The sequence below is a fragment of the Silene latifolia genome, chromosome 10 (genome assembly GCF_048544455.1).
Source record: "Silene latifolia isolate original U9 population chromosome 10, ASM4854445v1, whole genome shotgun sequence".
NCBI classification, from domain to species: Eukaryota; Viridiplantae; Streptophyta; class Magnoliopsida; order Caryophyllales; family Caryophyllaceae; genus Silene; species Silene latifolia.
This window is the reverse complement of record NC_133535.1, coordinates 26760941-26833029: the sequence shown is the minus strand read 5'-3', so window position 1 is coordinate 26833029 and position 72089 is coordinate 26760941. Positions and strand designations below refer to the sequence as shown.

The 72089-nt window shown below is 37.6% G+C and overlaps 2 protein-coding genes across 3 annotated transcripts in view; both read left to right on the top strand.

Annotated features, from left to right (window-relative positions):
- Nucleotides 1-2048, top strand: part of LOC141605410 (uncharacterized) — a 4658-nt gene extending 2610 nt beyond the window's left edge. The window contains exon 5 of the mRNA XM_074424150.1: nucleotides 1623-2048. Within this exon, the coding sequence (XP_074280251.1) occupies nucleotides 1623-1931 (309 nt within the window). The 3' untranslated portion in view covers nucleotides 1932-2048. The remainder of the gene's footprint in view (nucleotides 1-1622) is intronic.
- Nucleotides 2049-44748: 42700 nt separating this feature from the next.
- On the top strand, nucleotides 44749-49810 carry LOC141605408 (serine carboxypeptidase-like 42). 2 transcript variants are annotated; one of them, XM_074424149.1, is made up of 10 exons: nucleotides 44749-46104; nucleotides 46175-46781; nucleotides 47003-47095; nucleotides 47185-47277; nucleotides 47779-47864; nucleotides 47950-48228; nucleotides 48396-48529; nucleotides 48637-48729; nucleotides 48837-48954; nucleotides 49461-49810. In XM_074424149.1, the coding sequence occupies exons 2-10, from the start codon at nucleotides 46691-46693 to the stop codon at nucleotides 49626-49628; spliced, it is 1155 nt and encodes a 384-aa protein (XP_074280250.1). In that variant the 5' UTR covers nucleotides 44749-46104; nucleotides 46175-46690; the 3' UTR covers nucleotides 49629-49810. The 2 variants fall into 2 exon arrangements, with proteins under 2 accessions (XP_074280250.1, XP_074280249.1); XM_074424148.1 differs by having other exon boundaries at nucleotides 44847-45438; nucleotides 46674-46781.
- The last annotated feature ends 22279 nt before the right edge of the window (nucleotides 49811-72089 follow it).

Here is a 72089-nt window from a genome sequence, read left to right as displayed (position 1 = left end):
AGCCCTTACCCTCATGTTGATTCAACATAGAGGTTGTTTTTGCTTGATTATTTTTTAGGTAGGTAATTTTATTTATCGGCAGAATACAGAGCTGAAAATGAGGTTAAAACGTATCTTCTGGAAAGGGCCTTTCCTGAACAAAAACTCTCTGATGCCTCTAAACAATCAATGCTGAAACTAACCCTACATACAAAAATAAAAACTCAATGTAACGTAAAAAAAAAAAAATGGCGATGGATGTCTGTGAGACAGATAGGGTAAAAATGCGAATATGCAATTCGTGATGAATGGCTCTCACATTATGAATAGTCAAGGTTGCAATGGAAGTGTTGGTTTAGGTCATTTCTTTGGTTTTTTGGCTGATGGTGACTATAGGTGTTTATGAGTAGTACATGCAATTTCCCCTGCCTAAGTTACGTCATATATCACGAGTTCAAGAACCATAAATCCTATTTTAGACTAAGTTCTCCGCTTTGAACATACGTAACTACAAGTTTACGCAATGGTTATAATAACTTAGCCTGCTGTGCTGTTGATGTCCTATTATGGTGGTAATTATTGCCAAACATAAAAGGACTGAGTTTCCTATGAAAACTCAAAACCTTTGAACTTTTTGGAAGAAAGGGAGTAATACTTTTGTCTAAGCGCTTTCTTTACCCATGTTGGCAATCATTAGGTCTTGTTTGGATAGAAGGATTTGGAAGGAAAGGGAGGGGAGGGATTTGTAGGGAGCCAATTTCCATTGTTTGGATAGCAAAATGGGGATGGAGGGATTTGAAGGGGAGGGAAAATGGATCCCTCGATTTCCCTCCTCCAAGCCAAAATGTTTCCCCTCCATTCTCCAACATAGGAAAGATTTGGAGGGAAAACTCTCACCCACCATTCCACCCCCCCTTCCCTTCTCTCCCTTTCCCTACCCTCTTTCCCCCTCCCCTCCCTTTCCCTCCATTTTTGGTATCTAAACAAGGCGTAAAGGAAACTGCATTTTGTCATTGGTGGTTTTAGAGGGAGTGCTATCATGATATTCTTGTTTCCTCCTACCCTAGTACAATTATGACAATTCTTCTCAAGTTAATTTTGGTGATTTAGTATAATTGGTGTTTGACGAAAATTTTGCTTGATTCAGTTTTTATCACTCGCACTGAAAACATTATTTCTGCTTTGCTCAACGTCATTCTTGTTCTGTCGGAAGACCTCTTAGGCCTTGAGAGTTGAGATTACAAATCTGAATTTATTTTCGTGCATTTTGAGGACCATACGACCAAAACATCTGGTTTCCTGACCAGATTTGAAAGCAATTCTACATCTATAAAACAAGAAGCTATTCTTTAATTTGTCCATGAACGGTTTCCAATTCCACAACTCATTTCATTTGACCTTGGTCAACTATCAACAACTCAATTTACACTATCTACATTTTTTAAAATATGATAATATGAAAATAGTTGGTCTTGATAAATCAAAAGTTGCATATTAGCTGATGAATCTTATTAGAGAAATTGCTACTAAAAGTTGACATCAATTGACCACCAAACTCAAATGAGGGCGATCTAAATGGAAAGGAGGAAGTCTTAGCTATCCATTTCTTTATTTTTGTTCACCCCCCTATTTTATATTTTCAGGTATCTTCTCCTGGAGTTGAAAGAGTCATCCGTATTCCTCAAGATCTTGACAGGTTCAAAGAAAGACCCATGTACGTCAAGTACATCACTGAGGTAGCAGCCACTGGTGATCTTAGTGAAAATGATGGTGTTTTCAGGCTTGTGTCGTTTGATATAGAAACAAATTCTTGCACATGGGGACTAGCTGATGTGAGAATCAATAGAGAGAAGGCAGGAAAAGGAAGACCAATGAGCAAAAAACAACGTGAATGGCGCCTGACAACTCCTTTCGATTCTATTCGCCTGGTTAGGATATACTCTGAACTTTGATATATTACCGTGTTTGTAGTTTGTACAAGAGATAATTGGTTTTGTATGAAAGTTGTGATGGAATTAAATCGAATAAACAATTTTGATGGGCGGAATCCTTGTGATGGGTTCTGTTTTCAGGGTTCATGATGAATGATGTAAATATCTTTCCTGCACATTCAGGGCCAGATTTTTTTAGTGTTCTGTGAAAGCTAGAGTGGACATGCTATCTAAGTTTAGCGTTCGTTTTCATTACGTATTTGATTGTCCTGAAAGCTGTAGCTATTGCCTTACTGAATCATTTCAATTTTATCTTGTCTATATTACTTAGACACAAGTCACTCAACTGCACGTGTTTGGTACAAGTGCGTGTAAGAGTATCAGAAATGACTAAAGTGGCTGCTCTAGTGCTCTTCTCTTGTATATTTTCGTTCATTACGTTCAGTTTCGATAATATACACAATTCTTTCTCTGAATTATTCATCTTCAACACTGAAGCAACTTTGATGACAATGGTCTTTCCTTTATCTCACATATTTGTTCTATGTACGGAATTACTTTCGCTTAATTTATTGAAGGCTGAGCGGTTAAAATATATTCGGGGTATATCGGTTTGTTGAAATGGTCCATCCATTTCCATTTGCTTTTTGCTGACGATTCCATTTTCTTTATGGATGGTAATAAAGAATGTTGTCAGGTACTCACTTCTATTCTGGATATATAGGTATTGTAAAGCGTCGGGTCAATTTATCAATCATGATAAAACTGCCGTCTTGATTTCCCCTAGTTCTACTCTGTCTTTTGCTTCTTCGTGTATGTCCTTATTTAAGGCTTCCGTCTCCAACTCTTTGGGTATATATTTGAGTCTGCCTTCGGATGTTAGTAACTCATTAGAAAAAATTTCAAAAAAAGGTATCTTGAATTTTCTTATTGAAAAAGTTCAAAAAAGGATCTCTTCTTGGAATAGTCTTCTGCTTTCTCCTGCTGGTAGGTTAACTCTTATTTCGTCCGTTCTATCCTCCATTTCTATTTACTTTCTGTCAGTGTTTAAAATGTCGATAAGTGTGACTAACAAGATTAATTCTATGTTGTCATATTTTTGGTAGACGGGTTGTCGTATGAGGAAAACTATTAGTTGGTGTAGTAGATTATTGTGTATTTTGGTGGTCTAGGTATTAGAAATTCTAAGTGTCTTAACCAAGCTCTTTTGGCTAAAATTGCATGGAGAATTGTCACTTCCCCTTCGTCTTTAATTGGTCAGACTTTTGGTCGCAAGTATGGTCTTTTGAAGTCACTACGTAATTACTCATGTACCTCGTCTTTGTCTAATGCATCTTGGGGTGGAAGAAGTATCCTCTGGGGTATGGAACTACTTCGCACCTCTTGTGCCAGGAAGATCTGTATTTCTTCTACTCTTAATGTATGGACTTCTAAATGGTTGGAAGGGCGATGTCCGAGTCCGAAAGATCTTGATCTGCTTGGTGGAAATCCCAATTTATGTCTCCTTCAGGTCAGACATCTAATTAATGAGAATACTTTTTCTTGGAATGAAGATCTTATCTACAGTATTTTCGACTCACAAAATGCAAGAATGATTCTAGGGATTCCTCTTAGTCCTAACGAAAACGGAAGATTATATCTATTGGAAGGAATCTCTTTCGGGCTTATATTCTGTTAAACGAGGTTATGATCTAGCTCATCAACAACATTGGAACCTTAATGCGAATCATAAAGACCTTTCAAGACTAGGGGTTGAATTTAATAACTTTGTGGAAATGTTTCTTTGGCAACTTCCAGGGCCAAAGGTTTGGTCTATTTTTAATTTGGAAAATCTTGACTGACTCTCTTCCTATTGGTAAGGAGTTTCAAAAGCGTAATTTGGAAGATGTTTGTGTTCAACGTTCTTTGTCTGAGTCGTGCTCGTGCATTGAGATGTTGGATCATTTGTTTCGTGATTGTGAAATTGTTAAAAAGTTATGGATGGGAAGCTATCTTGGTATTCGTACTGATAACGAATTATTTTTGGATGTTAAGGTCTGGATTATTAATTGGCTCCCTTTTATTCTTAAGAATGATGATAATAAGATGGGTGTTCTTTCGTTCATGACTACTTTATGGACTCTTTGGAAAGTTCGAAATCACAATGCCTTCAACCCAACTACATGTAATGCGGTAGGGGCTGTAAGGCTCTATGAATCACAGTTCAATTTAGTTTTGTTTGCGACTAATGCTACGACAGACGATATAGTGCCTAATTTTGAGAGCATTGGGATTGATTTGGCTGCATTTGAGATTGACAAAAATTTAAAGTCTGGTGCTAAAATAATGTTATATGGTGAGGTAACCTCTTGCCCTAATCATTTTATCTGTGTTGATGCTTCATGGACCTTGTAGCATTTGTGTGGATTGGTTGGATTTGTTGTTATCCTAAAGATAATGTTTTCGAGTTATCAGTTTCGACTTTTACACAAAGAGCTGAACAAGCTGAAGGTAAGGCTATCTTGGAGGTCTTAAGTTGGGCGTCACAGCAAAAGATTTTGTACATTTTCATTGCGTCGGATTGTCTTCGCATTCTAAGGCAGATTCAGGAAGGAAAAGCCAATAACCTCTTAACAAGATCAATTATTACTGATATTGTTCAACTAGCTAATGATTTCCATTGTATTAGTTTTTCATATATTTCTAGGTTATGTAATGTTTCTGCTCATAATTTAGCCAATCGGGCTAGAATGTGAGTTTACTCCACTTGTCAAAAAAAAAAAAAAAAAAACACCGTCGATGCCGGAAGACCTGTTGGAGATATACGTGATGGCTTGTTCGTGATCATGTCCTTTACCTAACTTGCATTTTTATCTGCATACAATCTAACCCGCAGAAGTCTCAAGATTAGTCAACCAACAAGAATCAATCTTGATATGGATAGAACTACAACCCCTCCCATTGCCAATCAAAAAAACCGGATGACCATTCTTAAGTCGCTCGAAAGGATCCTCCTCCAAAAATGTTAGAGAAAGTGAAAGGGAGGAATTATGGGAAGGTAAATGCTTAAATGATAAGCACATATCTAGATTAGTAGCTCCCATAACTGATTTATAAATAAGGAGTTCTATGTTTGATATCCTTGGAACTAAGGCCCCTGGACCAGATGGGTTCAGTAGCCAGTTCTTCATGGATAGTTGGCATATAGTAGGGAAGGAGATCTGCGGAGCTATAAGAGATGTTTTTAACAAAGGAAAATTGCTGAAGCAATGTAATAACACTATAATTACCTTAGTACCTAAGGTAGAAATTGTTAGGTTCATATACCTATTATTAGACTCTTCTAATAGTGAACTAATTAACTTCTTAATATTTGTTCTTAAGATCTAGTGCATGCATAACAAAATAAGAGATTAATAAGAAAAATAATGTCCCTTACATTATTATTTTCGGATTTATGGGCACAAGTAAGGTCTCCTACCTTCACTTGTTCTTGAGCTATAATGAGTATTAGGATGATCCTCCAAAATCCCAATGTAGAGATTCTCCTCTTAATTGCACCCAAGATTAGCCCTTATCTCTACTAAATAATATTAAATAGATATTTATTTAGTAGTATACCTTAAAATTGATTACTAATACTCATATATTACACTAATAATATTAGTAATTTTTATGAACAATTTAGATTGAATCTTCTCAAATTTTAGAGAAAGATAAACTATAAATGTGAGAGGAAAGTTTTGCATGTAAAGAGATTAATGAATGAAGAAGTGTAAGAGTAAAAATGAAAGAGCCAAAACTACTCCTAATAGATTAGTATGGCCGGCTCACTTGAGGCCAAGGAAGGCATCTTCCTTTTTCTTTTTGCTCTTATCCATAATGTAGGTGTGTAAGGCTACTAATTGTAGGTATGATTACATTAATCTTATCACATAAAATAATATCATCACACTCCACTACAACTAGGAATGGCAACGGGTAGGGTCTGGGTAGGGTCCACCCAGAACTGGACCCGGACCCGAGATTTTCCCTTTGGACCCGTACTCGACCCAGACCCGCAAGGGTCTAAAATTTGAGGACCCATACCCGGACCCTATGGGTAAGGGTCGGGTCTAGGTCTACCCGCGGGTTTAAGTTTCAGCCACTTTAATAACAGGATTAACAGCTATGGGGTCTATAATATTAAAAAAAAAATTCATACTACTTTAACATTATGAGTTTATTAATCTCTATTGTACACTACCAAATTCAATATACATACCAAAAAGATTAAGAAAGACAGAGAAGACCTAAATTAATTTTACCTCCAAATACATGTGAAAGAATCATACTCGGAACCCTAAAATCAATACCGTACTTGATAGCCGTCTCCATCTGACCGTCGATGGCTGTCGTTAATGATGGTTGTCGGTCGCCGCCTATTAGAGAGGTGGTTGCCAGTCGTGTATCAGTGCCGTGGTGGTGGTTTCCTTGTGTAAATGGTGGAGTGGTGGTATTGTCAAAAGAGTTTGGTTGAGTTTTATCACTTTATGGGATGAGGGAAGAGAAAGAGACTTTAGTTACTTTGTTTCTACGGTCTGCCAGTATGAATTCAGAAAAGCTAAGTTGTGATTTTGATTTTTTTTTTTAATAAAGGGTCTAAGGGTCGGGAATGGGTATCATAACTTAGACCCGGACCCGAAATATTTTCTTAAGACCCATACCCGCCCCATACCCATTGGGTCTGAAAAAATGAGACTTATACCCGACCCATTAGGATCCGACCCTCAGGATCTGGGTTGGGTCCCCGACCCACTGCCATCCCTAACTACAACCTCTATTTCGGTCCACTTACATAAAATGGACTACCATTTTATTTTGTCATTTTGTCATTTGTCACACAATATGTCACATGTAGTATGTTACATGTCATTAATTAATTTAATGCATATTTATCAAATAAATATCATTTTATAAATTAATTAATATACATACAACATATTGACTAGTGATTCTTGATCACATAAATAAAATGGGTTATATAATTATAATTCGCAACATATTGTAATTATAATTAACCATTCATTCTTTTCACAATTGTTTCACAAACAATAATCAATTTTAGTAATAAAGTATTTCAATTACTAAAATAAATCTTATTTAATCCCATTACAATAAGATATTAATATTCTCTCTCACAATTGAATTGTTCAATTTTAAGGAATTGATTAACTTGTATCGTCATACAATTAATCAACTTTACTGATAAGGGCATCATCCTTTAGGTGTGACCTTAAGGGATCAACTGACCACCACCGTCCTACGACAGTAACGTCAAACTCTAGCAAGCCAATCATTACCGATTAATGTTAATCAGTTGACTATTTAATTTATCCTCCCTTTCGTATTCTTAATATGAGATTTGATTATGATATTTAAATCATGTGATCGCACTATTGTTGAGGACACATATTCCAACAATCTCCCACTTGTCCGAGACAAGTGTGCGTCACCAATTCTCTTGTCCGATTACAATCTCCCACTCAATGCAAGGTGTCTCGCAGGTCGTACTTGCATCTGATCATATCTTGAGTGGTTTCCTCGATCTAGAGAGTAACTGTCTGACCGGAATTATCTACCATTGATACCTTCCGAGCGTGGCCACGCATTTTCAATTCACTACTCCTCGAGTGGCCTTGAGATTTAAATTAACCCTGACAAGGGGGTGGACAATTCCTATCGCACTATTCCCTTCGTTTAGCCACAATTCATCATAACCTAAAATATACTCATTTGACCTCAGTTACGACAGTCGTAGAGCATAAATCAAAGCCAATCAGAAATTTGTGCCAACTTGGGCGAATAGTTTTTAATCAAAAGAATTGACTCATAAGAATACTATAACAGCTCTTGCCACGACCAGACTTTATGAATTACCAGAACTCTATAAGCGGTCACTGCCCGAGAGAGTATCCCATACAGTATGCCTATGTGATCGACTAATCATCCCATATGACTCTATAACACTTGAACTTGCCATCAATCGCATCACACTCTAGTCACTTCGAGACATCATCTCATATAAGTAACTTGTGGGATTTATCTGTATGCATCCCTTTAACTTTAAAGATTATAACGAAATTTATAATGATGAAAACTAGTCATAAAATAAATTGCATAAACAAAATCGTAAAGGATTAAGAAATAACCTTCGGTCCTAGCTTATATGGCCTATGAACAATATCGCAATGATATTCACCTATCAGTTGCACCCAAGACGATATGAGATATGCCCTTGCTTCTTGCTAGAATCAATCCCTAAATTTTCTGTAAAATTGCTTAGGGTTTTCGGTTTTTGTGTTTTAGATGAGAGGCCAGAATAGGTTAGAAAATTAGGTTATAAAAACTCACCTCTTAATCTCCCTTTAACCGTGTATTAGGAGTGATTAGGGTAGAATTTTCTCTTCCTATTATTCGGCCCATAATAACCGAAATTAGAGAGATTAATTTCTCTTTTTTCGGTTTTTTTCTACTTATCCAAAATAAGGAGATTAAATCTTCTTATTTTGGTAGTACGCAAAATGTATATAATGTATTAAATATAAATTGTCATTTATATTATTCCGCATTAACATGTCTACACACAACAGCTTGCGGTTGATTTATTAATACGGGTCAATAATAATTTATTATGACAATATCGTATAATTATCATTCGCTGATTAAATATAACCGATTACATTTAATTACGAATTAACATATTAATTCGTACATGCTAACATTATATACATTAATTAAATATAACTTATTATATTCAATTTACGAATTGACAGTTAATTCGTCTCAACTAATATTATTTAATCGGCATTAAATAATCATCTCATCAACACACTGACTAACTGTTTAGTCATATAAGGCATCAATGTGATTACATTTCCATAACCACATCTCTCAAACACATCCTTTAGGTGTGACTTTTAGGGACCAGTTGATCACCGCCATCTGTATGATAATAACGTCAAACTTTCTAGCAAGCCAACCGTTATTAGGTAATCGTTAATCAACTGATAAAATACAAAGTATACCCTTGTGAACCTATAAGAGATTTATAAATGTTATCACACTAATTTGTGGAGGACACAAGCTCCAACAAACTCCCACTTGTCCTCACAAGTGTATGTGCGTTAACCGATTCTCATATCCTAAAATTTCTCCCACTCAATGTAAAACAATTTGCAAAATCCGTATTCACAAAGGTCGTATTTTACAAGTGATCTGTATCAAGAGTGGTTTCCCCGACTAGAGATTAACTTAACTGATAAACGAATCATCATTCGAGCATGGCCATGCATTTCAGTTATAACTTCTCGAGTGGCCCTGAGAATTAACTATACCTGATAAAGGTTGGATATTTTCCTCAACTCGAATCCTGCAGATGTAATCACAGTATGAAATGACCCAGAAAAAATCTACTTAGCCTCCAATTACGGCAGACCGTGAGAAAGAAGCCAAAGTCACCCAAAAACTGCCTTAATCTCAAGAGACAGTTGATAGTCAAAAGAATCGACTCTAGGAACACAATGGATGTCTTATCCACGACCTGGCACCGAATGTTTTTAAACATTTAGGACTTCATTACGTTGTCACAAAAATTTGTCCTACGAGGTATCGTTATAATCTCGCATTTGTGATTGATCAGTCAACCGTTTGACTTATGGCTCGTTGAACCCACCATCAATCGACTGCACAATATAATAGCCAGAGTTATCAGCTCATATGGGCGATTACGGACCAAAACAAAATATAATGTAATTCAGTTCACTTTGTGGCGTTCAATGTTGTCAGTACAATCCACATGAAAAACAAAATATTATATTAAAACGATAAAGTTATAAATAGTATATGAAAAAGATAATGTATCAAATTCATAATCAACTACTACAACTCAGGAACACGTTTAATTCCCATGGAAATAACGTGCCCTTCATGCTTATCAAAATTCAACGGTTTAGTAAGAAGGTCCGCGATGTTATCATCTGAAGCTATCTTGTCAATAACTATCTCTTCTTGCTCCACGTAATCACGGATCAGGTGAGCTTTCCGATGTACATGTCTAGATTTGTTGCTAGACTTTGGCTCTTTAGCCTGGAAGATGGCACCTCTATTGTCACAATAGATGGTGATCGGGTCATTCGAACTAGGAACTATCGTAATTCCTTGTAAGAATTGACGCATCCATATCGCTTCCTTAGCTGCTTCTGAAGCGGCATAGTACTCGGATTCAGTGGTAGAATCTGCTACAACACTCTTTTTGGAACTCTTCCAGCTGACCGCAGTACCATTAAGAGTGAAGACGAACCCGGACTGAGATTTTGAATCATCTCGATCCGTTTGGAAGCTAGCATCTGCGTAACCGATTGCACATAACTTAGTATCGCCTCCATAAGTCAATACCCTATCTTTAGTCCTCCGTAGGTACTTGAGGATATTTTTAACAGCTATCCAGTGTGTTTCACCTTGATTCTTTTGGTACCGACTCGTCATACTCAATGCATATGCCACGTCTGGACGTGTACATATCATGGCATACATGATTGATCCTATTGCAGATGCATAAGGAACACGACTCATGCGCTCAATACCTTCAGGCGTCGTGGGTGACTGAGACTTGCTCAACTGCATCCCAGACGTCATTGGAAGGTTCCCCTTCTTGGGGTTGGTCATGCTGAACTTCTCAATAATCTTATCCAAATAAGACTCCTGACTAAGTGATAACGTCCGTCGTGATCTATCTCGGTAGATACGGATTCCTAAAATGCGTTGTGCCTCACCCAGATCTTTCATCTGGAAATGGTTCTTCAACCATTCTTTAACCGAAGATAGGAGAGGAATGTCATTACCAATCAAGAGTATGTCATCGACATACAATATCAAGAATACAATCTTACTCCCACTCGACTTGATATATAAGCAGGGTTCCTCGACCGATCGAGTGAAACCATACTCTTTTATCAACTGGTCGAAACGATGATTCCAACTCCGAGAAGCTTGCTTAAGTCCATAAATGGAACGCTTAAGCTTGCATACTCTCTTAGGATGTTCAGGATCTATGAAACCTTCGGGTTGCACCATGTACAACTCTTCCTCCAAATAACCGTTTAAGAAGGCGGTTTTCACATCCATTTGCCAAATTTCATAGTCATAAAATGCGGCAATCGCTAAGATTATCCGAATGGAACGTAGCATGACTACAGGTGCAAAAATCTCATCATAATGCAATCCGTGCACTTTAGTGAAACCTTTTGCCATTAGTCGTGCCTTATAGGTATCTGGTTGCGCGTCTACAGAACGCTTTATTTTGTAAAGCCATTTGCACTGTAGAGGTTTTACCTTATTAGGTAAATCAACAAGATCTCATACGTTATTCTCATACATGGAGTCCATCTCGGATTGCATGGCTTCGAGCCATAGCACCTTTATAGGTAGCGGGTTCATTACTCTCTAGAGCAAAACGTCATTCTCCTCGACCATACCTATGTATCTGTCCGGAGGATTAGAGACTCTACCCGACCTCCTAGGTTCCTCAGGAATATTAACCGTATCATCAGTTGGAGGAACAACTTCCTCCATCCGTTCCTCGGTTGTTGGTTCTGGAATCTCCGACAGCTCGAAGGTTCTATTACTTGTCTTATTCTCGAGAAATTCTTTCTCTAAGAACGTCGCACTAGCCGCAACAAAAACTCGATGTTTGGTAGGCGAATAGAAGTAATGACAAAATGTTCCTTTTGGATAACCTATAAAGTATATCTTGACCGATCGCGGGCCGAGCTTATCCTCGTGTCTCCACTTGACATAAGCCTCGCAGCCCCAAACCCGAATAAAGGACAAGTTAGGGACCGTTCCCTTCCACATTTCATATGGAGTCTTGTCGACAGCTTTAGTCGGACTTCGGTTAAGTATAAGAGCAGCTGACAAAAGAGCAAAACCTCATAATGAATCAGGCACTACCGTGTGACTCATCATGGATCGAACTATATCAAGTAAGGTTCGATTTATCCGTTCGGACACACCATTTAATTGAGGTGTTCCAGGTGGAGTTAACTGCAAAACGATTCCACAGTCTTTAAGGTGTTGATCAAACTCATTTGAAAGATATTCGCCACCCCGATCTGAACGGAGTGCTTTAACCTTTCTACCCAGTTGGTTTTCAACCCTGTTCTGGTATTCCTTGAATTTCTCAAAGGACTCACTTTTATGCTTTATTAAGTAGACATATCCGTATCTACTCAAATCGTCCGTGAAAGTGATAAAATATCTATAGCCATCTCTAGCGGTAATTGACATAGGTCCACAAATATCAGTATGTATGAGTCCTAATAGGTCACTAGCGCGCATTCCAACACCTTTGAATGAAATTCGAGTCATTTTGCCAATGAGATATGATTCACACGTGCCATATGTAGAAAAATCGAATGCGGGAATAGTCCCATTATCGACGAGTTTCTTCACGCGTTTCTCATTTATGTGTCCCATTCGACAATGCCATAGATAGGTTTGATCTTTGTCACCAACCTTTAATTTCTTATTATTCACGTGTAATACTTCCGTGGTTTGATCTAAGATATAAATTCCATTCATGGAAACCGCTTTGCCATAAATCATTTCATTGAAAGAGAAAATACAGCTATTATCCTTTATTAAAAATGAAAATCCGTCTTTATCAAGTACGGAAACTGAAATAATGTTCTTAGACAAACTGGGTACATAGTAACAGTTATTTAAAAATAACTCAAAACCACTAGGGAGTTGGATTACATATGTTCCCTTCGAGACAGCAGCAACTCTAGCTCCATTCCCGACTCGCAGGTCCACATCACCCTTTCCGAGAGGTGTGATGTTTCTTAGGCCCTGCAAATGATTACACAGATGAGAACCACAACCAGTATCAAGTACCCAAATTCCGAAACTTGCATGGTTAATCTCAATCATATGAATATAAGATGACATACCAACAGGAACGACGCGACCTGCTTTAATATCCTCACGGTACACGGGACAGTTCCTCCTCCAATGTCCAGTCTTGTGACAATGGTGGCACTCAATGTCACCGCCCTTACTCTTTGCCTTGCCCTGTGAGCCACTAGTCTCACCAGGTCCACTCTTACCGTTTCCTGGCTTCTTGAATTTTGGCTTACCTACAGTTAGGTCGCCTGGAGCTTTGCCCTTACCTTTACCCTTGTTGGAAATCGTGAGAACATCCTGCTTCATGCTCCCACTCAATTTCATATCCTTCTCGGTCTGTAAAAGAAGTGAGTGTAGCTCATGAGGACTTTTCTTTAAGTCATTCATGTAGTAGTTCGCCCTGAAAAGGGCAAAACCATCGTGAAGAGAATGAAGCATTCGGTCAATGACAATGCTCTCACTGATTTTGCAATCAAGTGCCTCCAATTTCTCGACGTTCTCAATCATGTTAAGAATGTGTGGGCTAACCGGTTGGCCCCTTTGGAGTTTCGCATCAAAGAAGCGACAGGTATGCTCATAAGTAACGATCCTCGGTGCTTTTGAGAACTCGTTAGTGTGCGTGGTGAAAATCTTGTTCGCACCTTGGGCAATGAAGCGTCTCTGCAAATTGGTTTCCATTGCAAAGATGAGTACGTTCTTTATCGCACCCGCTTCCATAACGAAATCACTATAAGCATGTGACTCGTTAACTCCCGCATTGGGGCCTGGGTTTACCGGTATTGGCTCAGTTAAGTACTTGAGTCTACCGTCAGCAATGGCAGCATTCCGTAGTGCTTCCTCCCAGTCCACAAAGTTGGACCCATCATTCTTCAGTCGCGTGTACTGATTCATGTTGTCCATAAAAACTTTCAGCCAGGACTCGCGTCCAAGTGTGGCACTTGCCATTGGGATTTCGTTATTTCCAGCCATTTGTTGTAACAGTAATATAAACGTGTTCTACACTGCGAAAAGAAGAATAAATAATAAGCATGTGCATCGATTTTAATTTAAGTCTATGCAATACTGTTATAACGCGAAGACTCATACATTTATACAATTTACCTTCCTCAAAAATTATATAAATGATCCCAAGATTCAATTATCTATAAATTGATAAGCCAACCTATTGGCTAATTCTACTGTTAGAATTCTTGGTTGATAAATTTCTGTAAATTCTATCTTTAGTCCATCATAATCACGAGAAACTCTTCGGACTATAATGTTGAGATAAACTAAGTCAACACAAACTACTTACCCAACGTAGAAGGGGTCATATTATGCCTACCGACGAATAAGGGATTCATAGTTGTTTGCCCTTATAAAGACTAATCTCAATTTCCGTTTTAGAGTAAGATCCCATCAACTTTATTTTAATTCATTTTAAGTGAACTAATATCTAGCATGCGTGAATGAATAAACTAATATGATGGCTTAATTAACATGTGACATCTGTATGTCTATGAAAACTAACATACAACCTATATGTGTCAATTTTCATGCATTTTAGTAGGTGGTTTGGTTTTAGGCGGAATATGATGCATTAACTTGCATGTGAATGAAAAGCAATAAGAACGGTGAAACGTAAACAAAATAAAGTCCTAGTGTGGCCTATCCTATCAAAATGAACATAAATACAACTTTGGAATCCATCCATGGACCCGAGAAGCTTGTCTTCATGTTCCATCTTGATCCATGTAGCGGGAGTGAGCTCCAATCTCCATCTTTAGTCTTCTCAAAAATTACAATTTAAAAATTACATAATAAACCTATTTACATTCTAATTTCAAAACCGTAATAAATAAAGAAAACCAAAACGGAGATACGAGATCTCAAATTACATTAAAAATTATGTTCCCATCATTACGAAAACATAATTTGACTAAGGCCACACTAGGTATTACAAATTACAACCGATTGCAAAAATACGTAAATAAAACCATTCAACGATTCATTCAACTAAAATAAAATGCATCAACTAAAAAAATTAAACATACAAGACATAATTCTTTAATTATGTAGATTAATTTTATCCAAACCACCTATTTAATTGATCAAATTAAGTGACAATTCCTCAATTAATCACATTAAATTTAATCTTAATTCATATCAAACTTGTAATATGAATTTAATCCATCAATATTTTAAACTTCTTTAAAATAATTAGGTATCTTAAAATTGTGAACCGTTTCACAACAATTAATCATACATTGTAAATGTAATGTATAATTAATATTGGCCAAAAACAAAAAAAAAAAAACAAAAACAGAAAAAAAAAAATTTCTTCAAAAATGCTCTCGGCATAACAGGAAGAAAAACAAAAACAAGTTTTTTTTTTTTCTTTTTCGGCAAAACAGCAAAAACAAAAAAACAACCCGTTTTTTTTTTTCTTTAAACACGGTTTTTCTGTAAAAACAGAAACAAAACAATTTTTTTTTTTTTTAAATCTGCCCTGCGTGAACAGTAACAGAAACAGGAAAAAAAATTTCTTTATTTTCTCGGATCCTTTTCAATTCGGCATTATGCCCTAAATTGCAAAAACATGTTGATGAACAAGATCGTTTATAGTTGCTATTAACAAGATTGGCATAATCACCTTATAATTTAAACAAGTAAATTTATGAAACATGATTCTAAACAACGATTTAGAACCATTAATGCCAAAAATATAGCAAAAAACAATTTATCATCAAAGAAACAAGCAATTCCATTTATATATCAATTTAATTTCTATTAAATCAACACATCTACAAATTCATTATATTATCATTTTAACCTATTAAAACAATAATATGAATAAATCAAATGGAATCAAAACAACAAAACAAGAACAACACCGGCTGCAAAAAAAAAAAATCAATTCGGCATTAAAAAAAATTTCAGCCGTGCCTTTTTTTTTTCTTTTTTCGAAACCCTAAAAATTGTTTACATCCAATTTTATGAAAATCATCAAAATAAAATTCGTGGCCTTGGCTCTGATACCACTTGTGGGATTTATCTGTATGCATCCCTTTAACTTTAAGGCTTATAACGAAATTTATAATGATGAAAACTAGTCATAAAATAAATTGCATAAACAAAATCGTAAAGGATTAAGAAATAACCTTCGGTCCTAGCTTATATGGCCTATGAACAATATCGCAATGATATTCACCTATCAGTTGCACCCAAGACGATATGAGATATGCCCTTGCTTCTTGCTAGAATCGATCCCTAAATTTTCTGTAAAATTGTTTAGGGTTTTCGGTTATTGTGTTTTAGATGAGAGGCCAGAATAGGTTAGAAAATTAGGTTAGAAAAATTCACCTCTTAATCTCCTTTTAACCGTGTATTAGGAGTGATTAGGGTAGAATTTTCTCTTCCTATTATTCGGCCCATAATAACCGAAATTAGAAGATTAATTTCTCTTTTTCGGTTTTGTTCTACTTGCCCAAAATAAGGAGATTAAATCTTCTTATTTTGGTAGTATGCAAAATGTATATAATGTATTAAATATAAATTGTCATTTATATTATTCCGCATTAACATGTCTACACACAACAGCTTGCGGTTGATTTATTAATACGGGTCAATAATAATTTATTATGACAGTATCGTATAATTATCATTCGCTGATTAAATATAACCGATTACATTTAATTACGAATTAACATATTAGTTCGTACAAGCTAACATTATATACATTAATTAAATATAACTTATTATATTCAATTTACGAATTGACAGTTAATTCGTCTCAACTAATATTATTTAATCGGCATTAAATAATCATCTCATCAACACACTGACTAACTGTTTAGTCATATAAGGCATCAATGTGATTACATTTCCATAACCACATCTCTCAAACACATCCTTTAGGTGTGACTTTTAGGGACCAGTTGATCACCGCCATCTGTATGATAATAACGTCAAACTTTCTAGCAAGCCAACCGTTATTAGGTAATCGTTAATCAACTGATAAAATACGAAGTATACCCTTGTGAATCTATAAGAGATTTATAAATGTTATCACACTAATTTGTGGAGGACACAAGCTCCAACATAACTAGGGGCGAATACATTGTCAATCCAGTTCATTTTAATGGGGTTCAATTTGTCTCTACAACCCATTTGGATTTAACAAAGTAATGGGTGAGTTTAATAAACTCAAACGATAAATGCGATTATCATATATGAATAGTCAAGACACTATTACTACTTCATATCTTATAATCTTTGGTGTACCTTTTACACTAGTTCATTTGCAAGAAAAGCTTGGCAAGTGGATATACCATATCCATATATTCCAACTTTATTAATTGCTATTTCCTTCTTTTCGATGTTATCTCTAATAACATGAATTTATCTAAGTATATGTCTAGATTTCTTAGCAGACTTGGGCTCTTTAACTTGAAAGATGCTCCCACTGTTATCACATAACTTGTGATAAAGTCATTGGTAGAAGAATCTACTCTCATTCCCTATGTTGACCATTTTATCACAATTTACTTAGATTCCTTTTTGTAGAATTTGCAATGGTCGAAACTAAAACACTTCTCTAGTTTCTTACTCCTTAGTCAATAAAATCAGCCTAGGATTTCGACAAATCCTTCTCAGTTTGGAAACTAAAGTTTGTGCAACCCTTCAACACATAACTTAGTTTATCATCCAAACAATTGAAAAAATCCTCAATTGTTCTTTAAGGCTTTCACAAGACCATCTTATGAATTAACCTGTTATTGACTTATTATACTCCTAGCATATACTTGATCACGGCGTGTGCGTCTGTTGGCATACATGATCATTCTAATGGCGGAATCATCAGCAAATGATTTCATGTGATCAACAACTTAATAAGTTCAGTGAATGACCATGACTCCATCATAGTAATTCCACTTTCATCACCATAAATAACCTATTCAACCTTGTTGATTTTAAACAGATTTGAAAGATCTTATCATCATAAGACTCTTTATTCTATGCCAATATTCTCTCACATAGATTCAGAAATCTTAGAATATATCGCACCTTTTCCTAATCTCCCAATCACTCTTTCACAGAAGAGAGCATTGGTACATTATTCTCAATAAGTAATATGTTATCAACATATAAGACATGGAAAAATAATTCTAGCTCCCACTAACTTCATGTATAATCATGATTCTTCAATCATGTGAATGAATCCATTCTCAATTATCACATGAACAAAAAGTATAACCCTTTAATGCTTGCTTAAGACTATTCTGGGATCACTTAAGAAAGCTACGCATAATATGTTAGGATTCTTAGATCTTTATCTAAGGTTTTGTGTTCCAAACACATCCTTCTCTAAATTCCAATTTTAGAAAAGCGGATTTTTTAATATTATTTGCCATTCTTCATCAAAATGAAATGCGGCAATTCCTAACATAATTTATCTTGATTAACATCTTCATGTCAATCTATGCACTTTGGTACTCTAAAGCTCTATTTACCTTTAAGGAGACCCTCGTCTTAAAGTAAATATACTCTTGAGTAACAATTTTTGGATTGTAATGCTATGGCTCGTATGTAACAAGGTCGATTTGGGACAAAGTCATAATACCATTACTTTCGCAAAGCAACATTTTAACAACAAGACATGTGTACTAAACTCCCACTGAGCTATACTCCCACTCTATCTTTATAGATTATAGTTTCATTACTTTCACAAAGTAACCATTTAACTATAAGACATGTTTGTTACGATCCAATCTACTACCTCTCTATCTCTCAGAAATACATCTATCTTCTTGAGAGATAGCTTTGTGAGTTACAAACATATATATGGTGGAGTATTGGAAGTTTCTCTATACTAATGCATTAGCTCATAAAAGACCAGCTCTATCATAGCAGCTTGATTCATGTTATATGCGAATCTGCTCCATGTCATTTGTTAAATAGATTCTCTATTTCAGGTATTTCTTGGTTGACCATCCGCTTAGAATTACGTGTCCGTTTTGGATTGTAAATTCCCAAAATTGAGTTCGATAACTCAAACAGACTCATATTAGTTTGATCTTATGGGTAGTGACACTAGGTCATAATCCATATTTAATAAATCAAATTTATTAATTAGATCTTTGCCACTACGATCGGATCGTAATGCTTTAGTACTTTTGTTCAATTGGTTCTCTACATCATTTAGAAATTTCTCAAATTTCTCAAATGCTTCACTTTATATTTTATTAAGTAAATATACCCATATCTACTTAAATCATTGGTAAAAGTGACAAAGTAGTCATAAATTCCCCTTGCGGTGATGCACATTAGAACACATACATCGACATGTATTAGTCTCAACAAATCACTTGCTTGTGTCCCTTTACCACTAGTTTTGCGAAGGAGACAAGATTCGCATATTCCATATGATTGAAAATCAAATGGTTCATTTAAATCTAGTCGACACTAGCTTTCAATGCGTTTCTCATTTATGTAACCTAATCGAAAAAGCCAAATGTACAAATCATTTGGATCACTAGTTATGAGTCTTTTGGTTTGTATGTTATAGATATCTTTAGTTGAGTTGGAAGTGTCTAAAACATGAATACCATTAAGAGAATTGACTTGGCTCCCAGCCATGTCAACTTTCAAACAAAATAAAACGATTGTTTTTTATGGCAAAATATGAATCCTTCCATGTCTAACATGAAATAATGTTTTAGATAAAATGGGTACATAATCACCATTATGTAGATTACGACTCAAAGTTATTAGCCAAAACAAGTACACAAGTCCCTCTCGAAGTGGCGGCTACCCTAGCTCCATTTCCTTGTCGGAGATTTATATCACTCTTGTTTAGCTTTTCCACATTTCCAAGCCCCTGTATACAATTACAAAGGTGAAAACCACAACAGGTATCCCATACCCACGTTGAGGTGGATGTATAATTTATATCAATAACAACGATTTCGGAAGATATAGTACCAAGTGGAGTGACAAGTCCAACTTTGATATCTCCCAAATACTTGGGGCAATTTCGCTTCCAATGGCCCATGACATTACAATAATGACATTCCTCATAGGATTGGGCATCCTTCTTGGTCTTGGTTGTGGTAGTCTCACTATCCATTTCCAATTCATTATCAGGTTTGGGTTCCTAACCCATCTTTTGCTTTCCCTTTAATTATACCATTACTCCTTTCAGTTGCAAGGACACTCTTGTTAGAACTCCCACTGAATTTAATATTTCTCCTTGTTACTACAAACAAGGATGTCTTGGGTTTAGTGAGATTTTCTTCACAAGATTTTCTTACTAAAGAGGTAGACATAAATATCGGAATGGGAGGTATGGAAGTGGTAAAATAGCAAAAATTTCCATCCTGACCAATGCCAAAGCGTAATTCTCTAATCGTATCATTGTCATACTCGGAACATTTTTCATCGAATGATTGGAGTCATGAATTAATGGTGATTGGTGTAAGAGTATTAGATGAATCCATTGCGTATAAATAACTACAAAAACGAAAATGAAGGAAATAATAAACATCTATCGTTCTAATAATACTTGTAAACACTTTAAACAAGTTTTAGCATTTATATAGTGACCTCTACCCAACTATTATAAATGATTCCAAGATCCAAATTCATATTAACACGGACACGGTGAGCCGGTTCATCTCTTATCAATATAACTCGGTGGATGAACTCTTAATCGATTCTACTTCTAGAACTCTCGGTCGATAAAAATTACTTTAATATTTATCTTTAGCCCGGGACACAAGCGACTACGGTCACGAATACTTCCATTGAGCTCAATCCAAATTTCGATGTAATAACATTTTATTACCCATTTACCCAACGTAATAAGTTTAGTACCCCGGTGAGCCGAGCCTACTTCCTCATGAAATTGGGACTCATGATTTCTAGTATTTGGTAAGGCTAATTCTCAATTATTATTTAGTGAGAGGTCTTGTCAATTTATTATCTATCACGTTTTAAGTGAACTAAAGCGGTGAACTACGATAATTATAATTGACACGGTCGATGACTCAATATGATATGTGTAATACTACGGTTTTATGAGTCTCTGGGTACTCTATCGAGTACCCCTTACTCGATCGAGTAACCCTGGTAAAATTTGTTTTACGTGCTTCTGACCTTCACCTACTCGATCGAGTAAGTCCCTTACTCGATCAAGTGGCCTGTACTCGATCTAGTGACCCCTATTTTGGGTCATATGCTTATCTTTATACTTTGTTGCATATCATGTTTAATTCAAAAGTGTTATTTTGCTTCTTTATGCATTGTTTTACATGTATGTTGGTCTTGATGCGTAAGTTACCCAATATTGTGATGTAAGGAGTGGCACCTGTGGTGAGTATGAGTTCGGTGGGAGGACATGAGTTATATGTGGTTGTGATAGATAGTGGAAAAAGAAAAGGAGGATCGTTATGGCTTAATTGAGACATAGAGCATGTTCTCTGAGATGAGATGAGTGATATGATTGTGTGTTGAGTAACATAAAAGCAAGTGAATATGGGCAAGGGATGATGTGAGTCTAAGGAACGTGAGAATGAAAGGATTGAGAGTAAGGATGTGGATAATGGCAACTTGAGATGTGTAAAGAATTATGGAGGAAGATGGTTAGGAGTCGTGTGGGTTAGGAGTATGCATAGTGAAAGTTCGTTTAAAGGGGTTGAGAAGAGTAATATATAGTGAACTTTGTGGAGACATGTCGCGAGGTGGATTTTTAGACAGTGAGTGAGTTTGGGAGATTTGGTTTATTAAGAGATGAAACTACTGTGTGATTTCCTTAGGTAATTAACGGTATGAAATGAATTCTGATTTCTAGAGAGGTACAAAGGAAATGCAATTGTTTGGACAGTGAACGTTGATTTTATGGATAGATTAGTGGCAAGTGTGAGTGATAGCATAATAAGAGAAGATCCATGGTAAGAAAGAGTGAGATGATATCGGTATAAAATAATGGAATTTGAGTTTTGGAGCAACGAAAGGGTAACTGGATTACTAAAGAGTTAGCTAGAAGGAATAAGGAGTTGAACTATTAATTGGTATTGTTGAGTGTAAAGAGAAAAGAAGGATAAAAGTAAGCTTATAAAAATGTTGACCAGAGTTATGTGATATAGAAGTAAGGAATCGTCGAGATTTATGATATTATCATGAAAATATTAGTTAAGGGTTATATAGGAATTTCAGGACAACATGATTAATCATGAGTTTCGAGGAATTAAGGGAGTATGAAGTTGGTGGGGTATTTTCACGATACGAGATTTTGGTGGAGAGTTAGATGATGATACAATTAAGGATAGTATTGGAAAGAATTGTGAGGTAATTGTGTTGATGGATTCGATGTTCGTTGTTTGGGATGTTAACCAAAGATAGAAAGAAATCGCGATATTTAGAGATGAGTGTAAGAGGTTTGATGTCCGGACAGCGGTAGTGTTATGGTTTGTGACTAGTGGTTAAGGGTGGTGGTATATTAGAAAGGTAGCAATTCTAATGAGGTTGATTTTGTAGAGACCAGATTGATATGTATAGTTGTGAGAAAGTATAAGATGTGGTTATATGAGGCGGTTGTTAGTAGTTGAGTATTAATGGTATGGTTACAATTGGCAGGGGGTGATGGATATGCGAATGGGAGAATATGTTATGAGGGGTATACGAGTTAAGCTCGGGTGAGGGGTAACTTTTATCTGGTGGTAACTTACGTGATCAGGATTGACTGGTTGTATGTGATTACGGGTCTGTGATATATATATATAAATGTTTGTGTGAGATTTTGACCTCACAAGACGTGATATGGTGTGGTTATCATAAACTTGTTAGTTGAATGTTCTGTAATGCATGTTGGGTACGCTAATCTAATTGAATGATGATTAAAAAGGTAATAAATTTAGTGATCTGGCATGACTGGTTATACTTGTATGTATTCATGATACATGCCAATCTGTGATATGGTAAGGGGATGATATTCATGAGGTTATTACCTGTTTAATTCATAAAATATGTTGCGTTGTGATTTAGTAAAGTGGATTTGAGTAAATTTTTTTTTTCTTGTCTGAGAAGTTATTCTGAGTCAGTGTTTATGGGAATTGTATGCAGTTGTGATGTCTATCGATGTGGTTGTTGTGCCTCGGGTGGTGATCCGGGCACGGTACATAGTGTTGTGATGCGGGTATTTTCGCACTGCGGTGTGGCTGTTGGTGGCGGTGTTGCGATGCCGTCACCGGTTGTGGTGGAGTAGGCGGGATGATTATGATACGAGTTTTCAAAAGTACATACCAGTCATACATAGATTGTTGTTTTGTTTGATGTTGCTTCCTATGAGTTTCAGTTTGTACAGATAGACAGTTGTTTTGTTATTGATGTTTCTTACTAGTTAAGTTTGGGAATCAGGGTAGAGTATGATATGAAATAGAGTTGTATATGTTTTCGTTGTTGTCATGGTATAGTGATATTCTGTTGATGAGACACGGTTGTGAGAGAGGTTATGTAATTTTGATCTTGTTCTAGATAAGGCTTTAGTGGATATGGTAATGGCAAGTGATTCGTAAAACATGTGTGGTAATGACCTGAAAGATGCAGGTGGTTCATAATCCTTTGTTGAGACAGTGAGTGTAGGGTGTTGGGGGAATTAGTGTCATGTTAAGTTGTGTATGAGTTTTGCGGTAATGAAAAAAAGAACTTGAGGATCTAGTGTGAGTATACGTACCGAGTGTGGATCGTGAGTTATGCTTTTGGGAGATAGGTGTTTTACATAGAGAGGTATGTTGTTTTGCAGTAATAATGGAGAGTTAGTATGGTGATTTTGATACGAGTTTTATGGTATAGGTTAGGTGGTGTGCCGAATGAGTTGAGGTATGAGAAATGTTTAAGTAAGAGAGCCTTGGATATATGCATGGCGAGTGTTTAGATTATAGGTGGTTATCTTTGACATGCGGTGGTGATGAGGATAATGAGACGATATAGCTCGGATTTAGTATTAGTGAGTTACGAGGACGTAACATTTATCTTAAGAGGAGTAGGATGCGATAAAAGAGATTTTGATGGTTGTGCATATGGTGGTATATTCGCAGTAGAGTGTTGGTGTAGCATAAAGAAGGAAGTTGAATATTTTGTGGTTGATGTTGTTAAAAGGCCATGGTCGAGCTTGTAGTAGTGTGATGTTTAGGAGTGTGAGAATATTTCACTAGTGTTGACAGTTGGATGATAAGGTTATGAGTGTGAGTAAACTTCGAGGACGAAGTTCCTTTTAAGGGTGGTAGAATGTAACATTCCGTATGATGTCTATGAGTGTCTTGATATTGGATTTGATAGTGGATGATATTATGGAGCTAGCAGCGTTAGAGGATGGTAGTTGGTTATGTATGGAGTTGGTGTCGTGAGAGATATATATGTGGTAGATACGATATCGTGAGTCATGTTGTGGAAGTAAACATAGTTGGTGGAGTGGGTGTTAAGAGTTCATGTTTTATGTTTGGTCGAGTTCTTGAGTTCTTAGTATGTTGTTGTGTCTTGGTCGAGTTAGTATGGTTGTTTTTAGGTATGGGTTGAACTTCGGGGACGAAGTTCTTTTTAAGGAGGGAAGACTGTAATACTACGGTTTTATGAGTCTCTGGGTACTCTATTGAGTAGGCCTTACTTTGTCGAGTAAGGGTGAGTTGCGTTTTTAAAATAGTTTCTGACATGTTGGGTACTCGATCGAGTAACGTTGATACTCGATCGAGTAAGAGGGCACTCGATCGAGTACCTCAGCTACTCGATCGAGTAGCCGGTTTACGGAGGGATGATTTCTCGGGTTTTGTTAATAATGCGATTAAGTATATAATTACTTCCGTCACTTTTCTTTAAACACTTTTACAACCTAATTACTTTCAAAAGAGAAATCAAACTACGTTCTTCGCATCAATCGCATTGTTGTCAAATCCCGGAGCGTGGAAGGTCGGATTTTACCTTTCTTTATACCGTTGTGATCTTTGCGTCGAGGGTAAGATCTACGTACCGTTTTTATAGTATTTAGTCAAAGTTGGTTAAACCCTAATATTGGGATTTGGGGGTTTTGTTGTATTTTGTGATTGGTAGTGATTATATGTTTGTATGTTAGGAGGAGGATTCATAGAAGAAGCCTTTTGATATCAGCTGTGAGACCGTCTGATTGTGTTGCGTTTCAGGTAGGGTTTCCCTACTCAGTATTAGTCCCATAATGTGTTGGTGATGATTTGTGATTGTTGATTATTGTTATACGAGTATTGTGACGGTTGTTGGTTTGATTGCTGTTTAATGGTTGTGATTGTTTGTCTCTGGTTCTCGAGATGCGTTCTCGGCTGAGTGGAGTCACTTGCGGGAGTGGCTTCACGCCCTAGTTTCGCCCTCCGTGGAACCTGCCACGGGAGGGGATGTGCACATTAATGGGACAGGGTTATCGCTCGGTAGGATGAGCGGGGCTTAGGTGGGAACGGCTGCGGTCCCCCACTGGCAGGGCTGGTCCAGTGGACAGTCGATGACGGAGATTGATTGGAGTGGGTGTGATTGTGTGTGTGACCGTTTGAGCTGCTTGTTTACTGTGTTGTTGGTTATATAAATTGTGTGATTAGTACTGACCCCGTTTAATGTTTTAAAAACTGTGGTGATCCATTCGGGGGTGGTGAGCAGTTATTGAGCAGGTATGATATGACACATATGGGATAGCTGGGATGAGTCATCACGTGGCAGTTAGAAGTCTTCCACTGTGTCAGACGATGTTTTATAGCTTTGATAGTTTTAGCAGTAGACCGTCTGAGAGTCTTGTATTTCTTTTTATCAGTTTTGGAGTTGGTATGTAATCACTTTAAACATTATTTACTTTTAAGTATGTTTCGTTAGTGTCTTATGATTATCATTGCCTCGGAAAACCGAGATGGTAGCACTTCCATGCCTTAAGTGGTCCTGGTAAGGCACTTGGAGTATGGGGGTGTTACAATATGCATGTGTTGTTATGCGATTTGGCAATGCATGCAACATATTAAAAGAAATGCAAAGCAATAATAATAAATTCCCAGTATGGCCTTCCTAACATAGAAAATCAAATAATCTATTACAAATTCGGAAACCAGCTCCTTTGATCCCTTGAATCTTCAAGTGGCACGCCTCCCAAAAACTCCGTCTTTGTCGGAACGCCTTTCCGAACGACAACGTCTTGAAGAAACTCCATGATTACAAATAATAATAAAAATACAAATCTATTCCTATTATACATTTGTAATATGATAAACTAGTAAAATTAAAAGTGATACGAGATCACATTAAATTACAACCGAATCAATATTCCCTTTCATTACGGGTAATATCGATTAAAACTAAGGACATACTAAGATAAAATTACATAATTCAAAATTATATAAATAAAAGACATTCAACAATTGAAATATGCAGCATTATAATATGTATCTATCATGCCAAATTATGTGCCAAATCGCCCTATTTAACTTATATTGATTATATAACCCAGTTTTATGGAAATGCGTGATAATAACTTCTTAAAATCATAAATTAACACTTAAATCACATCTAAGTTCAGGTTAATTATCCTAACACTCTTAGGACTAAAAAAATTAGTCATCACTCAATTTTTGACAATAATTCAACTTGATTTAATTTTATGCTCATTTTTTTTACCTTGAAATCATAACATTTATGAAATAAATCCAAATTAAATTACAATAATTTTGAATTTTGAATTTTAAATTTTTGAACATTCTAGAACATTTTCATGACACTCATAATGTCCAAAAATCATGGTTACAATTTTCTAATTAATTTCGAGAAAATATAGTTGTAATTTATCGGTTTTATCTCATAAAACATCTAAAGTATCCAAAAATTAATCTAATAAATTTTACAACTTTAGATCTGATAAGTGGGATATTTATGCAACCTAAAATAATTTCACATGCCATGTAATTCGTTTTAGCTATTTATGCTAAAATAGTCACTATTTATGCCATTTTTTACACTAAAAATTCATAAATCGTGCTAAATGAGATCATTTCATCTCAAAATTTACATACACTGTGTAACTCATGCATGTGACAAAATATTAAATTTTCATGGCCTGGTTCGAAGTTTAACTATTTTTAACCATTTTACCTCTTTTAATCCATTTTTATCTCATAAAAATCATAAATCATGCAATATTAATCAAATTAATACTAGATTTTACACGCAACTTGTAAAATATGCATGTGAGGTCATATAAAATTTTCAAGGTCAAAAACTAAGTTTAACCATTTTTAGTAATTTAACCTCTATTTATTCCATTTTTATCACATAAAAATCATAAATCATGAAATATTAATCACATTAATATAAAATTTTACATGCAATACATAAAATATTCATATGAGGTCATACTAAAAGATCACGGACAGTAGTGATATTTAACTATTTTTAGTGAATAAAAGTCCATTTTACTCATAAAAATGCAATAAAATCACTAAAAATCATTAAAATGAGCAATAAATTACCATAAATCATAAAAATGACCAAAAAATATTTTAGGACCAGAATATATAACATGCATCATAATTTCGTGACTTACTCTTATAAATCACAAAATTTTTAGTTTTACATGTTAACATTTTAATTCGGAAAAACAATAACCGATTATGCATGCAACATCCTATGCTCTGATACCACTTGTTAGGTTCATATACTTATTATTAGACTCTTCTAATAGTGAACTAATTAACTTTTTAATATTTGTTCTTAAGATCTAGTGCATGCATAACAAAATAAGAGATTAATAAGAAAAATAATGTCCCTTACATTATTATTTTCGGATTTATGGGCACAAGTAAGGTCTCCTACCTTCACTTGTTCTTGAGCTATAATGAGTATTAGGATGATCCTCCAAAATCCCAATGTAGAGATTCTCCTCTTGATTGCACCCAAGATTAGCCCTTATCTCTACTAAATAATATTAACTAGATATTTATTTAGTAGTATACCTTAAAATTGATTACTAATACTCATATATTACACTAATAATATTAGTAATTTTTATGAATAATTTAGATTGAATCTTCTCAAATTTTAGAGAAAGATAAACTATAAATGTGTGAGGAAAGTTTTGCATGTAAAGAGATGAATGAATGAAGAAGTGTAAGAGTAAAAATGAAAGAGCCAAAACTACTCCTAATAGAGTAGTATGGTCGGCTCACTTGAGGCCAAGGAAGGCATCTTCCTTTTTCTTTTTGCTCTTATCCATAATGTAGGTGTGTAAGGCTATTAATTGTAGGTATGATTATATTAATCTCATCACATAAAATAATATCATCCACACTCCACTACAACCTCCATTTTGGTCCACTTACATAAAATAGACTACCATTTTATTTTGTCAATTTGTCATTTGTCACACAATATGTCACATGTAGTATGTTACATGTCATTAATTAATTTAATGCATATTTATCAAATAAATATAATTTTATAAATTAATTAATTTACATACAACAAATTGACTAGTGATTCTTGATCACATAAATAAAATGGGTTATATAATTATAATTCACAACATGTTGTAATTATAATTAACCATTCATTCTTTTCACAATTGTTTCACAAACAATAATCAATTTTAGTAATAAAGTATTTCAATTACTAAAATAAATCTTATTTAATCCCATTACAATAAGATATTAATATTCTCTCTCACAATTGAATTATTCAATTTTAAGGAATTGATTAACTTGTATCGTCATACAGTTAATCAACTTTACTAATAAGGGCATCATCCTTTAGGTGCGACCTTAAAGGATCAACTGACCACCACCGTCCTACGACAATAACGTCAAATTCTAGCAAGCCAATCGTTACCGATTAATGTTGATCAGTTGACTATTTAATTTATCATCCCTTTCGTATTATTAATATGAGATTTGATTATGATATTTAAATCATGTGATCGCACTTTTGTTGAGGACACATATTCCAAAAGTAATTCCTGAGAGTGTAATGGAATTTAGGCCCATAGCTTGTTGCAACACCCTTTACAAATGTTTGTTTAAGGTGATGTGTAACAGGCTAAGTGCTATTTTGCATGAGATTGTAAGTCCTTCTCAGAGTGCGTTCATCAAGGGGAGGGACATTGTAGGGAATATACTTATATGTTAGGACTTGATCAGGTTATATAAGGGGAAAACTTATTCTCGTAGGATCCTGATGAAATTGGACCTTCAAAAAGCATATGATTCAGTGTGTAGATACCCGTATCCGTCGATATTGGAATTTATAGAGAACCCGACAAACACCCGATGATGATAGGACACATGTATTCTTTAGTTGCCATTGTCATTATTTGGGTTCGTTTTACGATGTAGAATGAGCGTCGTCGATGAAATATTTTATTAATTTAAATGATATTTAAATTAATGTTTTTTTAGTGAGTTCATTTTATTATTTTAAATGATATTTAAATTATGGTTTTTTTGAGGTGAATTCAATTTATTTTATTTTATTTTGAATTTTTTTTCCCAAGTTTATTTTATTGAAAATAAAATAAATAATTGATTTGAAAAATCATTTTATGAATATATTTGATTTGAAAAATCATTTATTTTAATGTGTTAATTGATTTGAAAAATCGATTTTAAAAACGAAGAAAACTCGTTTTAGAAGCATGTTTTTGAGCTCGATTTTAGCTCGGTTTTTGGGCCCGTTTTCTTTACGAGTTGGCATGAATATCGAGTACATTAACCCTAACCCATACCCTAGTATCCTACCCATATTACCCTAGCTTAATCACCAATAAAACCCCTCTCAAACCCTCACAAAAGCTGCTGGACAGCAGCTATGCGTGAGCAGGCCCGACTGCCTCTCCCTCTCTTTTACCCTACTTTAACTCCTTATAAATACCACCCCTTCACCATACATTCATTCCTCTAAGTTCTCCATACATACAACCGTCACTCACAAGCTTTAAACCTCAGAAACGAACCCTAATTGCCTCTCAAAAACCTTCCACAAAACCGACATCCAAACTGAAACAGTTTGTGTGTCCTCTTCGAAAAACAATTCGTTCCTCCTTCAAACCTCCATCAAAACTCGAGTTTCTTGTTCCTAATTAACCATATAACATCCATCTACACATTAGACAAATATTTACAAGCCAAATTGCCCTTGAGAGTACACGAAATCCTCGAAAAAAAGCAGTGTTATACACTGTTTCGCGGTTTGTTCTGTCTGTCAGATTCTGTTTGTGCTCGTTTTTCGTGCCCAATAACTCAAAACGAGCAGGGATTGCTTTAAGATCTCTGTTCTCCTCTCTTTCTAGTTTTCAAAACATCTTTTAAATCGAATTTTCATCGTGAAACGAGAGAGAAATCGATGTTTGAAAGTTGCTGTCCAGATTCGATAAAAACGCGTGTTTGCTTTGTTTCTTCGTCGACGACGGCCTCTCGAGATAAAATCTACCATCGATTACGACCCAAGACGGTGTCAACGATACATGTAGGTTGAGGGTGCATCAAATCCTCCTCTTTCTCCCTTTTATTTCGTTTTTTATGTTTGTTTTTTATTGTTTCGTTTTATTTCGTTTATCGTTTTTATTTATCGTTTAAATTAACTATGAAACTAGTTTAGTCCGAGTATGAGTTAAAGTACCACCATGAACACCCGCGTTGACTTGAGATGGGAAAGAAACCGCTACATCAGTCGGTCGTACACCCCCGTCTCATTTACATATCCTCGTGTTCAAGGTAGGGCATTAATAAAACGAGTTCTAACTTCGCTCTTCGCTTTTGACCCCTCTTTTGTTTCATGTAATTCGACCCACCTTAGGACCATTCACATGTTAGTATGACCTCTGATTGTTAACATATAACTCATTTAGATGACATTAGATCGATTTGATAACCTAATTAGACACATTAGGGTACATCGACATAGCTTTAAAAACCGATTAACAATTCTGTAATTCAATCGAATGCATCTCTCTCTCTTTCACCTAATTTGTCGCTAGTATAAGAGTGCGTGATTAGCACCTTCTTATTAACACTCGATGAGTTAAATTAACTAGCAAACTTGACCTAATTGGACCCCTTTAGGCCGTGTAGAACACCCGGTTTTAGGCGAAGCCTTCTGACCTCCTTTTGTCATCGTTTTCTAATGCGTTTTCCGCATCGCTTTGCGAATTGATCTAACTAATGAACCTGACCTAGGACCTAGAGTAGCCGTGTTTGGTTTGGCCGTGATTTGGCCGTGTCTTTTGGTCCTTCTGGTTTCGTCCGTTTTATGAATCGCTTGTTCTTTATTGCTTTATAACTTGTAATTTATCGTTTGTTCATCGAGTTGTAATTTTCAAGTTAGTTTCCTTTTATCGAGTCAAAACCTCTTTCAAAAACCTTAGTTTTTTTTGGTTAGATGGTTGTGTCCCAATGCATGTAAGAGCGTAGTAAATCGCATGTTGTTTAAAGCAACATGGCCCGATTTATGCTAATGCATGCTTTGGTGCGTGGCCTTATGTCTAATTCGATGAGATTAAGTGAAAGCACACATTACGAGGAGTGACCCAAGGCCGTGAGTCATGTAAGCCGTGGGCCACCCCTTTGTGCACGTTTTTCTAGGTCGAATGGCCGTGTAATGTGTCATGTACGGTTTTGTAAGTAGCAATTGTATTTAGATCGAGTTGTATCTTTAATTTATTGTTGTGTCGGCATGAAATGCCTGGTTTGTAATAGGTAGATCCCAACGGCTCCCCCATTCCCCCTTAAGCCTTGTTTGCTTTGTTTTGTATGTTGTTAGATTAATCAACCCACATGCTAAATTACAACTTTGACAAAGTTAGTTTAGTTGCATCTAAAACGACATAGAAATTGTTGTCACATGTTAGGGTTTAAAACGATGTTTGCATATCATATATCGTAGTAGCTATGACCTTGTTTGAACTCCGACACTTGACTTAGTAGAGGCCGTTATTGACGGGCGGGGTTGGGTGTCCTTATGGGCTTCCCAACACGTACCTTCACCCCTTACTCATGATCTATGGTTTGTGGATCCGTCTAAATACCATTGGATTACGAGAGTCATTCAAATCGAGTGATATAGGGTACAAGTCTTTATCTTTAATCACTCGTAGTCGATTGGCTTTATGCTTTTCGATGAAAGGTGTAAAGTTGACTTGAACGGTTCCAAGTTCCCAAAAAACTTGGTGGCGACTCTAATTTGTCTTAATTCGATTCGAAAGAACCTCGAGTCGATTATGCCTAGTGTGGATCCCGCGAACGCAGTTCCCGAGGGCCTTGTCCCACGGATTTGGCGACTACTGGGAAAAGAGGACTAGTTACACTTTGTTTCTAGGGTCTTTTCCTCCGAGGTGAAACTTGAAAAGAAAGTGTTGGAAAGTAAAACATTACTCATAGTGCTACGATTCATGCATAAACCCTTAAGGACTTGCCCGGGCCGTCCCAGCGTTTCTTCGTGATGCGTGGGGGGCGACGTCCCACTATGCTAGGAAGCTGCACATTGCTCGCTTCCACTTCACCTCGCGTGGTTCTTGATGGTGGGGACGATCTTCTAGGTACTCTACCTTAAGACACCTTGCTCTATAAGACCGCAAAAGGATGGAGGGCATAGACCTTCTTGTAGAAGACTTGCCGAGACTTAGAGATGTCTAGGAGCATACATCCTTGTAACATGAGAATGACAATGTGCAAATTGTTCTCCCGAGTCTTTTCGAAATTTCCCATGTCCTTTTCAAAACCGAACTTTTGAACAACTTACTTTCAAAATAGCATGGTTTTAAAAACGCGGAATGCTGCCCAAATAGGACTAGAATTTTCGGCCCAAAATGAGCTTTTATAGCCGGCATGCTGCCCATTTCAAATCTCATTTTCGAATCAATCTTTCGTTTTTTTCAAAACCAATCCAAAATGCCTCCCGAACCTCAACCAAGCATGAAATGCGTCAAGTCATGTCCAGGTCATGGCCGTGTTAGGCCGGGTGTGTTTCGTTCTAAGAGTCTAGAACACGACCTTGTTGGGTCACCCAAGCTCACCTCTTGGGCCTTGAGTCATGTTGGTCGACCTTTTGGTCTAGGATAGTCCACAAAAACGCCCAAGCTAGGCCATTTAGGGCGTTTCACCCGAACTTATGGGCTATGTTAGTCCAATCACGGGTTTGGCCACACCGAGTCCGGTTTATAACCGATTTATGACAGCTTGAGTCATGTCGTTTTGTCGAGTCTAAAATGAACCAAGGTCTAGATCCAACCGTGAGTCGAACCTCTGGTTAGTCAATCTCAAGTCGAGTCTTTGTTTGAGTCAAGTTGAGGTCGTGTCCTTAAGTGTGCAGGGGCTCTTACTTTAAATATTGACTCAGTACGGGGTTTTCTTGTAAAAAGGCCGCCAAAAACCCGACGTCAAGCAATGGAAGATGCTGTTAACAAGCTTACTGAGGCCGTGAACCTCATGATGACCCGAATGGATGCAATCGAATCTAAGCTGGGTGAAGATTCCCCTCCATCTACCCCACCTCGATCGATCGGAGAAACGGTTCAAGTTCATCGAAGACCGTTTGAAACTCTCCCAGGGGAAGAACATTCACTATGAGAATGCTAGGGCCTATGCCCCAGTTCAGGATAAGTTGCCCACGAACATGGTACTCACTGACATCCCAAAGTTCAAGGGCATCAAGATCCGATCCACCATGTTAAGGCCTATAAAGGGTACTTAGCACTGAAGGGAGTACCTGCTGACATGCTCTCTGAAATTTTTGCCCAATCTCTGGATGAACACCCGAAGGCGTGGTTCTATAATTTGGACCTTAAGAACTTCCCCACTTTCGAAGATATTACAGTGGAGTTCTTCAAGCACTATGCTGATAATGTCAAGATTCAAACCAACATAAGAACATTGGAGGTGATGACACAGAAAGAAAAAGAAGGTTTTACTGAATTCCTTGCAAGATGGCGCGCTGAAAGCGTGAAATTAGCCAAGAAGCCTGATGAAGTTGAAATGGTAGATAAGTTCGTAAAGAATCTATGACCTATTTACCGCAATGCTTTGAAATACCAGAATTTTGGCTCTTTCAAAGAATTGATAAGAATCGGAATAAAGGTAGAAGATGATGTCATAAGGGCAGAGGCTGAAAAGCCAAAAGGGTACCAAGGGGCCTCATCGTCTAAGGCCAAGGCCCCAGCAACGACCCATATTGATGAAGCCATCAATCTCTTAGAAGGGCAATCGGAGAAGTCGCAGCGCCAAACACCTAGGGCATTCACCGATTTCGGATGCACTTATACATACGCTCTCCAAAGGCTCATAGCCCAAGGAAAGCTGAAGCCTATTGGTCCAACTCCGGACCCTCCCACTGATCAACAAGGTAAATGGTATAAACCAAATGCCTACTGTGCCTTTCATCAAGGGAAAGGCCATGATACTGAAAGGTGCTATCGACTGAAGCACGAAATCCAAGACATGATTGAGAATGGAACACTCCCGATCCCAACTGTTAAACCCAATAACATCACCAATCCATTTGGCGATCACACTAACTTTGTTTCTGTCGAAGACAATGTCGATTATTCTCATCTTATCCGCCCATGTCACTTGAAAGGGGTGTTTATCGGGAAAATATTTGTGGATTGCTGTGAATCCTTGCCAAACCCGAAGAATGAAATTCAAGTCGGGAGTCTTGCTCCAGAATGTACTCCTCTCGTTAACGAAGTTAATAAAGGACAATTCGATTCACCGACCTTCATCATTGGCGTAGATCCTCAGAGGACTACCTCGGGATGGAGGCAGACCATCATAAGGATCAAGGACAAGAGCCGAGCATATAAGCTGACAGCTGAATAAGGGAAAGCTCATGATCAGATTTGAAAAATTATGAGTCGGGATCTGTTTTCTTTTCTTAGTCGAGTCGAGTCTAGGACTTTCTTTTCTTGAAGTTGAGTCGTTTGTCCCGCGATGACCTAGGGTGTGTCCTAGGAATCGTTCCTTTGAGTCTGTTAAGCAATTGCCTTTCCAATAAAAAGTTGCAGTTTCGTTTCCAAATATGTCTTGTTTCCCATCCTCAATCATTCCGAAATATGATAAAACGCACAACACACTCAAAGGCATCCCTGGGGTGGAAATATGCCTCGTTTCAAAATGTAAGGTACACTAGGATCCCGTGTTTGATTCCTTTACCTATTCCATGTCTGGTGGTAGAAAACCTCCATCTGAACCAATGGTTATGACAAGCTTCTAGATGATTCTATGACGAACCCGGACTAGCTCCTTGTTTCCCCTATCGTCGATGACGGAAGGCAAGCCTTTATCCCACAAAATCATCCCCTCTCAAAGTGAGAAGATATCAACCCGTTCTAACAAGGAATTGTTAGTTCCTACCCAAATTAGTTGGCGAAGCCCAGTTTTTAAGGTGTATCCGTTTGTGACTAAGGGAATGAATAGAAGACCATTTTCAAGAAGAGAAGGAAAAAAAAAGATGAAAAAGAATGAAAAGATGAGAAAAAAAAGGACGAAAAAAAAAGCAAAAGAAAAAAAATGAAAAAAGATGAAAGAAAAAGAAAAAAAGAAAAAAGATGTTGAAGTTATTGCGGAATGCTTTTTGGTTGAATGTCGAAGTTACGGAAGCCAGAATTCAAGTCAAGTACCCATAGTTGAAGTTCAATGGGCGAAGCCCAAAAGCGTAAGTAGTGACCTCTTTACCCTCTAAGTCCTTCCTGAGACAGTTACAAGGGGATAGTCGGGAATTTTGAGAATCATTCCGCTTGTGTTGTTACACCCAGCCTTTAGGGTCCAGATATGGAGATTTGAACCCATATCGATTCCCAACCCATTTTGTACTCGGGTTTCATCAAACCTGAGACACCATTTCAAACCACGTTATAAGCCATAGCCCTTGGCCTTAGCACCACAAAACAAACCTTCAGAATAATGGTTAACCATTCCAACTTGTTATTACCAAGCTCCACATCCCAAAAGATCCAAGCCTTTTACACCTAACCCTAGACACGGGATTTAACGGTACTTTACAGGCTAGAATGGGATATGACATGATACCTTAGGTGAAACCTTCGAGTGTGTACACACAATCAAAATGCCATGTTTATGCACCATGATCGAACTACGTCGGATTTGATTTCGCTCCACGCGAATACGTAGGCAGTCCTTCAGAATAAGGGAATCAATCCACTCATCATCCAAGTTGTCATCTTGTCAGTTTATTACGGGTCTTAAACAAGTCCAAATGAAGCCACCTTTGTTTGAGTTGGTCTTAGTACTCGATGTAAGCTAGGATAAGGATATAGGTTCAGATGAATAGTATTTAGTCTCGGAATTAGCTTTATCTAACGGTGTAGGCAAAGATGCTGAGTCACATAGATGTGGGTTTGTGTTGGGAACAGAAAATATGAAAAACCCGCTGAAAAGAAAGAAGGCGTGGAAGAAAAATAGTACAAGCCCGCTGAAAAGAAAGAAGGCGGTGGCAAGAAATGATGAAAACTCGCTGAAAAGAAAGGAGGCGAGGAGAAGAGTGACAGAATGTTCCCAACAAGAGTGATGTGTGATGTCTAAGTGTTCTCATAAAATCAGTCTGGGCGAACCCAACGTTGTTGCTCCGTGAGTTTAATCCACCTTGTCAATGCCAAGTGATCTTGATTCCCATGTGCCCTCGGGAGCACGCCCATGCCATACGATATCTCTGTCTCAAGTCCGATGGCCTTGTGATTCCCATTTGCCGTTTTTTGGGCGCCAGAATGGCCAATTTACATTTCTACCCCCAACAAGTCAATAATTGAATTTAAACTCGTGCACACTTACGGTTTTATTTTCCTTTTTTGTTTAACGGTAGCAGGCTACGCCCACGTTATTTACGGGTCATACAGAGTGTCTGAGTCGTATTTCATGCTCACCCATCAAGGTTCGATTTCAAAATGCCAGATATTTCAAAATTTCAAAATGTCAAAAACTTTTTGCGAATTATGGATAGATGATCCAAGTAGTGGAATCTTTGCGGGTCGATGGCCCAATCATTCAAAATTTCAAATTCAATTTTTGAAGGGTCGATGGCCCAACATTCCAAGTGATGTCAAATTTAAAACTTCGGGTCGATGGCCCAATTATTCAAAATTTTCAAATTCAACTTTCGGGTCGATGACCCAGTATTTCAAATGATCCAATTTCAAGATCGATGATCCAAATGTGCTTATGTGATGATTATTGCTAGTACATTTTCTATATTTCAAATATAGCAGGATATGCTTCAACTGGGGGCTCTAAAGTCTTCGACTTTAGAGCCATTGCAAACTGGGGGCTCTGAAGCCGTTGGCTTCAGAGACCATTATCAAGATGTAAAGGATGACATCCACTCAGAATTCGATTCAATACAAGAGTAGGAAATGGAAAAATTCCGTAGCTGAAAGCAAATGATGAAAGCGGCGGCAACCTCCTTGGAAAGTCCCGTCCCATTCGGACAAGTGCCAGCAGATGATAAATTTTGGGCAAATGTCAGCAGATGATGAATTTTGGACAAATGCCAGCCGATGATAAACTTTGGGCATGTGTCACGGTGAGCTGCGAACTACGACGCGGGTTTGATTCCGTCGTAAACGGATACGTAGGCGCCTAAGGATAAGGCTCAATCCACCATATATGAAATTTTATGGGTCGACGACCAACGACGATAATTTGACACAAATGAAGCGAGAGTCAATCCCCAACGAAGTTTCGGTGTATGGTCTCTTCTTATGGTCAAGCGAGCTTATATACGCAAGTCTAATGGACTATAAACGACCGAAGAATCCTCGGGTCGAGAGGGACTGGGGTATACTTTGACTTTCGCCTTGTCCAAGCCTCAGTCAAAGTGGGGGCTCTGTAGATACCCGTATCCGTCGATATTGGAATTTATAGAGAACCCGACAAACACCCGATGATGATAGGACACATGTATTCTTTAGTTGCCATTGTCATTATTTGGGTTCGTTTTACGATGTAGAATGGGCGTCGTCGATGAAATATTTTATTAATTTAAATGATATTTAAATTAATGTTTTTTTAGTGAGTTCATTTTATTATTTTAAATGATATTTAAATTATGGTTTTTTTGAGGTGAATTCAATTTATTTTATTTTATTTTGAATTTTTTTTTCCCAAGTTTATTTTATTGAAAATAAAATAAATAATTGATTTGAAAAATCATTTTATGAATATATTTGATTTGAAAAATCATTTATTTTAATGTGTTAATTGATTTGAAAAATCGATTTTAAAAACGAAGAAAACTCGTTTTAGAAGCATGTTTTTGAGCTCGATTTTAGCTCGGTTTTTGGGCCCGTTTTCTTTACGAGTTGGCATGAATATCGAGTACATTAACCCTAACCCATACCCTAGTATCCTACCCATATTACCCTAGCTTAATCACCAATAAAACCCCTCTCAAACCCTCACAAAAGCTGATGGACAGCAGCTATGCGTGAGCAGGCCCGACTGCCTCTCCCTCTCTTTTACCCTACTTTAACTCCTTATAAATACCACCCCTTCACCATACATTCATTCCTCTAAGTTCTCCATACATACAACCGTCACTCACAAGCTTTAAACCTCAGAAACGAACCCTAATTGCCTCTCAAAAACCTTCCACAAAACCGACATCCAAACTGAAACATTAGACAAAGATTTACAAGTCAAATTGCCCTTGAGAGTACACGAAATCCCTCGAAAAACAGAGTGTTATACACTCTGTTTTCGCGGTTTGTTCCTGTCTGTCCAGTTCTGTTTGTGCTCGTTTTTCGTGCCCAATAACTCAAAACGAGCAGGGATTGCTTTAAGATCTCTGTTCTCCTCTCTTTCTAGTTTTCAAAACATCTTTTAAATCGAATTTTCATCGTGAAACGAGAGAGAAATCGCTGTTTGAAAGTTGCTGTCCAGATTCGATAAAAACGCGTGTTTGCTTTGTTTCTTCGTCGACGACGGCCTCTCGAGATAAAATCTACCATCGATTACGACCCAAGACGGTGTCAACGATACATGTAGGTTGAGGGTGCATCAAATCCTCCTCTTTCTCCCTTTTATTTCGTTTTTTATGTTTGTTTTTTATTGTTTCGTTTTATTTCGTTTATCGTTTTTATTTATCGTTTAAATTAACTATGAAACTAGTTTAGTCCGAGTATGAGTTAAAGTACCACCATGAACACCCGCGTTGACTTGAGATGGGAAAGAAACCGCTACATCAGTCGGTCGTACACCCCCGTCTCATTTACATATCCTCGTGTTCAAGGTAGGGCATTAATAAAACGAGTTCTAACTTCGCTCTTCGCTTTTGACCCCTCTTTTGTTTCATGTAATTCGACCCACCTTAGGACCATTCACATGTTAGTATGACCTCTGATTGTTAACATATAACTCATTTAGATGACATTAGATCGATTTGATAACCTAATTAGACACATTAGGGTACATCGACATAGCTTTAAAAACCGATTAACAATTCTGTAATTCAATCGAATGCATCTCTCTCTCTTTCACCTAATTTGTCGCTAGTATAAGAGTGCGTGATTAGCACCTTCTTATTAACACTCGATGAGTTAAATTAACTAGCAAACTTGACCTAATTGGACCCCTTTAGGCCGTGTAGAACACCCGGTTTTAGGCGAAGCCTTCTGACCTCCTTTTGTCATCGTTTTCTAATGCGTTTTCCGCATCGCTTTGCGAATTGATCTAACTAATGAACCTGACCTAGAGCCTAGAGTAGCCGTGTTTGGTTTGGCCGTGATTTGGCCGTGTCTTTTGGTCCTTCTGGTTTCGTCCGTTTTATGAATCGCTTGTTCTTTATTGCTTTATAACTTGTAATTTATCGTTTGTTCATCGAGTTGTAATTTTCAAGTTAGTTTCCTTTTATCAAGTCAAAACCTCTTTCAAAAACCTTAGTTTTTTTTGTTAGATGGTTGTGTCCCAATGCATGTAAGAGCGTAGTAAATCGCATGTTGTTTAAAGCAACATGGCCCGATTTATGCTAATGCATGCTTTGGTGCGTGGCCTTATGTCTAATTCGATGAGATTAAGTGAAAGCACACATTACGAGGAGTGACCCAAGGCCGTGAGTCATGTAAGCCGTGGGCCACCCCTTTGTGCACGTTTTTCTAGGTCGAATGGCCGTGTAATGTGTCATGTACGGTTTTGTAAGTAGCAATTGTATTTAGATCGAGTTGTATCTTTAATTTATTGTTGTGTCGGCATGAAATGCCTGGTTTGTAATAGGTAGATCCCAACGGCTCCCCCATTCCCCCCTAAGCCTTGTTTGCTTTGTTTTGTATGTTGTTAGATTAATCAACCCACATGCTAAATTACAACTTTGACAAAGTTAGTTTAGTTGCATCTAAAACGACATAGAAATTGTTGTCACATGTTAGGGTTTAAAACGATGTTTGCATATCATATATCGTAGTAGCTATGACCTTGTTTGAACTCCGACACTTGACTTAGTAGAGGCCGTTATTGACGGGCGGGGTTGGGTGTCCTTATGGGCTTCCCAACACGTACCCTCACCCCTTACTCATGATCTATGGTTTATGGATCCGTCTAAATACCATTGGATTACGAGAGTCATTCAAATCGAGTGATATAGGGTACAAGTCTTTATCTTTAATCACTCGTAGTCGATTAGCTTTATGCTTTTCGATGAAAGGTGTAAAGTTGACTTGAACGGTTCCAAGTTCCCAAAAAACTTGGTGGCGACTCTAATTTGTCTTAATTCGATTCGAAAGAACCTCGAGTCGATTATGCCTAGTGTGGATCCCGCGGACGCAGTTCCCGAGGGCCTTGTCCACACAGTGGAATGGGAGTTTGTTAATGGGATGCTGAATGCTTTGGGATTTCTTAGTCAGACTACAGAACTCATTATGCAATGCATTTCCACTCCTTCTTATTCTATTGTTGTGAATGGTGAGACATTTGTGTTATTTAAAGGGAAGAGAGGTTTGAGGCATGGGGACCCCCTTTCTCTTTTGCTTTTTACAATATGTGTAGAGTATCTTAGCAGAATTCTTATGGTTGTGCAGTAGCATGGACAATTCAGATTCCACCCTTTGTGCAAAAGCATTGGCTTAAATCATTTACGTTTTGTTGATGACCTTATTATGTTCTGCAAAGGGGATATGAAGAGTATTGAACTGATGATTAATGCTTTTGATTTCTTCTCTAAGGCATCTGGACTGGTGATGAATAGGACTAAATCTAATTTCTATTGCAATGGATTGGATGAGCAATTGATCAAAGGTATAGAGGATGAGACTGGAATGCAAAGGGGGGCAGTCCCTTTCAAATATCTTGGTATTAATGTCTCTCCAAAGAGACTGTCTGTGCTAGATTGTAATTGTTTGGTGGAGAAGGTTGTTGATAGAATCAGGGGTATGGGTGCAAGGAAATTATCCTATGCTGGGAGGGTTGTATTGATTCAAACAGTGTTAAGTACTCTGCACTCTTATTAGGCTAGGATCTTTATTATTCCTAAGACTGTTATTAAGAGGATTGAGTCTATATGCAAGGGATTTCTTGGCATGGTACTGAGTAGAAAGAAGGGCCAACACTGGTGTCATGGGATTCAATATGCCAACCAATTAAACAAGGTGGTCTGGGGATTAGAAAAGTTTCATAAGTGGAATATAGCAGCTGTAGGAAAGTATGTATGGTGGATAGAGCAAAAAGCTGATCATTTATGGGTGAAATGGATCCATGTCGTGTATATGAAAGATAGGGAATGGAAAGTTTATGAACCAACTCTCAACAGTAGCTGGGCTTGGCGCAAAATTTGTCAAGTCAGGATTGTTTTTTGGCAGTTTTTCTATGGGTACCTGTAGGGGAGAAGATACATTGTTTTACATGGATTAAACACATGATGGATGCTACCAAGTTTCTGGTCTGGTTGATAGCACAACAAAGACTATCGACGTAGGACAGACTTCAAAGGATGAAAATTGTGCAGGTTAATGTGTGTTTTTTGTGTGGAGTTGAGGAAGAAAACCATGAGCATTTATTTTTCAGGTGTGTGTGTACAGTGAGAGATACAGGGAAATGGTGACTAGATGGTGTCATATTGCATTGCCAGTTCAGAACTGCATTGAGTGGTGGATAAATTGGAGAGCTCGTGACATGTGCATGAAGAGAATTGTGGCTATGATTATGGCAAGTTTGATGCAACATATCTGGTGGAGCCGTAATATATGTCGACCTGAACAACATGTTCACAGGCCTGAGCTAGTGGCTAGGTTAGTTAGAAATGAAATTTGTATGAGAATTCGGAGTTGTAGAATTGTGAGTACCAAGAGTAATATTGAACAATGGTTAGAAGCAATTCTTATATCCTACACCTATGTGTAGGATACTCCATACTCCCTCCAACTGCCCCACTCCCCATACATCCTCAATTTCCTCTTTTTTTTAAAAAAAAAAAAACAAAAAATTAACTTCCACTTTTAGGGAGCAGTTACCACTATCATATTCAATTTAAGTGTTATGTAGTGTTACATTCACGATATGACAGTATCACGATATGACAATGCTATTTAATGAATATGTGCTTTATAGTGCGATATTCACAATATGACACTATTATATTCACTTTCAGTTTAGTGAATATGATAGTGTAGTTTGATGAATACTATATATTATGTAGTGTCATATTCATCCAATGGCTCTATTATTAGTGAATATGGCATTATAGTTTACTGAATATGGCTCTTTCTGTACAAATATATTGAACAATGATAATTAATGTTTTATTCCATATCAAAATCGCATAATAAAAATAATTTAAAGGAATAAAAATAATTACGTGATATGATATGAATATGAATATGTCAATTACATGATGTGAATATGTAGGAAAAAATTAAAATAAATAACAAAATATATCAAATATGATTTTTATTTGTAGAGAAATAAAAATTATGAATAATGATGTATTTTTATTTATTTTCTAATTTATTAATTTAAGATACATTTATTATAAGAAAAATTTAAGGAGAGGGAGTATCATGCACCATACTCCTGGGTGCATGGTATAATTTACCGTTAGAAGTGTTGTGTAACGAGGTAGGATGATCATGGAGACGAGTCCTATATAAATGTTGTAAGGGACTATAATTATTTTAATGAGGAGCTTACCTTTCCAAAAAAAAAAAAGAATTATGGGAAGGCAATGTTAAAAAGTGATGTCTAATTATCAACATTATTTAATACAATAAGGCTTTGTTTGGCAAAACTATCGAAAAAAGGATTTGAAACCCGAAAAGGTACAAAAATCGATAAACTAACGAAACACGAAAAGGTAATCGATAAGGTAGTGAAAATTAGGAGTGATAAGGAATCGATTATATAAAAATGTGTTTGACAAACTAGCTGAAAAGGTAGCTGATTTTGGTAAAATGACATAAAAGGATATGAAAATTATTTATTAATATAGAATAAAGGGGTACAAAATAGAAAATAAGTCATATCAGGTACCTGATTTCTCAAATGCTTACATGAGGAAGCATTTCATTTCAGGTACCTTATTTGACCAAATAGGCTACTTGCCAGACACTTGCAAAAAAATCAGGTAACTGAAATTTTGGTCAAATAAACTACTTTGCTCAAATAAGTTACCTGAAGTGTCGTGCCAAACAGAGCCTAAGTCTCCCTTGTGACAGGTATATTCGTCATAAATTTGTGACAGGTCAAGATTATCGAGTTGGGCAAATAAGACAATTGTAAGAATGCCTAATAAAAGTAAGAATGCTTAGGAAATCACAAATAGCTTATTTTTATCTACCCAAGAGTGAGTTTCATTTAACCCGTTATCAACTTATGACGAATATTGCGGTCACAAATGAGAAGAGAATTTGTGTATTTAATAATGTTTCGACGCTCTAAAACAAAACCCTAAAACCAAGTCCCTTAGTAAACATTATCCAAAAGTTTGTAGAGCCGAGGGGCCACGAGCCGAATGGATTGAATATTTGAATATGACGCAGCTGCAGAGAGAAAGGAAGAGGTTGGATGTAGATGGTAAACTTTTGTTTTCTTTCTGAATTTGCTAACGTTATATGGCGCGTCCTTTTCATCTCCTCGATCGGCGTGCCTCTATGGCTTACATCATTATCATGGTCCATGGACCGTTTTTCCTCCTACGTTACCCCCTTAACTTTTTAAAGTTTTAACTACATAATCCTAATCATTTAACAAATTGGCAGAATAACATGTTTGTATTACAGCTGATTGGTTCCACAAAACTATAAACTAATCTCTACATTTTAGGTCTTTTGAGAGACGGTTTCTTAATAAGCATTAGTAAGAGATTATTGTACAATTTTAAGAAAAAGTGGTACTAGAGCTAATAATATAGGTACAAATCACGATTAATGATAAAATGGGTACATTTATTATGTGAATAAGTATGAAATTATTATGTCACGATCAACAACAGGGGGTACGAAATACAAATAAAAGGGTACAAAAGATGAGTCTCTCAATGGTAGTGTTTTAATCTACCAATTGGTCTCCCTTGTGACGGGTTACCATTTGTGGCGGATATTTTGTGAGATAAAATGGTAACAAAATGGGTTAGTGGAGAAAGGGGACCACATGAATAGTGTTGCAGAGAGAGAAAAAGTGGGTACTTTGTGAGGTAAAATGGTATCTGTCACTCAAGAGTGACGGATATGTGCCGTCACAAACAAGAATTTGTGTTAATCTACCTCCCACTTACATAAATTACCATATAAATGTCTTTAATTTATGGTTTACCACACGTAATCACGATTTTAAGACTTGTATTGTAATATGGAATATGAAGTATGATAATAATTGTGAATCTTACTTAGAGGAAGTTGATATTTTGTCACATTATGAATCATAACTATATAATTGCTTACTATTCAACAAATCCTTAATTTCTTTTTAAAGATAAGATTTTATCAATTGATAAAAAATAGACCTTATTAAATTATCTTTGCAAATTTTCATTATGAATATATTCCTCTTAAGAGAGACCCGAATATATTGAATTATCTTTGTTACTGAATTACTCTACGTAGTTTGTTTACTCACGCCTCTATTCACAATTACACAGAAGAAACCCAATGCTCACATGCTGCCTCAGTCACTCAAACAAATATTTCAGTTATTTTTAAATCTTTATTTATCCAATACAATAAATTGTGATTATAATAAATAACAATAATAATTTTCCGACCTTTCCCAACTCCCATCACTTTCTTGTTGCTCTATAAAATCTCATTATTATTAAATTCATATTTAATACTTGTACATTCTCCTATATAAAACCAAACACTAAAAAGAGTGTGACTTCAATTATACTTTGTACCAAAGGGGTAAAATGGGAAATATGTGGTGGTTGTTGGTGGTTTATCTGGTGGTAGTTCTTGCTGTTGTTGGTGGTGGCAATACTGTAAATGGGTACCCAGTGGAGGACTTAGTGGTAAATTTGCCAGGGCAACCAAAGGTTGGGTTTAAGCAATATGCAGGCTACATTGATGTGGATGTTAAGGCTGGTAGAAGTTTGTTTTACTACTTTGTTGAAGCAGATAATAATCCTGACCATAAACCCCTTACCCTTTGGCTTAATGGAGGTAATTTTATGTTTTTTATATCCGTATTGCCAATTCTTGTGTGAAGCAGTTTTACATAATTATTTGTATTTAATAGATCCGTTTTACATGATGTTTGTGTAAGACGGTTTTACATTAGACTAACTCTTGGTTTTATTTAGAGGAGTATTTTATTTGTATAAATTTGTAATCTTGATTTTAGCAAACTGTTAAAAGTGTGAATCTTTTGGGATGGGTGGTGGAATATCTGAGATTAGTGCATTACCCAATGATTATGTTTGGTTGGTTGTTGTTCTACAGGACAAAGTTGATTCAGTTAGTCTTGTCTGAGTTTGAGGACACTATTTTTATTTTATTTTTGGAATTTTGTTTTCATTCAGTAAACAGTTTGATTTGATTAATTAGTTACTCCATCCATCCCGGTCATTTGTTGTCCTATTTCATTTTGAGTGTCTCATTGTTATCCTTTCTATTTTAGGATTGCATTTTATGAGCAATTTGATTATTCACCGGCAATTTGATCCACTTGTCATCTTATAATCGGCCCCCTTCTCTTTCCTCAGCCTTTGTGCCAAAACTAAAGGACTACAATTGACCGGGATGGAGGGAGTATATTGTAGTGGTAGTACTTTGGAATTCAGACATTCAGTTATCCCATTGAATTTTTCTTTTATGTGGGCTGTGTCTGTGTTTGCGGCTGTACTTGGTGGGTTTTATGAATATGAAAGTTGCGGAGAAAATGAGTGCTGGTGTCTAGTTTGGTGATGAACTATAATGCTTGGTCTCAGTCACAAATGTTCAACAAGAATCAGCTTGTTTGGCCTAAATTACGTGTTATGTGTCGTGTCGGTGTCCCATATGAGACAAGGGAAGGAAAGGTGATACAAGTGATTCACATGAACTTTTGTAGTGTGATTTCAGGAGTGTATACTAATAGTACTGTTTTATAGTGAGTAGATTGTGAATTGAATTTCCATCACAATTTGCTTCAAATTAGGATGGCCAGAATGTAAGAAAGGCCGAGAATTTAAGTGTTTTGCAAGGTCTCCTGCAGTCGGATGTATTCTGGCTTACCCTCCTATATTAACGACATCGAGAAGCTGTTTTGTATTTACTCATAATAAAAATTGCGTGCACAATTGACTCGAAAGCTGTTCGCAATTATAAAAAAAGAGTTACTAGTTCAAGGAACCATTTTACTATATTCCACCAGTAGTACAAATGCTATAAACTCACAAGCAAAATTTAATTTGCAGGTCCTGGCTGCTCCTCTATGGGTGGTGGTGCCTTCACAGAATTGGGACCATTTTTCCCTACTGGTGATGGCAGGGGTCTTCGAAGGAACTCAATGTCCTGGAACAAAGGTTGGAACTCTTTTAGTTATTCTAATTTGGCTGTTTTTTCATGATGCTAATTTCCCTTCAGCTAGTCTTGTATAAGATGGTCTCATATGTGACGCCAACCTACAGTCTGACATTTCATTAATTGTCGGGTTAAAGGGTTTGTCTAACATGTGAGATCGTTTCATATAAATTTTTGAAGATAATCCTGACACATCTATTGGTTCTGTCATTTTGATTTGCAGCATCTAATCTTCTATTTGTTGAGTCACCTGCTGGAGTTGGATGGTCTTACTCAAACACAACATCTGATTATAATGCTGGAGATGCCTCCTCTGGTACTGAATATTTTATGGCTGGATTTCCTCTTCGGTTAGTCATGAAAACAATACACAATTATCTAAATTCAACCTCTTTTTTCTCGCAGCTAGCGACATGCTCACGTTTCTGCTCAACTGGATTAAAAAGTTCCCTGAATTTAAATCGAGGGATCTATTTCTTACTGGCGAAAGTTATGCAGGTTTGTGTCTTTACTCTTTACTTTTACATTTTCTTTCATCAATTTAGCCCAAAACTATTGTTAAAATATCATCGTGCTTAAGAATTTAAGGATGGCGGGATTCGGATTGTATCATGTTGGATCTAGAGCGTTGAGGTCCAACTTAGATTTACATCCTACCTGAATCCGCCAGGTCTGAATTTTTTCAATCCGAGGGTCTAAAGAATCCAACTTGGTTCGTGAAATTTCGCTCAGTTTCTATTTCCATTTTAGTAGATCTTGATCCAATCCAAATACATGGGTTCCAAAAGTTTAAGGTTCAGACCCGACCCTTCAATATCAGATCCATATGATTATATGAAAAGGTCTAGGATCCGTTCCCATCCCTAAATAAGTATAGTCTAATTTTGAGATTCTTAGTTTTAGGCCTTCAGCAAAGAGAAATGTTGTTGGCTTCTTGCTATTTTTACAGTTTCTTTCTTGAGCAAACAATTCTTACCATCGTGGATGTCTATCATGCAGGGCATTATATACCACAACTAGCTGTTGCTGTGTTGGATCATAATGCTCGTTCGAGGGCCTCAAAATTGAACTTAAAAGGAGTTGCTGTAAGAATTTTACTTCTTTAGGAATTATGATCATTCTTGGTTTAGTCTTCGGTAAAGGGTAATCCATTCTTTTTGTTTTCTACAGATAGGAAACCCTCTTCTCAGACTCGATCGAGACGTTCCAGCAACATACGAGTACTTCTGGTCGCATGGAATGATCTCTGATGAAGTTGGTCTAACCATCATGAACGACTGTAATTTTCAAGATTACATCTTTGCAAGTCCACATAATGAAACCGATGCCTGCAACAATGCAATTTCACAAGCAAATACAATTGTTGGTGAATATATTAACAACTACGATGTTATTCTTGATGTCTGCTATCCGTCCATTGTGGAGCAAGAGCTACGATTGAAAAAAATGGTAATAAATTAACTATCTTTTACTTCTTACCCCTGGGACAAAAAAATAAACTATGTGGGTATCGTGAAATGACTGATTATAGTTGATGATTAATGAATGTTAATGGAAACCAAATCAATGTCGGATTAAGGGGCTGTGTTGTTTCTTACAACCTGAACTTTTTACAGGCCACTAAAATGAGTCTAGGAGTTGACGTTTGCATGACTTATGAAAGGAGGTTCTACTTCAATTTACCAGAGGTACAGAAAGCTCTCCATGCAAATCGGACCAATCTGCCATATGAATGGTCGATGTGCAGCGGGTATGTACACTCTCTCCAATCCTCGATTTTCCCAGTTTACCACAATGCTAAAATTATTTTTGAATATTCCAGTTCTTTCGGATTTCTAAATTGTTTTTGTTTTACAGTGTTCTCAACTACAGTGACACAGATGGTAACCTGGATATGCTTCCTCTCCTCACAAGGATACTTAACAATCATATTCCTGTTTGGATTTTCAGGTAATTTCAAATGTGTATTAACATAGGACATCTAGAAGATGATTGTCAGTCAAATCATAAATGATTAGTCATCCTAAGAAAATCGTCTGTTGCTTTTTGATTGACAGCGGAGACCAAGACTCTGTTGTACCATTACTTGGATCCCGGACTCTAGTACGCGAGCTTGCTCACAGCATGAAATACAAAACCACAGTCCCATACGGTGCTTGGTTTCACAAAAAACAGGTAAATGCCACACCTCCATTCTGATGCCCAATTTTGTTTCTTTCTAGAGTCATCTCATTTATTTTGGGAACCCGTGCCAAAACTACATTGTTAGGCCGCTATATGAAATTAATATGATATGCACATGGCTGCCTTGATTGTCATTTGCTGACTTGCCAATAGTTAAGCCGTGGTTGCATAGATCAGCTATGAAAATCTACCATACAAAGTTACAAACCTAGGTTACTGCTACTCTGCTGCAAATGTCGGGCACGTCTATTTTGTAAAATGTTCCATATTTTTAGCCCAGAATAAAGAATCAAGGTGTCATATTGTGTCGGATCGCAAGAGCGTTGGAGACGAGACTCACAACTAAAGGGAAGCGTAAAAAATACATACATACAAACGCACGAACTCATATCATGTGATTATAGAATGTAATACGGATTTTAATTCTTGAATTACTTGGGACTAATTGTTTGAGTGTTCGGCTTGCGTGACCCGTTTAAACTTTGTTGTGATTACAGGTAGGAGGTTGGGCAACTGAATATGGGAATCTACTGACATTTGCGACCGTGAGGGGCGCTGCACATATGGTACCCTATACACAGCCATCAAGGGCATTACATCTGTTCAGTTCGTTTATCCGAGGACGGGCATTGCCAAGTACAAGTGGTTCTCCGATAGGCGACTAACAAGAAATAGGATTACTTGAAATATTCGTGAGAAAATTGAGTATTGGGAAGGAATAGTAATTTTAGAGTAATCTTCAAGATCGGACTCAAAGGAGTTCGAATCTTGGTCATTTGAGAATGTAGAACAAGATTTAAAAGTACAATTATTTGCAAATTCTTATGGAGATGGAATTGTTCATATATATTTGTGGGGGAGCCCTTCTCATCCTTCAAGAATTTTCAAAGGAAGCACCAAAAAAAAACAAGAATTTTCAAAGGAAAAGTTGACAGTTTTAGTCAGTTAGACAACAAGAAGACCTTTCATATGAATAACTAGTAGCCCAGCCCATTGGGTGTTCAGCAAAATTGGGAGTTATTATTCGTTGTTGTAATTACTTATATCGTCGATAAAATTAGTGATATGTAATTGCTAAATTTGGCGCACCAATTTGCTCAAACTCGCGTATTTTGGCTCTGATATTTCACAAGTGCCCTTCGTCTTAAAAGATAATTAAAAAGACGCAAAATTTCATTATAGACGGTGCATATCCGTCTATAACTAAAGACGGGTCAAATACAATACTACATTCCTAATAGGACAAGCAACAAGTGGAGTAGTGGGGGCAAAAAATGTCACCACTTTCAAGCTATTTGACCCGTCTTTAGCTATAGACGGATATATCCGTCTATAGCAAGACTAGCAATTAAAAAGAGCTCTCCCCATTCTCTCTCTCTCTCTTAAGTCGCTCAGTGATAGGGCGCCACCGGGTGACGCCCAAATTGGGTGTCACCCTCTCACATGCATTTTTAATTGAAGAGGTCCCCACTCACCCCTTGTGAGAGGGTGGCGCCCAAAATGGGTATCACCCGGTGGTTCCATTTCATTTTCCCTCTCTTAAAACCTAAACAATTCGTTAATAGTTCGACAAGAATGGATATTAATTCACACATATCACATGTAACTTTTCCGTTTTATGAACTTTTTTAATGACGTCTTTTAATCGATTAAACTAACGTTTTTTTTTTAAAAAAAAAGTTTATTTTTAAAATTAGGGTTTGGATTGATGTCGATTACAATAAAGTCGGGTTGTTGAAGGGTGTGGGGTCGTCGAATAGGCCGGACTAGGATGATCTGAAGGCGCATTATGGTGGTTCGGGAGCATAGTATGGGCAGTTTGTGCGGTTGCTGCAGCCTGCAGTATGCGCAAGGGCGGGTGGTTGACCGGGGTATGGGGGCGGGGAGGGGTGAGCGACGCCGGGATAGGGGCGGGTAGGGGTGGCCGATGGTAGGGTTGGGTGAGGGAGGGGTTGTTGGTGTTGGGAGGAACGTACAACAAGTCCCTTAGTGAAATGGTCAACTTTGTTCCTTTCACAAAATAAATTTATCTTTTAATTGACAAACAAGATCATTTCTCGGCGACAATTTAATTCGTTGATGGATATACAAAATTCACCACTTCTTCACTTCAAAACATAAATTAATTAATAAAAAAAATTAATTTCATGCAAATTCCAGCATAACCCACCATGAAACTACACAAAAAAAAACCATTTCTTCACTTCAAAACATAAATCAAACAAAACAAATGCAACTTCCTGCAAATTCAAGTATAACCCACCAAAAGAACCACACAATCACACCATTTCTTCACTTTCAAAACATAAAGCAAGCAACAGTTAATAGATCCTACAACCAGTTGTACCCAGTTGTATGCTCTAGAATCCGAGTTATATAATAAAGTTTTCGAGTTTTGTTTTAAAGAAGTCGAGCTATACCATAAAATTTCTGAATTCACTCACTTAAACATAACAAAATTAACTTTAAGAAAGCTCAAAAAAATTACACATAAGCTCGATAAAATATAACTTGGTTGTATGATGCTATTGTACCACTTGAGGTATAATGTTATTTGTGAGCAAGCAACGGTCCTATTTATTTATGGTTTTTTTTTTGTCAGAAACTATATTTATGGTCATTTGTAAACAACTATCTTTCATTTTATTTTTGGCTTTCAACTACCTTTCATTTCTTCATTTTGCGAAAGACTACCAAAAATCCACTTCCAGCGAAAAAAAATCAACTTTCCGGCGTTGACTTGCTCTTTTCTCCCCTTTTCACATATAACCCATATTTCTCCCTTTGTTCACCCAACAAAATCCGAAAAAGCTCCTCTTCATGCCAAACACCTTATCAAAAGTTTGTTCAAAGCAATACTAATGCATCAACCATCTCAATCTCCATCTCCATCTCCGTCGTCACCTTTACTCCATTTTCACCTCCACCTTTACATTTCAACAACCTTATAGACTACTCATGATTCATCAACCTATGAGTGAATCCATGATTATTTTCGAATAGTGAACACTAGGATTTAATTTTGCCAACAAGGCCATAATAGATCATTATTGTTGAAGAATTATTTACCATCTTAAGATTAATACAATGATGATTTTGTTTCGGTGATTAGGACTTTGATTCGGTTAACAGATAGACAAATTGAGGTGATTAATGTTGGGTTTAATCAATCTTTATCATCGATTATTAGGGTTATGAAGTAAACAGTTAGATTCAACATGAAATGGTAAGTCAACGCCGAAAACTTGACTGTTTTTCGCCGGAAGTGAATTTTTGGTAGTGTTTTGCAAAATGAAGAAATAAAAGGTAGTTGAAAGCCAAAAATAAAATAAAAGGTAGTTTTTCACAAATGACCATAAATAAAAGGTAGTTTCTGACAAAAAAAACCCTTTATTTATCAGCGAATATGAGTACACCATGAAAACACGGATATGGATCTTATATGATCCTACTCATATCCTACCCATCGCCATCCCTACTCCAAATCACATGACTATTTCCCTTTCCCACCGTTTTACACTACCTTTGCTTTCTACAATAGGTCTCGTGAAAGACCGTCTCCCACTAAATTAGTGGGAGACATAACATGGAAAATAAGAAATAATAACTCCATCCCCTCATCATGTGAGACGTCTCTCAATAACGTTATTGAGAGACCTTCTCTCTAAAGTTTTTGCGTGCTTTATATTGTTTAGAATCTCATGTTTGATGTTGAAAATAAAGAAATTAAGAGACATCGTTACAATTAGATTATTGTCATTGGATTTTACTTCGGTTACATTTTTTATACGTGTAAGGTACGCAATATTGTGGTTCATTAATTAGCTTAACATCAAGTCCCCCTTGTGACGAACATATCCTTCAAAAGCTTGTGACGGATCAAATGCTACCCATATGGGTAATATGGGTAGATAAGACAAACAGATTGATACTCCTTAGGCACTCTGCTTTTGTCTTATCTACCCACACGGGTAGTACTTTACCCGTCGTAAGCTTACGACGGATATGCTCGTCACAAATGAGAATTTATGTTAGCTTAAATGAGTAGAACTTTTATGATTGAATATGGAAGGAAAATCATTCAACTTAGTCAAATGTTGTACTTTCATATTCTTGTCTCCCAAACCTTTGCGGTAGCTCCAAATAACTCCTACCCGGGTTCATTTTATTTAGACACCCTACGCTCATTTTGTTCATTAGTTTTAGATTCCAAAATCGTCGCTCTGATACCACTTTGTAACATCCCCATCTACCAAAGTGTCTTATCAAGACCTATCTTAGCAAATGGAAGTGCTACTATATCGGTTGCCCGAGGTAATGCATATCAAATAGACCATAAAAGAACGTTTAATTAAAGTAAATAAAAGTTCAGTCGATTACAAACCAAAATACCAAAAATCCAAAACCGAAATACAAATCCAAATAGAAGTGATCATCTAATGTTGACACAACATCGGAAGCTAGCTAGACTCGCCGATCCTCTCATCCATCCTGCGATAAGCTCAATCAACTAAAACCTGCTAGATATATACTCACCATCCCCCAGTGGATCACTGGAGGTTTTGCAACAACGAAAAGGGGTCAATCAACTGCACAATAAAACATGACTACAAGAACAAAAATAAACCATCCAGTTCAATCCCGATAACAATACAATCTCCAACCTCCAAGTACATTATCTGAACCGCAACCCAGATCTGCCGAGTTACCCATCGCAACAGGTACCTACACCGCCAATGGCAGACAGCAGCCTTGCCACCTAAGCCCCGCTCATCGCAACGAGCGATCTCAGATCATTAATGTGTTGGAGTAAGTGTCCCTTCAACAATAGTGCGATCACTATTTCGTTGTTTTAATGTTGTTCTATTTCATTACTCCTTATCGTATACGATATCATTTCGATTATAACACGAGTCTCCACTAAACCACTATTGCTAACGACAAATAGAATCTCTTTCTAAATCCTCAAATGAACCGTATCATAGGTAATGGACTAGTTCCATAGGAATCGTTCTATTCCATAGAACTCCATAGGAGTTGTCTTATGTCATGTAAGATTAGCATCTTAAATTCCTAAGATGCCTATGTATGATTTCTGTTGAAGATGTGTGAATAGAAGTAATGATTAGTCAAAATATGTTTTGATAATATCTTCTATGCATCCACGGTTCAAAAGTCTTATTGCTCAACCTAAACACTTGTCATCAAGCACTTAAGTTGTTAACAACATGATAATGTTAAATTGGTAAATTAATTTGTTAGAAATTTTGATTAACCAAATACCACAATAGAGTTAACCCTTGTGAAGGATTAACTAGGAATTTAAATGAAGATAAGTCTTCATCAAGTAGAAATTCTTGAAGTCAGTGGGAGCAATCAGAAGTAAAGTACCTATCTTAATCGTTAAAGATAGAACTAGGCTCAAAAGAGAAAGTGTTAGATACTAAAATAGAGACAGACCCTAATTAAGTAAAGATCAAGGAAGTTGGTCGTGTGACTCCAACATATTCCTTCTTGAATATCTATGACATTGACATTACATTCTTGTCAATTACCGCATTATGAGTATTTGATACAAATTTGTGGATTTCATCATATTTGGAATTATCGTGTGACGACTAGCAAGAATGTTATAGTGTACTCATTTTAGTTTTAGTTTAGAAATGTACCTCAATAATTGTTATGATGTACAATATGTCTAAATAAGAATATAATTCGAGTTTTTGTATAAAACGCAAAGGGTTTCTCTATTATGCAATTAAAACAAGCGTTGTGCCCTTACACACCACGATTGAGTTTATGGTGAGACCATACAAATCAAGGTAATCATATTCAAACTAAAAATAAATGTCATATATACCAGACTCAAGTTGGTGACCCCAATCATTTCTCAATTCTTGATTGAAAATCGCATTTAGAGACTAGTTTTGACTAGACTCACAAACCATTTGATTGAGAATCTTTTGGTGTGTGCAAATCTTGTATTCAAAGCAAGTTAATTCATAACTTTTTCTGGAAAAGGATTATGAATAGAGCAAGATATTCGCCTTATTTACACTTTGAAGTGTATGGTCGAATACAATTCAATCAGACAAGGTTATTACTTCTTCATCTCTTTTACCAACGAATTAGGTAGATACTTGATATCCACTTAATGAGGTAAGAAGAAAAATTCTTTGAATAAATTCAATGAATGTTTAAAAGTATCAAAACCTACAGATTATAAAACCAAAGTATTAGTACTTTGTTAAAATGGGGAAAAATAAAGTGATGACTTTTATCTGCACTAAAAACAGTGTGATATGTTATCACAAGTTCACTTTCATTACGATATGATTGAATCTTTACATTGTAGTTGTAGGTAGTTTCTGTTATAAAATTTGTCTGGCATTTAAAATTTCCACTAATATAAAATATGGTTAAAGCAATCATGTACTTTTCATATGAGATATGGTTAGGCATGGTACCTAGATTGTAGCTTGTTTCGATAGTAAACATGTGCTCTCTCTTCCTACATGATCACGAGAACAAAGGGTTTGTGGCTCGTGATGCTGTCTGTTAAATAAAAGAGGATTATTTCTTAAAGACAGAGTGGGAGAAAATGTTCAAGAGCCAAAAACTGAGAATAAGACGTAGGAAGATGTTCCTTCTTGGTCTAAATCAGTAATTATTGATTCGAAACCTAAGTGGACAGGAGTCATGTTATTTTTGAAAGTAACAAACCTGTAACTTATAAAGATGCTTTATCTAGTTTCAACTCCGCAAAAGTCCGAACTGAACATAAACATTAAGATGTTTCCATAACTTGGTTGATTGGTGGTAAGAGGTTTACACCAATTGCAACGCTTTGTTAAATTCGGATTTAATAATATTATTTGACTGTTGGATTTTAAAATCATCTTGCATGAGTTTTGTAAATCGCAACTATCCTAAGGAAGGATACGAACTTAAGAAGAAATCTTAAGTAAAAGTCAAGGAGTTGAATGGTATATTTCAGTCATGTAATAAACCTTTCTCGATTTGTCGAGTAGTTTTGTTTATACATGAAGTTTAGTGGGAGTAGGGTGGTATTACTAGTCTTATATGTAAGGGACATATTGATCATTGTGAATGATAGAAGATTTAGGAGAAGAATAATACATCTCTAAGATATCCAGTTCGATGGATATTAGCATAAAGTTAATATTCTTATGTTAATAAGAATCTTGACAAGTTCAAAAGTATTGAACATGAAAAAATTGAATCCATTTGCTTCTGCTGTGGGATTAATTCATTACGCTAAGATGTATTACCATTCTTAAACCTCGTATACTTGGAGTATGACGAGATGTTACAAATCGAATCTTTAAGAGAAATTTCTATATAGCCACATAGTTCATTAGTTTGTACTCAGGAAGTACTAAAGATATGAAGCTAAGCATTTAGAAATGAGATGGATTTATGTGCAAGGAGTTACACAAAAACCATATTCTAAACACGTAAGGATGGTTAGAGAACCATCTTGGCTATATTATTTAAGGAAGATATCTGCTAGAAACGCCCTAGGCAGTAGAACAATAAGACATATACAACGAAAATTGAGTACGCTTACAATAATGGGATATGCAAGAAGAAAGGAATCATATAAGGATTCGGTTTTATGAATTGGAGGAACTATGGTAGTTCGTTCCAATAACCGAAGGTCCTATCCCTACACACTGTGAGGACAGTGGGAGTTATTCAAAGGTAAGAGAGCCTATATCCAGATTGGATCTAGACACGTACTCAAAGAAGTTCTTATAATACAAGATTATACACAAAAATGGGAAATAGTATATAGTAAGGTTAGGGAAAGTGCAAAGTGTTGCTAAAACTTGCTAACCAAGGCCTTTTCATAGGCTAAGCATGATAAGTCATGCCATTTCAATTGAGTTGAGATGTATAGTTATATACAATATTATGTATGGATTATAGATTATGTAGTAATTGATATGGTATCAATTTTACATGTGTGATAATGCATTCATCGTTTGAGTTTTATTAAAAACTCTTTTATCACTTTGTTATATCCAAATAGATTGTAAGGACAACGTTGAAACCTATTAAAGTGAACTGAATTAACATAGTATTGGCCCCTAGTTGCTTATATGAGGTGACGTCTCGAAGTGACTAGAGTGTGATGTGATTGATGGCAAGTTCAAGTGCTATAAAATCATAAGGGATGACTAGTCGATCACATAGGCAGACTGTATGGGACACTCTGTCGGGCAGTGACCGCTTATAGAGTTCTGCAAATTCATAAAGCCTGATTCTGGCGAGAGCTACTATAGTATCTTTATGAGTCCATTCTTTTGACTAGAGACTATTCGCCCAAGTTGGCACAAGTTTCTGATTGGCTTTGATTTATACTCTACGACTATCGTAACTGAAGTCAAATGAGTATATTTTGAGTCATGATGAACTGTGGCTATACGAAGGGAATAGTGCGATATGAATTGTCCACCTCTTTGTCAGGGTTGTTTGAAATCTCAGGGCCACTCGAGGAGTAGTGAACTGAAAATGCGTTGCCACGCTCGGAAGGTATGTACGGTAGATAATCCCGGTCAGACAGTTACTCTCCAGATCGAGGAAACCACTCAAGATATGATCAAATGCAAGTACGACCTGCAAGACACCTTGCATTGAGTGGGAGATTGTAATAGGACAAGAGAATTGGTGATGCACACTTGTCTCGGACAAGTGGGAGATTGTTGGAGTAAGTGTCCTCAACAATAGTGCGATCACATATTTAAATCTCATGATAAGAATACGCAAGGGATGATTCAATTATATAGTCAACTGATCAACATTAATCGGTAATGATTGGGTAACTAGAGTTTGACATTACTGTCGTTTGACGGTGGTGATCAGTTGATCCCTTAAGGTCACACCTATAGGACAATTCCCTTAATAGATAAGTTAATTAATTGTATATTGATACAAGTTAATTAACTCCTTAAAATTGAACAATTTGTTTTGTGAGTGAAAATAAGTATCTTATTATAATTTGATTAAATAAGATTCATTTTAGTAATTAAAAGATTTTATTACTAAAATTAATTATTGTTTATGAAATAATTGAGATGAGAATGAATAGTTTATTATAATCACAAAATGTTGTGAATTATATTAACTTGACCAATTTTATACACAAGTAATTATGTATTACTAGTAAAATTGTTATTTGTAATTTAATTAATTTATTTAATGATATTTAATTGTTAAATATGCATTAAATTGATTAATAACATGTTACATGCTACATGTGACATATTGTGTGACAATGTTACAATTGACAATTATAAAATGGATGTCCATTTTATGGGGGCCGAAAACTATAGGGTATAAGGAGTTAGTGGATGTTTTATTTTAATGATAAAATAAACATAATGATTACCTACACTAACTAGCCTTCACCCTACATTTTATGGGTAAGACCAAGGCCATACATTGGCCACTTCCACCCCTTCTCACCCGGCCTCCCTAGGACAAATAAGAGCATATTTTGCTCTTATTTTTCATCTATCTTTTTTAGGGTTTTGTCATTCAAAAAACTCTCTTATTCTCTCTAAAAATTAGTTTTAGATCTCACACATTGTTCAACCAAATTCTAATATCACATTATATTATTACTAGAGTAGTAATACAAATATTATTAGAATCTTTAAGGATAACTAGTATATTAATCTAGTTAATTAATATATTAGTATTAAGGGTTTTGTTTTGGGTGCAACAAGAGGAGAATCTCTACACTTGAGATTTGTTTTGGAGGATCATCCATAATCTTTAACCTCAAGAACAAATACGAAGGTTTCCTTATTTGTGCCTAATATTTCGAACCATTCAACAATGTAAGGAACTTTGTTTTCTTCTTTATCTCTTCAATTTTTTTATGCATGCACTAGATCCTAAATGACTAAAATTAAAGAGTTAATTAGTTCACTATTAGATATGTCTAATAATAGGTATATGAACTTAACATAATGTGCACATCTCTCTTGTGATGGGAGCCACAAGGGGCGAACTTGGGGGTGAAGACCATCTCCCGACAATGGCTTCACAATCAATACCAATAACAACCAATCTCCACAATACTATCACAACAAGTAATCGCACAATATCACAATACTTGAAATCAAACGTACAAAAGACTGAGTAGGGAAACCCTACCTTTCGCAATTCGTTATACTGCAGCCAATCATATAAATGCACAACGAGTACCACATCGTCACCTACAACCATGGTGATCAAACAATACTAATCACAAGCAACACAATCAATATTTGCCCCCAACCCAACCCAAATTAGGGCTTGCATCATCTCTAATGAACAACCATAAACTGAAATAAGAAATACTAGAGACTTAACAATGCTATCGACACGGAAACGAGATGCAAGAACCCAAAATCGATCAATCTAGGCTTCGTGAAAAATGATTTTAGAAACTGATTACACGATATTTATAATTCTCTAATCACCTTAACCAAAACCGCTGAAATAACTCGTAACAGACCGGGCACTCGGTCGAGTACCTGACATACTTGACCGAGTACCACCGTACTCGGTCGAGTGCCCCTAAGTCAGAAGCTTGACTCAAAACACTCGATGACACACTAAGTCAGGTACCACCCACTCGACCGAGTACTCTATACTCAGAAATCTGTGGTATTACAGTCTTCCCTCCTTGAAAACGAACTTCGTCCTCGAAGTTCACACTTACCTGCATAACATGCACACATACCACTCCACCATCCAACGCCACTCAAACTCTCTTCCTCTATTCTCGACACTAACTCATCCAACAACGTCTACCTCAAAAACGCAGCTCACAATATAGCATCAATCATAGAATAGCCTATCTAATTCCACCAATCTACTAATTGAGAATGATTACCAAAATGGAATATTACATTCTACCACTCTTAAAATGAACTTCGTCCTCGAAGTTAACTCACACTCATAATCGTCACCACCCAAAACCGTCAACACTATCGCAACCATACCTACCTACGACGTTACTTCATAACCATATATACTACTACAAGCACAACCATTACCTTTAATAATATCAACCACAAGTCAAATCTTATTCTACACAAAGACTCCAAACTTCCAAATATGCCGCAACACGTAGAACCATCAAGCTCCCTTTGTCGTATCCTACTCCTATAAGATAATTGTTACGTCCTCGTAACACAACTAGTACTAGATCCTTAGTGATTCCTTCCCCTTATCACCCTCTCATGTCACCGATAACCTATAACAACCCGCCCGCCACCGTCGTAACACAATCCCAATATGATGGGATGTACACTCTTGGACCTATTATTTGTCCTCACTTAAGCCCAAAAGTATAAGGCCTTGTTACTAAGTGGTGGGTGGAAGCCCTTATAAATATCTCATAAGCCACTCAATTTTCCGATGTGGGACAACTTCCCTTTCAATCACTTCGGGTGTTACATAACCAACTATAACCTCAACACCGACAACCATTCCTATATCCAGGGCTCTCCTTCTCTAACAGCTCCATACCTCTAATCATCCCACACACCACCTAACATATACGGCAAAATCCTCAGTATAATCACTACTTCAACTCTTCAACATTACCGAACAACCACATTCTTCCCTATTCACGCACCTATCCCCACAACATCACCCACGATGCAAAAATTGTTACACACCCACTAGGTTCTCAAATTTTCCTTTTTACTACCATCGTCAAACTCGTCCATAACTTAACATGATACTAATTCCCAACACTCCATACTTACTCCCCAGATAAAGATTATGAACCACCTACAGCTTCCAGCTTAGTACACACATGCTCCACCTATTACTTGACACAACTATGTCAACAAATGCCTCATCAAACATAAGATCGAAAGTACTACAACAACCTCCCACAACTATGTTTCACCAACAAGATATCACTGTAACTATGACAACAATGACCACCAGTGCAACTCTCTTCCATATTATACTCTACTCTCCCCCATAAGCCGAAAATCACATGAAACAGCAGTAAACAGAACAACAATCTATATGCCCATACTAAACTGACATATATTTTTAGAAGTTCGTCTGATAAGTATCCCGCCTACTCCACCACAACCGATGACGGCATCGCAACACCGCCACCACCAGATGCACCGCCCGGAAATTATTAGCATCGCAACACGGAGTACCGTGCCCGGATCGCAACCTGGAACACAACAACCACATTACTAATAAATAGAGTCCCGACACAACGATCATCTCACGAATCATCCAGCCAGCCATTACCCTTTTTCAATATCGTCTTACTGGATCACAAACACCAGATATTACACGGAATAATTAGATAACCTTATGAATATCATACCATACCGCTACTCATGAGGTCAGAACCTCACACAATCACTTACACACATCATAGACCCATAATCAAATCTAACTAGTCAATCCTGATGACACAAGTTACCACTTGATGATGGATATCTCTCACACGAGGTTAAACTCATATGCATTTCATAACACATTTTTCAATACGCATAATTACCACCACTTGAGTCCAATGTGACCATATAACTGATACTCAACGTCCGACCAACGCTATCTATTTCAACACCTCATGCTTCCTCGCAATCCATGAATACCAATTCCCTATAGCAAACTCCATTAACCATATCAATCATATTACCCTAATCATGCTAATTCTATCCTTGATCATCCTACTCCCTTCACTTACCACCAAAGTCTCACACCATACAATTACTCTATGAAATGCTCATCCCTTTAGTTCCTCAAAAACTCATGGCTATGATGTCACCTCGATATCGTACATAACCTTCAACTCATGTCCTCACTATAGTACTCCACACCTCCATGATCCCTTTACCTTCATGTCCCCTAACCCTTGTGAACATTCACTCGACTTCCTTCCATTCTTCTTCCCCTATTTCACTCGACAACACCATTTAACAACTCAACTCATTACTCCTATTACCCAGCCCTTTAGTAATCCAGTTACCTTCTCATTACTCCAAAACTCAAATTCCATTAATTCGTATCAGTAACTTCTCATTCTTTCTTATCAATAGTCTTTGTCCTCATGCTACTCACTCATACTCACCGCCAATAAGTCCACACTTTCAAGGATTACTTTTTAATCAATTACATCTTTCCATAATATCTTCAGAAATCATAATTCATCTCATACCGTTGTCTTCCCAAAGAACTACACACTAGGCTCACCTCTTAATAATCCAAATTCCCAAACACAACCACTACATACAAATCCACATTGCGACATCCATCGGTCTAAGCTCACTAAACACCATTCTTTTCCATTTTCTATCACGACCTTCCATTACCATATCCTCAACCAACATAGCCATAATCATCTCCCTCCAGAAATCTCTACATATCCAATTTACCACAATTCACATCCCTCATTTCAAACTTTTCATTCTCACATTCCTCGGACCTACATTACCACTCACATCACCACTCGACCATATGCGCTTATCACTGCATTACTCCAGCCCACGACTATATCACTCACCATACCTCACAAAATGTGATCATTGCCTCAATAAACTCATCAGTCTCACTTTCTCTTTCCATTATCCATCACAACCACGTATAACCACATGTCCTCCCCACCAAACTCATACCCGTCATAAGGTGGTACTCCCCACGTCCTAGGATCCGGTATCTTACGCATCAGGACCAACACATATGTAAAATAATGCTTAAATATCCAAGACAAACGTAAGCACATAGTCTACGACTCATAACAAGACAACAATCGCCCAGAGAGGTACTCGGTCGAGCACTAGAAGGTACTCTATCGAGTACAAGCCACTCGGTCGAGTCTCATACATACTCGATCGAGTGATGACACTCCAGAAGCTGATCAGAAATCACAGAAAGATATACTCGGTCGAGTACCTGACCTACTCGGTCGAGTACTTGACGTACTCGGTCGAGTACGACCTACTCGGTCAAGTATTCAACATACTCGATCGCGTTACCAACTTCCAGTAGCTACTGCCAAAGCACATACACACCCTCACTCGGTCGAGTGTCAGAGACTCGGTCGAGAACCCGTTACTCGATCGAGTTCCCTGCCACACTCACTCGAGTCATGCCAAAAATGATACCCCTTTTACTCTTTAACAACACATGAACCAACACTTCTTATTTCACATGTTACTAAGTAAAAAAATGTCAAGCAATAAATACCAAAGCATGCCTCATACCACTCTATAACACATTAAACATATCTATTACTCCATATCCATGAAATTCACATCACAACCCCTACCATCCAACATACTTATAACGAAACATACACACACATACAATGATCCCTCGACACACCCCGTAGTGACCGTCTCGAAATTGTAAGGGCCTAATTTGCGGTCTTAGGACGTCTCCCAAACCTTTGCGGTAGCTTCAAACAACTCTTACCCGGGTTCATTTTATTTAGACACCCTACGTTCAATTTGTTCATTAGTTTTAGGTTCCAAAATCGTCGCTCTGATACCACTTTGTAACACCCCCATCTACCAAAGTGCCTTACCAAGACCTACCTTAGCAAATGGAAGTGCTACTATATCGGTTGCCCGAGGTAATGTATATCAAATAGACCATAAAAGAACGTTTAATTAAAGTAAATAAAATTTTAGTCGATTACAAACCAAAATACCAAAAATCCAAAATCGAAATACAAATCCAAATAGAAGTGATCATCTAATGTTGACACAACAGCGGAAGCTAGCTAGACTCGTCGATCCTCTCATCCATCCCGCGATAAGCTCAATCAACCAAAACCTGTTAGATATCTACTCACCATCCCCCAATGGATCACTAGAGGTTTTGCAACAACAAAAAGGGGTCAGTCAACTGCATAATAAAACATGACTACAACAACAACAACAATAATAAACCATCCAATTCAATCCTGATAACAATACAATCTCCAACCTCCAAGTACATTATCTAAACCGCAGCCCAGATCTACCAGGTTACCCATCGCAACAGGTACCTACACCGCCTGTGGGAGACCGCAGCCTTTCCACCTAAGCCCCTCTCATCGCAAGGAGCGATCCCAGATCATTAATGTGCACATCCCCCTTGTGACGGGAGCCCCAAAGGGCGAACATGGGGGTGAAGATCATCTCCCGAAAATGGCTTCACATTCAATACCAATAATACCAATAACAACCAATCTCCACAATACTATCACAACAAGTAATCACACAATATCATAATACTTGAAATCAATCGTATAAAAGACTGAGTAGGGAAACCTTGCCTTTTCGCAATCCGTTATACTGCAGCCAATCATACAAATGCACAACGAGTACCACATCGTCACTTACAACAATGGTAATCAAACAATACTAATCACAACTAACACAATCAATCTCTACCCCCAACCCAACCCAAATTAGGGTTTGCATCATCTCTAATTAACAACCATAAACTGAAATAAGAAATACTAGAGACTTACTAACGCTATCGACACGAAAACGAGATGCAAGAACCCACAATTGATCAATCTAGGCTTAGGAAATGATGAAGATGATTAGGGAAGAATGAAACGTAATTTAGGTTCGTGAAAAATGATTTTAGAAACTGATTACACGATATTTATACTCCTCTAATCACCTTAACCAAAATCGCTTAAATAACTCGTAACAGACCGGGCACTCGGTCGAGTACCTGATATACTCGACCGAGTACAACCATACTCGGTCGAGTGCCCCTAAGTCAGAAGCTTGACTCAAAACACTAGATGACACACTCGGTCGAGTACCACCCACTCGACCGAATACTCTATACTCAAAAATCTGTAGTATTACAGTTACGTAGACAATTTCATACGAAAAATTCTTGTGTCCTCTGGGAGGTTCGTACTCCTTACACCTAAACCTACCCACTCGACCGAGTACTCTATACTCAAAAATATATGATATTACAGTTACGTAGACAATTCCATACGAAAAATTATTGTATCTTCTAGGAGGTTTGTAATCCTTAAATCTAAACCTTTATAAATTTCATTTGATGGATTGCTTTTAGGTGTAAGGAGGACGATCCCTTCCCTTGAAAGGATAATAAGGCCCTGTTCTTTCTGGCTTTTTAGAGCTGAATCGAATGAATCGAATGGAACCGAGTGAACAGAATCGAACTAAATGGAGCCGATTTGGATCGAATCGAATCGAATAGAGCCGAGTGAATCGAATCGAATCGAATAAAGTCAATTGAGTTGAACTGAACTAAAATAATCATATTAATATTAATAATATTAATAATAATAATATTTAATATTATTGTTATTATCAACTATAATAATACTAATATTCATAGTATAATACTATTTACACTAATACTAAATTTTTAAAAAAAAAATTATAATATTATATATGAATAATCATAACTTATAATAATGAAAAAATAGTAATTTTTTACTAATAATATTCTTAATAACAATAATAAATGATAATGTCAATATTAATAATGATATTAGTAAAAATAGTTGTTTCGAATAAAAACACTCAAGTAAGAGTTGCTCGAATCCGAGTCGGGTCAACGCGCTCCTCTCAGACGATGGCACCTCGAACCTATGCTTGCTCTCTCCGGATGGATCTTTTACGCGTAACAAATAGGGCCTCGAAGGGTTCGCAATAGGTCCTTCTCTGATGCCTTACGGTACTGGTGGATAGTTGAGACCTTGCTTGAAGCTAAGGTTTCCGTGCCCTCTCATAGTAGCTCGAGTAGTCTTACTTCTAGAGAGAGAAAGTTGTTGGTGAGAAGTATTTTACCATTGATTGGTCAATAATGAGGTATTTATAGGTTTCTATGTGTACCTCAAATGATGGCTTGGAAAGCATGGTTACCATATCCGCTATGAATACGCCTCACCGATTCGCGATTCGCTTATAGAAAATGTGTTATATGTATTTTCAGTAATCAATTTGATGGAATTCACTTTTAACGATTTGTGATTCGTAGGGTATCAAGTGAATCTGTAACTATGTTTGCAGGCGTGTTGACTTGTATGACCCCGTATTGGCTAGTGGGTCAAGTCGGTTGAGCGTGCCCCATCAATAATATTAAAAATAAATGTTATTAATTTTAATAATAATACCAATAATAATTATATTAACAACAACAACAACAACAACAATAATAATAATAATAATAATAATAATAATAATAATTGTTCCGGGTGTAATTCCGGAGCAGGATTTGTTACCACGTAAGCTTGTAGAATGATGGCTTTGTTTGACCCTTCCTTTCGGCCTCTCCTGAAACAATGAACAAACTGAGGGCTCGGCTTGGTACCGAGCGAACTCACTCCGACGCTCAAGTCAGTAAACTTAAAAGGGATTAAGTTGTGTGTTACTTGGCAAAGTATATTGTAGAGAGATAAGGGAGTTTATACCAGATTAGTATGTTTAATTGATTATTTTCGGATCCTTTCCTCAATGAGGGTTGAGGAGAATTTATAGACTTTCACCTTTTGTCACGTAGTGGCCAAGTGGCAGAGCAGGTGGAAAGACTGTTCTACCCTCGGCCGAGGGACCCATGGCAGGCCGGCGGGCCCTGTTGACTCCATGTCGAGGGGTCTTGGATGTGAGTACGCGGATAAGCCTCCCGGCTGGCTAGTTGCCTAGCCGAGATACAAGTGACAGGCCGACAGGCTGCGTCGGTTAGGCTGTCTAAGACGTTGACTTGCTGTGGATATCTTTGACCTTGCTCAATATGTTGACTGGGTCAGCGGGTGCAGAATATGCCCCATTAATTTGCGCCCAGCGTAGTCTATGCCGTGGTATGGACCTTCGATGAGTGTTGAGCGTATTCTGCGCAAGTTGAAATTTCTTCCCCGGCTTCTTCTTCCTCGGCTTGGTTCGCTCGGGCCGCATCGTATCCCCCCTCCACATGGATGTGTAAAGGGCATCAAATGTGGAAAAGAAAATGGCGCCGGCCGAGACCGAGGTTGTGAGTCTTTGTGTGCTTTTGATTGCCCCACCCGGTCTTTGCCAAGCTCGGTTGAACAGCGGGCCGTTTGGCAAGTAGATACGAAGGATCGTGTTGAAGAAGATACGTCGATTGGCATTCTGTCAAGGAGCGTGTTGAAGAAGTTTTGTAACTGTTTGTCGATTGACATTCCATGGCTGCATGCTTGACACGTGGCTCGGCGTTGATTGGTTGACGCTTCATGGGCTTTGCCCTGATTGGTCCGTTTCATGGGCTTTGATCTATAAATAGAGCAGTTAGCCCCTGATTTTGGCCGCCAAAAACTCACTTTCTCAAAAAAAAAAAAAAAAATTCTTCTCTCTAGCCTTCTTTGACGAAACTTCTCTCTAGTCTTCAAAGCGTTACTCGGCGTAACACTTTTCCAAGGTAAACAAACAACTTTTTCAACTCTTATTTATTAAGTATATGTTGTCATGTCTTCTGCTGATGCTGGACCTAGTGCTTCTGCGCCGGGGGGCTCCCCGTCGCGCCCTGATGAAGAGGAGGCACTGGTTGTCACCCCGTTAACCGTTGGGGGTCCCAGGCCGCTTTCTCCTGAGATTGATCCAAAATATTTGGAGGATTTCGAGGATGATGGTGATGATGTTGATGATGATGGTGATGATGAGGAAAGGGCTCATTCTGATGAGGGGAGGCCGCGTCTCTTGGATCACGACGACGCCTGCTCGATCAACCCTGATCGCGCCTGGACAAATAAATTCGCTAGTTGTTCCGGTTCTGATCTTTTCGAGGACCATTACTCCTTCGGCAGGGAATATAAAATTGTTATCCCTGAGGAGGGTCAGGCGGTCTGTTGCCCTCCCAAGGGCTGTATCCACTACAAAAAAAAGGTTACATAGCGACGGAAAACTCCGTCGCAAATATGTCAATCCCGTCGCAAAAATAGATCTTGCGACGGAATTGCGACGGATTTAATCCGTCGCTCTATTTCGTCGCAAATTTTGGTTTTGCGACGGGAATTCCGTCGCTGCTAAATACCTGCGACGGATCAGTGCGTCGCAAATACCCGTCGCAAAAGAGTGATATGCGACGGATTTTCCGTCGCATATCACTGTTCATTGAAGTCAAACAGGAAGTATTGGGGTCCTTATCTCACCAACCTAAACCCATCTTTGAATCTTTCATACCATTAGTAAATACCCAATTTTTTTTCTTGATTGTAATGAGACAAAAATTCGGCAAAGACTTCCTTACGTTCTCCAAATACATTATTTAGAATGAATTCTCACTCTACATATGTATTCGGAGAACATTAAAGGAAATGTCAACCAAATTTTGTCTCATAACAATCAAGAAAAAAATTGAGTATTTACCACCTAAATGGCATAAAAGATTCAAAGACAGTCCCAAAACGGGGACTATTCAAGAATTACACCTAATGTAATCCCGAACGGGTACTAGGTCATAAATATATTAACAATCACAACACAAGCATAAGATGAATTAATATTTGTAAAAAAAATAAACATGACACAAAAAAACACAACTTATCAAAACAAACTTAATAATTACTAATAAACCTTATAAAACTAAGCAAAAGTAGAGTAAGCATCCTAAAATTGGTTAAAATATCATAAATTGGCTTTTAACTAAACTAAATTAACTACTCTAACATTTTTATGAAATTTTTTCTCTATTATTATGAGCAATAGATGAATTCAAAATTGCTTCAATGTCGAGTAGCCTCATTTTATTTAATTATTTACATCAAAATTTCACTACCATCAACTATAATCGATTTAAAAGAGCTTTGAAATACTTAGCTCACTTCATGCAAACCAAAAATATAATTCCCTAAAACATAATTAAGCATTATAAAATTGATTTAAACATCCTAAATTGGCTTTTAACTAAATTCCACTAAACTTAACAATCCTAAACATCCTAAATTGGCTTTCAACTAAACTAAACAATTCTAAATATCCTAAATTGGCTTTCAACTAAACTAAACAATCCTAATAATACTAAGCATCCTAAACTAATCATAATTAATCAAAACAATAACCATAAACCCTAATTAATCAAAAGTAAAATTAATTAAACAAACCTTATATTAATTAAGAGAAGGAGACAAAGGAAGGAGGAGGGCGGGCGCGAGGAAGGAGAGCGGCGGCGGAGAACAACGGCGCGCGGCGCGAAAAAAAAAAAAAAAAAAAGGGGAAAGGAGAAGAAAGGGGAAAGAAGAAGAAAGGGGAAAAGGGAAAAGGGAAAGGAGAAATAGGAGTGATTTGGGAAGTAGGGTGGTGGTAGGAGTGGTGGTGGTGGGAGTTTTTGAGGGAGACGGAGTTTTTGAGGGAGACGAAATAATTGAAGAGTGATAATGAAGAAGAAGGTTTACGCTGCAGCCCGTATAAAGAATTTCTGCGACGGATTTTCCGTCGCAAAATTAAAATAATAATAAATTCTGCGACGGAATTTCCGTCGCAGGAATAAAAAAATATTATTTTTTCCAGCCTGTTTAGAGGAGTACAGCTGGACACTTTAGAAAGTCTGCGACGGAAATTCCGTCGCAGGAAAAATATTATTTTAATGCAGCGACGGAATTTCCGTCGCAGAATTTAATATTATTTTAATTTTGCGATGGAAAATCCGTCGCAGACCTTCCCGCCATGTCAGAAAATTTGGCGGTCTGGGAAAATAGGCTGCAACGGAAAATCCGTCGCAAGTCCGTCGCAGAGTATGAGTCCCGTCGCAGTGTCCGTCGCAGGTTTAAATTTGCTACGGATTATTATTCCGTCGCATCGAGACGTTTTTTTTGTAGTGATCGGCGTGTACATCAGACACCTGGAGTATGGGCTTCGGTTTCCTCTGAATGCATACGTTGTGGCCATCATTAAAGCCATGAATGTCGTCGTGGCTCAATTGCACCCGTTGGCCATTAGGACTATAATTGGCTTTGTGTGGCTCTGTCTCTTTAAGGGGGAGGTCCCAACGGCTAACTTGTTCCGCCGGCTTCATCATCTTCGGCCGTCAACCCCCGGTGGCACGGGGTGGTACAGCGTGCAGACAGAGCCGGGTTACGTTACCATGTCCAAAATTACATCTTGTAAGGACTGGAAGGGGCGGTGGGTATACGTTGAGGTTCCGGAGGATTATCCACTGCCCCGGTCCTTCCAGCACCGCGTCAATTTGTGGTGTGAGAGTCGGGGGGAGCGTGAGAAATATGTCTCCCGGAATAAGCTTAAGATGGACGCCTTGAAGGTCTATCTCAATGAGGACGAAAGGCGGGCAATGAAGCTGTTTGAGGCTGAGAAGGATGGGACGCCGAAGGGATGGATGCCCCCGACGCAGATCATTCTTCAGGATGAGCTGCTCTGCCACGTCGGCCTCATACCGGCCCTCGAACAGGGTGAGTGGGGTCGGTGTGAGGCCCATCTCTGCTTTTAATGTTTCTGTTTTTGAACTTTGATTTATTTCTTTTACTTAACTCTTGCTTCGTTTCCTTTGCACACCGCTTTGGCCCGGAACTGTCTGTTGACGTCCTCGAGAGGTTGGGACTTGACAAGAACAGGAGAGTTGTTGAGTTGCATCCTAAGGCCGCGGCACGTGATCGCAGACCGGCCCCAAACGAACTCATGGATCAGCAGTTGAAGGTTTTGGATGCGGGGACGGCTCAGAGGAAGATCGCCGGTAACGTGCCGCGCCGAAAGCCAAGAGCAACGTCTACGGCGGCGATGGCGTCAACTTCAGTTCAACCATCAGTCCCTGTAGTCCAAAAGGAGAAGGTGGTGGTCGTTGTTGATGTCGAAGAGGAGGTCACCGTTGCAGAGGAATCTCCTCTTTTACGTAAGAGAAAAGAGACAGCGTCTGCTGCTGCCGCTGCTATTGCTACCGAGGCCGGCAAAGAAATGGGTCCTCCAACCAAGAAGGCCAAGCCTGGTACAGATCTAACCTGTGGCTCAGATTTAGCTGGTTCATTAGGCATTCCTGATGACAGGCTCTCTGGCATGTCAATGAATGTTGACATGGATGCTTTGTCTGAATTTTTTGTAGATCAACCGCCGCCGTCTACCGGTCCCTCTGAATGGCGATTAGAGAAGCGGCCTGTGCAGACGGGTGATAAGAATGCCGCCGTCGTCTCCTCCTCCCCGAAGCCTTCCCCTGCCCAGATTAGGAAGATGGCGAAGTGGTGGCCGACGTGGCGGTGCTCACATTATGGAGCAAGAAAAGGTCATGGTCAAGCGCCCCGTGCTTGAACGGCTTAGGCTTGAGCTTGATGCTTCTAAGCAAGAGGCCGAGAAGGCGAAGAAGGACTTCCAGGCCGCCGAAAAGGATTTCCTCGCGAGCGAAAGCTCGGGGAGTCTCGCCGAGAAGGCGGTCCTAGCCGAGAGGGCCAAGGTTGAGGCTGCGGAGGCCGACGCCGCTAAGTGCGGGAGGATCGGGACAAGCTTCAGTCGCTTTCGACTTTCTTTGTTGAGAAGAGGGAAGAATGGAAGTCTCTCGTATTTGGCTCGTCGAAGGCACACAGAACACAAGGGCTATCCTCGCCCGAGAGGAGGAGGACATTGAGACGCTCCAAACCGACGTCATCCCTAACATGTGCGCCCAAACACGGGACCAGGCCGAAGAAGCTACCAGGGAAGTAATCGAGAGCTCTTTTCCGACGGCTCCTTCCCGTGGAAAAAATTTGACCAGCTGCTTGATGATAAGGCGGCTGCTGCGGAGGAAAAGGTGCGGAGGAGGCGAGGCGAAGAAAGCCGCCGAGGAGGTGCGAAGAAGGCGGCCCATCTTTGAAAAGGTGAAGGCGGCCGGGGAGGAAGCGAGAGGGCAAAGGCAGCGGTGAAGGCGCCAAGTCGGCTCTCGGGTCGCCCACCGATGGTGATGCGTTACTGCTGGCGATGGCGAGCAGAAACAGGCATAGGGAGACGGGCGGTCGTCACCGGATTCACCCGGCCCTTCAGACAGTTTCAGCTGTTCGGGGGCCAACTATTGAGCCTTTCCTCCCTGCCATCTTTTTTTGGCGCTTTCAATTCTCATGTCTGTAACATTTTGCTGTACCTTTCTCTTTTTTGAACTTTGGTAGGTAGTGTTTACACTACTACAAAAATGATCAAAGAGAACGGTTGGTAACC

Excerpts from the sequence above, each read along its gene's own strand:
- LOC141605408 (XM_074424148.1), top strand. The coding sequence starts at position 45,186 with ATGGGAAATATGTGGTGGTTGTTGGTGGTTTATCTGGTGGTAGTTCTT. Across the intron at positions 45,439-46,673 it reads TACCCTTTGGCTTAATGGAG|GTCCTGGCTGCTCCTCTATG; the intron begins GTAATTTTATGT and ends TTTAATTTGCAG. Across the intron at positions 48,229-48,395 it reads AGCTACGATTGAAAAAAATG|GCCACTAAAATGAGTCTAGG; the intron begins GTAATAAATTAA and ends AACTTTTTACAG.